The 63,062-nt window shown below is 25.0% G+C and overlaps 2 protein-coding genes across 2 annotated transcripts; one reads left to right on the top strand and one right to left on the bottom strand.

Annotated features, from left to right (window-relative positions):
- The first annotated feature begins 9,698 nt into the window (after positions 1–9,698).
- On the top strand, positions 9,699–34,670 carry LOC145842349 (uncharacterized). The gene is made up of 21 exons (XM_082949775.1): positions 9,699–9,799; positions 10,115–10,252; positions 11,501–11,599; positions 11,752–11,919; positions 12,740–12,879; positions 13,268–13,393; positions 13,892–13,953; positions 17,506–17,615; positions 19,662–19,814; positions 20,745–20,836; positions 21,060–21,598; positions 24,350–24,494; positions 25,794–25,891; positions 29,288–29,384; positions 29,739–29,908; positions 30,085–30,231; positions 30,545–30,683; positions 30,781–30,963; positions 32,746–32,932; positions 34,137–34,202; positions 34,324–34,670. Exons 1-21 carry the CDS (start codon positions 9,716–9,718, stop codon positions 34,420–34,422), a joined length of 3,042 nt encoding a protein of 1,013 aa, XP_082805901.1. The 5' UTR covers positions 9,699–9,715; the 3' UTR covers positions 34,423–34,670.
- A 6,959-nt stretch (positions 34,671–41,629) lies between these two features.
- On the bottom strand, positions 41,630–62,995 carry LOC145842232 (ubiquitin-protein ligase E3C-like). The gene is made up of 22 exons (XM_082949650.1): positions 62,899–62,995; positions 61,603–61,659; positions 61,094–61,294; positions 60,707–60,801; positions 59,576–59,718; positions 58,486–58,848; positions 58,113–58,270; positions 57,781–57,935; positions 56,796–56,876; positions 55,269–55,417; positions 54,831–55,002; positions 53,275–53,371; positions 52,525–52,684; positions 52,216–52,325; positions 51,874–52,048; positions 49,158–49,262; positions 48,833–48,972; positions 46,426–46,544; positions 45,007–45,153; positions 44,636–44,832; positions 44,266–44,393; positions 41,630–42,049 (listed from the first exon to the last, which is right to left on the bottom strand). Exons 1-22 carry the CDS (start codon positions 62,962–62,964, stop codon positions 41,879–41,881), a joined length of 3,189 nt encoding a protein of 1,062 aa, XP_082805776.1. The 5' UTR covers positions 62,965–62,995; the 3' UTR covers positions 41,630–41,878.
- Between the last annotated feature and the right edge of the window lie 67 nt (positions 62,996–63,062).

The following is a 63,062-nucleotide window of genomic DNA, read 5'->3' as shown; positions in this document are numbered from 1 at the left end:
GCATCATTATTTCTATTTATGATTTTGTATATGTAAACAAACGTGTAGTGGTGCTAGTGCATATTAACTCATGGTACCAGTGACTTTTCCTTATTTTAATTACAGAGATGTATAAAATTATATTGATAAAAAAAAACTAAATAAATTGTTTTTTAAAAGTATGCTACTCAAGTTAATTTTTAGACATAAGTGTCTTGTGATATTTTTTTATTCTGCGTCCTGGACAAGACATTTAACTGTACCCGAGGTGTACTCGATAACCCAAAGGTTCCTTTCCTTCTTACACCAGTTCTTTGGACTAAACTTTTTGAGCACTTTTTATTTGTCGTTTGATAAACATCGATTGTTGTAAATTATCTTAACAATTCTAATATCTTCAGCTGTATCTAAAAACATTACTTAATTTGATTTCATTTATTATTAAGTTTAGTTTAATGCAACATATTCTATTAAAAATACTTCTTTTTAGTAAATTAAATATTTGTTTTTGCTATAACTCAGTTTTTTGGTAAAAAATCACTAAAACACTATTTAAAAGGTTCCAAAAACAACGTTTCTCTAATAAAAATACGTATTTAAATTGTATTATCCAGTATCTATTTGAAAATAATAAAAATACGTATAGTGGTTTATAAAATATATACAAGCTATTTTTCTTTTTTGCAAAGTTTTAAATACTTTGGTGAGATATGGCTGAAACAAGTTAAAAAACATAGAAAAATTAAATAGATAAAAACACATTTAAGTATTCTTAAAAAAAAAAATGACTTGTAGTTACTTTTAAACCTAAGTACGTTTTTTCTTTTTTAAATATTTCTTTAAACTGTATTTTGAGTTACGTGGGTCAACTGACCTCTGTAAAAAACCGCTATATTAAACTAAAGCAAAATTATACTGAATACTATCTGTTTTCCAGATTTAGCTGTTTTTTTGACAACGGTTTCTCAAGTAGAAATTTCTATTGTAGTTTAACAAAAACGGAACTTTTGTTGACGTTTTATACGCTTCAGGTCCTAGCTTTACTCTGACTTTGAACCACTGAGAACTGAATTCAAACACTAATACATATAATGAAAAGTTTTGTGCAGGCTCTAACTTGCGGGACGCGGGTAGCTTTCAAATTTGCACGTACATACAAAACTGCACGAGGAGACTTATTTGCACGAGGGCACAAAATTGCACGAAGATACTTTTGCACGAAGACATTTTTGCACGAAGAGTCACTATTGCACGAATAGACAATTTTGAACGGAGACATTTTTGCTTGGGTTAAATTTTTATAATTTTTTATTAACTTTAATTTTGATTATTTTTCAATTTTTTTTTTTCTATCACTGTTACCTTTACCCTCGGTCAGTAACTTATTCTTTTTTTATTGTTATTATTTTATTTTTTTTACTATCACTGTTACCCCTTACCCTCGTTCAGTAGTTTATTTTTTTCTTTTAAATTAATTAATTTAATTTTTATTTACATTTTTACTATCACTGTTACCCCTAACCCTTGCCCTCGGTCAGTATTTTTTTTTTTTTTATTAAATTATCTTTTGGTTTTTTTTTCCTGTTTTGTTTTTTATTTTTATTTTTCTATTTTTTTTACTCTCGTGCAAAATTTATCCTTGGTGCAAAATTGTCTTCTGCAATTTTGTCCCCTCGTGCAAATTTGTCTTCGTGATAAAGTATCTTCTTGCAACTTTGTGCACTTGTGCAATTTTTTTCTTTGTGCAATTTAGTAACCTCGTGTAAATTTGACCGGTTCCCCTAACTTGTGCATTTTGGTCCTAATTTGCAGGTGTGTTAGTGTTCTTTTGTATCGCTATATTTGCTAATTGTAAAATTAATTTTAAATGCAGAAAAAATATTTTTTAATTTTATCGGTAGAACGGGGATAGGTAAGTTTTACGTAATTATAACTAATGTATAGTAATTTGTTCTATATTAAAATTATATAGTAATTAGTAAGTTATACATTAAGATCACTAAAGCTAAATTAAATATCTACTTTCTAATATTTATTAAGATTCTATGTCAAGTTTTATATTAAAATCATTTTAGGCTAAGTTAAATAAGTGCTAGACTATATCAAAAGTATACACTTAATTTTACCTTAAGACCATTAGTTTGTAATTTAGAAAACTATTGTCTAGTCTTAGTAAGCTATGAGTACTACTAGTAAAAAGCCTAAGACACTTGCGGCTTCTAGCCTCACGTAGCTAGTTATCGTTAGTTTTGTTTGTTAAAGTTTAACATTAAATTTTTTAAAGGTTAACTTTTATTAACTCGTAATAGATTTTAAAAGCCTGCGGTGTTCGAATCGATAACCAAAATGATAACCAAACTTTTTGAACGCTTTACTTATATCTTGAAAAATAATGTTAAATTAATAACGCTGTTTAAGCATAAAAAAATAACAATTTATTTTTCTTATCAAAGGTAAAAAAAAGTTATTTCTTATTTAACTAATACTATCAAATTTTACAAAAGTAAATAAATATAGAAAAAAATAAAACAACAAAAGTCAATAGAAGTCAATTGTTAATCAAAAATAACAATCTGACTTTAAATGAAATAAACAAGGTTGTCTAACAATAGTAACATAAAATATATAGTAAATTCTTTTTAAAAGTCATTTTATAATCTTAAACGTATTTCAATTGACACCTTAGTAGTAGTTATAGCAAATAATATAAATTTTTAGATCTTTTTTACGCTGGTAAGAAAATATAATTCCAAGACTAAACATTTTGAGCATTTTTTTTTGTCATTCAATAAACAATACTAATTAGAATATAAACAAAAACGCTCTTAAAAGTTTAAATTTAACTCAAGATGTAAATAGTACTGTAATATTTAAAAACTATGCTTAGCATAAAATAAAATAAAACTTCGGTAAAAAATATTTTTGTATAGCTTAAAAGAAGTATCTAAGTCTGAGAATTTATATTAAACAAAATAAAATTGTAAACGGGCATAAAATACATTAAGTAGTAAATTAGTTTTTTTGTAAGAAAAAAAAAAGTTTAATAATTGACTGGTTTTTGAATTATATATAGAGCTTAATAAGTTTATTCCTATAAATAAGTAATAAAAGCTGTTTAACAAAACTCTTTAAAAATAAACAAGTTTTAAAGTTATTGAAATTATACTTTCTACAATCTAGACTAGGTGTAAAAATATAGCTTTTAATTGATTATTAAAATTATTAAATACTAGTGCGGTCCGCAAGTATTTTTTCTAAGAAATTTGTCCGTTACTTATTAAAAGTACGACTTTTGTTGTAATATAATAATATTAGAATTTTTCTTTTAAGCAATTTTCTAAAATGCATTACAGAACGAGAAGAAACTGCAAACGGTAAATAAATTATAACTTTTGAGCTTTTAAAAAATTAAAAAGCGTTCTTTTCATTAGTTTCTAGTAAAATCGGGTAAGAAATGATCATAAGTTAAAAATGATCGGCTCCAAGTATTGACCCATTCAGTTTATTTTAACTTTTCGAAATTTTCTTAAACTGAAAAAATCTAGTTCGTAATAAAAAGATTATAAAATAACTGATTTACAATAAATAACAAGCCATAATTAAAAAAACTTATGTACATTTCTGTTATTTATTTAAACATTACAAAAAGCTATAAGTTAATAATCAAAAAATATTTTTGTTGTAATGTTAACATTAAAAGCTAACATTGATAGGTACTGGTTTGGGGTATCAGTTAGGATAAGAATACAAAATCTTAATTTTACTTTTCTTATAATTCTCCAATACTGTGAGAGCGGGCTGCTACTGGACTCAATATAAATTTTGTTCATTATGAATCCATTAAAATTAGTTTATGTATCAGAGGGTTGCGCCTATTAACTTATTTGAACTCACTGTTAAACTTAACATAACACAAATACTACTATTAACTTCTTAATACTAACTACAAAGATTCTTTCAACTTTTTTCGCTGTATAGACCTTATAATTACAGCTCTTATCTTACAAGAACTTATATTATAAGTATACTTTCGACTGTAACAGCTTTATATAGTTTAATTTAAATCTTATGAAAAACATTTTGTTACTATTATACTTTTAAATTTAACAATTTTATACTACTAAAATAGACTTAAATGCTACAATTTTGTAGACTTTTATTCAATTTGAATCTTATTAATAACTTTATAGAACTAAAATAGTTTTAAACTAACAACTCTAGAAACATTTAATTATTACTTGATAAGTAACTATGAAATTAGTTGTTCAATTAAAATACTTATTATCTAAGAACATCACAAACTAAAAACGATAAGAATAAAAATAATTTAAAATAAAAATAATTAAAATCCACTTTACAAGAGATGTTATCACTACTGCGCCAAGTCAACAACAAAACAAAAATTAATGTCAGCTCAGCCTCAAATTTTTTAGCTTTCTTAATCGTGACGTAAATATTAAATATTAGGAATTAATATAGAGCGGAAAAAAATAAGCTTCTTAACGCTAACAGCGATTAACGTCACAACAAATTAGTTTATAAAGTTTACTAAATAAGTAACTTATTTGACTTATTGTTTGGGTAAATTTTTTTATTGTTATCCTAAAATCTGCTTCTAAAAGCGTGTGGTCCTTGTAAACTTATTTTACTTCTTTAATGATGATCAAAAAATTTTAAAAAAGGTAAAATATCTTTATTTTTGTAATTTATCACACGTACCGTACAATTTATAAAAAGAAGCAATACTAACTAAACTACTTTTAATTAACTAATACAGATTTCTCGGAAAACTGTCATTTATAACCGAAATATTATTATACTTAAAAAAGGAATTTTAATACACTCGAGAAAACTTATGACCTTAAGTGATTAAGTTTTTATGCACACAAAGATAAAAAATTATAAATTATGGTGTATAATAAGATCAAGTTTAGTTGACTGAGTTTAAAGTTATCAAGTTTGAAATGATCGAATTTACAACGACGAAGTTTTCTATTAACAGTAGTAATTATAACTTAAATATTTATGATAAACCCGCTATCAGCTGATATCGGTTATGCGTGATTTTAATGGAAGAAAAAAATGTTATGTACGATTACACAGCAACAAAATAAATTACATACACAGCAGTGCAATACATACAAATACATAGATGTAAATTAAAAAAAATCATTTAGATTCGTATTTCTTCGTCTGCTTTGGTTTTTTGAAGTACTGATTTTCTCTTTCCCTAAATCTAAATATAAGCAACTCCCACTCATTATTTATGATGTTCAACAATTTAAGGTCACGCTCGTATACATTTTTAAACGTAATCTTGGACGACCTCGGTTGAGATTGCCATTGATCAACTCGTTATATAACTGAGACTTTGGGGTTTGCTATTATCTCATCCTTAGAACAAGACCAAACCAGCGAAGCCTGCAATTTCTGAGAGTAAAACTTATGGGGGATAGACAAGTTCGTCTCGACACTTTGTGTTGGTGACCTTTTGTTGTTATGCAACTCTTCAAATGCGACGAAGGTATTGTAGGTGATTGGTGTTGGTCTTTTTTTCCTGCACGCTAGACAACGCCCTTGTTTCGCTACCGTATAGCAGAGTACTGCATACACAGGCACAATAAAAAACGTTAGCTTTTGTGCGAATGCTTATCTTTTAATTAACTAAAATCTTTTTAGTTAAAACTCTTGAAGTCTAACCAACGAAAGTGTCTGAGCTTTTATTGATTCGATTATTGATTTCTTTGCCAATTAATGCGTTTCACGTAATTTTTGAGCCAAGGTGTACACAAATCTTTACATTTCGATTTTCTTGGCATTGTTCTTGATTGATGGTAGAAAACTTGTTTCATGGCTTAGGACTTTAGTTTTTTCAAGGTTAGTAGTAAGGCAAATTTCTGAGCATGTTGATGAAGACGCAGTAGTGTCTGCAGGTCTTGGACAGAGTGATCTACAAGCGCAACATCATCACTTTTGATTTTAAATGAATCCAACATACTGGATGGTAACCCTTGTTTTTTTGTGAAAAGACTCCGCAACATTAAATAAATTTGGAAGACATCCGATATTCAGAAATATAGAATACAGTCTTTTTCTATCTACTAGTTAAAAGACTTTAAGTCAATGAAAGCGATGAATAAAGGCATGTTCTGGATATTGCATTTCTCTTGTAACTGTCGTACAACGAAGATCATGTCAGTAGTAGATCGTTGTACCTAAACCTAGATTGTAACTCAGGAGATACTCTTTTGGCCAACTTTAGAATTCGAGGAAAAAATGTTTGTCAAAAAGCAACCCAAAGAAGAAAAAGTTCTAAGCAATCCGACTTAAAAACTTTATTTTATACGAAGTTATGATATTAGCATCATTTTTGTCTAATGGCATCATACCTTCCATTCAACATTTGACTAAAGTATCATGAATATGGGGTACTAAGCATGATTTGCAATGACGAAGCAAATCGGCAGGTATGTCATCACTGCCTAGTACTTTCTAATAAGTTACTTCATCAAATTCTCTTCTAAGTTCTTCAGTAGTTGGTTTTTAATCCAGGTCATTCATCGTTGGTAGAATATCTTTGTTGTTAAGTGCATTTTCACAAGCAATATTTTGTGTAGAATAAAAAAGACATTAATGTTGAACCCATCTACTTAGCTGTTCATTCCTACTGTGTAATATTTCTTCAGATTCAAATACTATCGAGGTTAAAATGATAAGTTTTTTATGATCGAGTTTATTATGACCGAGTTCCAAACGGTCAAGTTTTATATGAATGTGTTTAATACGGTCGACTATAAAAATAGCAAGTTTAAGACAATCAAGATTAAGTTAATCGCGAGTTAAAATAAAAGTAAGCAAAAATAACTTTTGAATTTAGTTTAATAGTTTTCTTTTTATTTTGAAGTGATAGTTTCAATAAGGGTAGCTTGAAAAACCTGCAACTACTTTGCATATTTGCTGAGTCAGCAAAAATGTTTATATAATAAACCAAAATAATTAAGTAAATTTTCTGCTTTGGGGTTTCCTCTATTTACAGAAAAATGATTTTTCACTATCTATTATAAACAAAGAAAGTGAAAGTAAAATTTGTGTTAACAATCTTTCTGATGGTTATATAAAAGTAAAAACCAGTATTAAATATAATGTTAAGATAATTAAAAAATTTTTTTTTTAATTTTTGACCTTTATAGAGTAAAAGGGATGAAGGTAAATCACTGTTTTATCAAAATAAGTCTTGTTTTTTACATTAAAAATTGATATATTAGTTGATTTTGTTTTTAAACTTATAGTAATTTTTGAAAATAAGTGGTTAGAGAGTCTTATATGATCCTAATAAAATGTCTTAACTAAAAATTAAAAAATAGAGTATTTCATTAAAAACCTATCTCCTACAATTTCTCACTGATTATTTGAAAATTTTCTTGGTCTAATTTAAATGAATTATGTATATAATAAATTGTAAAATAGGCGAAAGTATTTAGTTTTTGTTTAATTTTTCAATTAAAGATAAATAAAAAAACAGAATTTTTAACTTTTTGGGATTAATTTACCTAAAATTTTTCTTTTAAAAATTTGATTTTGTTTTTAATATGGATAAGATTTATTTCTAAAGAGTTAAAGCAAAGTGCTTTAAAAGTGAATAAGATAAATTATACAAAGTTCTGATAAAAACTGCAGTAAAAATTTCTATTCTCTAATGTTTATATTGGAAATACTATACAAAACTGTAGTTGTATCTCAATACTTGATTTTAATTTTTTTGCTTTACAAAAATATCTTATAGTATATAATTAACAAGAAGTATACTTAAAACTTTCAAATATATTATAAGCAACTGATAGTTTTGTTCAAAAAAATGTTAAAACCCCTGAAAAAGACCTATAAATTATGAGTAAATGAAAAAGCCTCAAATCTAAATAAAATTTTAAAATTTATTAAAAATGTTTAATCTAAGAGTTTTAATCCACTGGTCAGTCTTTAACTGAGTTGATTTAAATTTTTTGAAAGCTGTGTATAATAATTAATAAATGACCAACAAAAAATATTGCACACTAAACAATTATGACTATTTTTTACTATAGTAACTAGTTTTATTCCAGTTTCATTATTTTTATCTGTAACCAAACAATTATTTTTCTTTTAACAAGAATAATTAAAAGTCTAAAAGTAAAAGAAACAAAATTAACATGACTATAAATCTATAATCAAGCTTACATTGTGTATTATCTTTAAATGGTTTAAAAGTGCTTGATTTTCTAGAAACAAAAAAGATTAAAAAAACACTGTTCAGTTACATTTCTAGTTTATTATTTTTAGAATTTTTTTCAAATATTTTTTTTTCAAATGATAGTTTTTATGGATGAAGAGTGTACTTGAAACATTTGTAAAATAGAGCTAGTCTTATTTTAGTTTTTAGTCTGTAGTATTTATGTACATAACTATATACCAAGATACTTATAAATATTAAGGGCATAGAGAGAGGTGGCAAATCACTTTTTTTACAACTTAATTTTATTTTGTTGAGTTTTAACTTAGATAAAAGTTCCTTTTTACAGATTTAAAATTTCAAAATATTTTTTGAGATATAGCTGGTCAAAGTCGGAGACTACAATAGATTCCTTACGGAAGGAAAATTATTTTGAGTTTTTAAAATCTGTAAAAAGCAACTTGTTGCTTACTTATAACTCAACAAAATAAGATCAAACTAAAAAAAATGATTTTCCTCCCCTCCCGCCCTTACAAATTAGTTAAAAAAAGCCCTTATTCTACATGTTAATAAAAAAAAGTGACTCCTCAATTTCTTTGTACAGTTAAGGAATATATCTGCACATTAATACATAAGTTACATTTTAAGAAACACTACTTCAGCTGTTGATAGATTTTTGGACAGGGTTGCCACACACTCAGGGAACTCAGGGAATCTCAGGAAATTTTCAAACTGTAGAAAATCTCAGGGAAACTCAGGGAATTTTGGCATTTTTCTTTTAACTCAGGGAAGTTTTGATTTTTTCTCTAAATTTCAGGGAAGTTTTTGAAAATCTCAGGGAAATTTTTTTCTAGATCTAGAATGAGGTTTAGTTAATCCAGTTTCAATATTTTGTTCAAAAGTAGTAATTTTTATTATTTAAGTGGTTATTTAGAATTTTTTTAGCCTTGCGGCTAGTTCTTCAATATTCTTAGTACTAACATTGTAGTTTTTTTAAGTTTTAAATTTATATTTACTTAAGTAAAATCAAACAGTTTAGAGAAATGAAAGTTGTTGTTAACTATTCATTGAAAAGTTCTAATAAACTTTTTATTTTTAGTTACTTATGTAGTTTAAAAAACACTATGTTGTACTATTAGTTCTTATTTTTTAAATAATAAAGTTATTTGTTATTTGTTTACAACTTTTTAAAGTTTAAACCTTTTAAGATTGAGTTTTTGAAAACAGTTTTTTTCATAAATTTAATGCAGAAGCATACACATACAACCTTCCTTTTATTATTAAAGAAGAAAAATGAGAATGAGGTATTAATAATTTGTGTTAGAAGAGAAATTTTTTTTTTTAAGATTTGATTTGAAAAATACTCAGGGAAACTCAGGGAAATTTAAGGTTACTCAGGGAAATTTTTGGTCACTCAGGGAAGATTTTTTGGCTCAAAGAGTGGCAACCCTGTTTGGAATTACTATTTTGCTTGCTACTGATAAAGTATGATAAAATGTTTATTTTAAAGAACTATCTTTTATTTACATAATGTCAAGCAATAGCAGCAAAGGATCTACTAGAAGACAGATGAAGTCAAAGAATCATGTAATCATTAAAGAAAATATAAATAAGGTATGATGAGTTTGATTAGTTATAGTTTTTTACTGATAAAAAGAAATTATTCAATAACTTCAGGTATTTAGTTTAATCTGTATCTAATAATAAAAGTAGACATTTTTATACTAAGCAGTTAGCAATTTTAACTTTTATCCAGAGATTAAATACTAAATTTTGTATATTTTCTAAGTTCAGTTTTAAAATAGTTTCATCACTAAATTTAAAAACTTATAAAACTTTCAGTAATTTATCTAATCTAAAAAAAATCTTATAATTTTAAATTTTTAGTAAATAATTAAACTATTATAAAAAGCTTTTTATGTTATCTAGACACTAGCAGTAACATTGAAAACCTTGCATTTGGAAACATCAGAAGCTGAAAGTATTAGTAAGGCAAATGGGTATAGTAAAGATGCTTTGAATCAGTTTTTGTCTATAGTTGAAGCTGCTCTTGTACATGGTATTAAGGTTTGTAGCATTAATTTAGTTTAAGGACGAAATAAATGTTCTTTGTAATAATTTAAGAAATAGATTTTTAGTAATGAAAATAAAGAAATTACAACTTTATGACAAAAAAAATTAGTCAAAAATTTAACAATTTCAAGACTGATCATAATTAAGTAAAAAATAGAATTTATATTGTGTGTCTATGTTAAAATGAACTGTGTTAAGTTTATAAGATTAATAACTGTTTATGTTGAAATTAGTGCTTAGTAATAAGTTGTTATTAATAAAATTCTAATAAAACTTTTTACAACAATTTAAAGTTAGTCTTGATTTTATGACTTAAAAAGCATAGTTGTTAAAAATTGAAGATGTATTATATAAATAAAACTTAAACATTGGTTTTACTGTATTGGTTTTATAAATAAAGTTTTCTCAAAAAGTAAAAGTATTTTTTTGCAACTTGATCGAATTTTCTTTTCTTTTAAGTTTTTATTTATGCTAAAAGAAGTTCAAGATATTTTAACTAGATTTAAAGTTAGATTGTACTTAAAAGTTCTAATAGTTTTATTTTTTATAATATCAACAGGAAAAAAAAAGTATTTTTGTTTGTTTTTTGTGTTTAAGATATGCTTGTTTAAATTTTTATAGCTTTAATTTCAATTTAATCTAAAATATTTATATATAAATAATTTTAGATATGTATCTTTTTGAATTCCTATTAGTTATAAAAATTGAAATTATCAAATTAAATAAAAAAAAGTGAAAATTTTAGTTTCTTAGCTTGAAAAAAATCATAGAAGAAATAAATTAACACTTTTTTTTTAGTTTAAGAAAAATGTCTTAATCAAACAGTTAACCTTTGTAAAACTTTACTGAACTATATTTATAAGTTAGTTATATCTTAAAAGCTACTTGATGTTGTAAAATATGTAGCTTAAACTTTAAATTGTTTTTTAAGTAATAATGAAAATTTTTGTAAAGTAAATTAATATTAAGTATCTTAATAAAATAAGTCTTTAACCAAATAAAAGTTTAAAAACTTCAATTTCTAAACTTATTAGAAAAATGTTTTTGTATTTTCAGACTTTTCAATATAGTTTGCACAAACAGTTTTCTTAAGTTTTTTAAAGTTCAGTACTTTTGATCCTAAAATAATTGAAAATTGTAAAACTATGGCAATTGTTTACAAACATTTATTACAAAAATTTAAGCTAAAACTAGTGTTATTTAAGAACAACTTTTGCATAAATACTAAAAATGTTTGCACAGGCATCAAACTTTGAAAAAAGAAAAAAATCGAAAGATCTTCCTTTGCCTCATCTGTGGAACATTTTAACAAAAATAAGCCATAAAAGTACAATAAATCAAGTAAGTTTTATATACATTATTTTTATGATCTTCAACTAAGTTAATGATATTTTTTATGTACAGTGTGAGTTTTTTATATAATTTAATCTTGATGTTGAAAGCACAAAATTATTGTAAATAAATTTAGTCTATGATTAAAAATTATGACACAGATAAACAAAATGAAGCTGATTAAGTCAAATGTTGGCAAAAGTAGAGCTTGGATAAGAAATTCATTAAATGAAAAATCCTTTTCTTCTTACATATATTCTATCCTAAATGAAAAGTCCCAGCTAAAAAAACATTATGAATCGTATGCCCTAATGCTAGATTTTGAACAAGTATAGTTTTAAATTTAACTTATTAATTTTTTTTTTCTATTATATATAGATTTTTTTTACTGTAGTTTAGATGAACACTAACACTTAATTGGTTTATGCTTTAGTATACCTTACATACACAGGGTTGTCAAAAAACCTGGAATCCTGGAAAAACCTCAAATTTTAGAAATTTCAAAGAAAACCTGGAATTTTGAACCAAAATCACTAAAAAACGAGGAATTTTTAAATATTTTTACATGTAAAATAACAAAAATTGATAAGATAAAAAAAAACATCTTTGAAAAACAAAATTTTTGTATCATTAAAAATTTTTTATTAAAAAATCTAATTCAAAGTAGCTTACAGTATCTTTTCAATGTTGTTATACTATTTAAGACAGTTTTTTTAACTTAAGTTTGGTTTCGTACTAAAATTAAACAAAAAAATTGTTTTTAAATACCTGGAAGAAATTTAGAAAACCAGGAAGAAATTTACAAAAAAATCTTTGGCAGCCCTATATATAACAAATGTGACTACAAGTTGGAGCTAGTATTATTTCTGTTATACAAAAATCTGTATGTAATAATACTTTCACCTTTAAAGTTTTATATTTTCAAGTTATTTTCTTTTAAAAACAGCAGTCTTTTAAAGATATTAGTTGCTTTAGTATTATAAATATATAGATTGGATATATTTTCATTTTAACAAAAATACTTTTATTACTCTGAAACTTGAAAATATACTGATGTCTGTTTGAATTCTTTTCAAAATGAATAAAAAGTTTATTTTTTTAGCCTTTATCTATATTTTGTATGTTAAAGCTGAAACACATATTCTACAGGCAGATATATTCTCAACTCGAATACAGATGACTTGTCAGATGGATTTCGATTTTGCAACAAACTCATCGCTTCTTAACACTTGGACGAGAACACCTCTTGAACTTAGTGGAATACTCGAAACAAAAACTTTAGATACCAAGTATTTATGACTTTTTTTGTTGTTCAGCTAATTACTTTTTTACTAAATTTTTTAACCGTTCATTAACAAAAACTCATACACTAGTAGTTTTTTAGTGATTAAGTTAGTTTGTGTACTAAGTTTTTTAAATTGAATATTAAAAAAAAAAACTTTCCTTTTATTAGTTATCATCATAAAAGTAAATAACGAATCTTTGTAGTTTTTTATCATTAAAATATTTTCACTGATTATTTTTTTAGTAAAAGTTTCAAAATCACATAACTGACTGTGTCCTAAACTAATTTTTAAATTAATTTTATTTAGAATAAAACTTCTCTATAATCATAAAAGTAATTAATTAGTTTAACTTAAGCTTTTATTAGCTCTACTACTGTTTTTTAATGAATAGCGGTACTTGGGAGAAACAAAGTATTCCAATAGAAGAATCTTCAACAACAAAAAAAGATTTGGGATTATCACGCAGTAAAATTGCACAGTCTGCGAAAGTTCCTATTGCCAGCTCACCTTTGACGAAGTTTGTGGCTAAGATTTCGTATTTTCTAAGTTTAGATACAGTATTATTATTTTGTACTTTGTAATGATCCAGTTCTTGATTGAATCTAATTTAATTTTACGTTTTTTCTTGTAGCTTAATTTTAAGAAAATATTAAATTGTTCTCGATTTTAAATAAAGAATGCTGAAGTATAAAATTAATGAAACAAAATATACTGGTCGTGTCTCAATAAAATTTTCAAAAAAGTAGTGTTTTACTACTAATCCGACTGCACTAACTTTTTAAACAACTTAGATTATTACATCAGACTACTATAACGACTTAGATATTACTACAAAATAAGTTTTTGTAAATTAGAATATTTTTATGTAAAAAGTAGTAGTTTAAATAACTATAAGTTTTTAACCTTTGCTAATGTAGCATATTTTATAAACATTTAGTGATTAAACGATTTAGAATAATACAAACATAAAGACTGTTTAGTGTTTTGGAATTAATATTTTGAACTAAACTTTCAGCTCTCAAAGAAGATTTTCTTTTCAAAAATGTTCTCCTGCGTTCAGTACAATTTTAAACAAAGGTTTGATTTAGCATTATTATTACTTAATTTTGTTTAAAAACAAAAAATATGTACATGGTTTGTAATTTGTTTTGTAAGTTTATGAAATGGTCAGTAAATATTCTTAATTTTAGTGTTTGTTTGAGGTCAGTATTATTTTCTCAGTACATTAAATTGCGTCTTTTTTGAAAGGTTTAGTATTGCATCAGAAACAAGTAGTTTTACATATAAAGTGAATTAACAAAATTTACAAAAAAAATAATTTGTCTTGTTATAGCTACATAAGTTGAGAACTTTTTATTACAAAATTTAAAGTAAATTATAATATTACATAAATTGAATAATAATTTAATTTGTTATATAGTAACTGCTCAATAGAGCTACTTAGGCTTGTTTAGATAGTTTGTTGTAAATATCAGGATGACTTTTACTTTTTTAAATGACTCAATTATTTGAAATCATGAAAATTTAAAGAAAACAGCTGATGAAAGCTAAATATTCAAAAAGATAGCTAGAAAGAGTTGATAAATTTTTATTATTGCTTAAAAAATAGATGGAAAAACTACCATTGTAGGAGAAAAAACACACATGGCTAAAATAGATTTACTTAGGATTCTTAAAGTTTTATTTTTTTACTGTAAACTAAATTAGTTGTTTTGTTTTTTGCACAACATATATACTTATAACTTAAAAACTGAATAGTACTGTTGTGTGACATTTTTACATATGTACAATGTACATTTAATATTTAAATTATTTAAAAAGTTCATATATTATCTTACAAATGAATTTAACTAATGTATAACAAATATTAAGTATTTTCTTAAAATAGAGTTTTAAAGTTTACCTATCTAAACTTAATACAAAAAATTTAAAGAACAAATAAAAAAAAATAGTTTGTGTAAGTTATAACTATAAGTATCGGAATTTATTTAATACTATATTTTTGAAAAAAAGCTAATGTATTAAATACTTAAAGTTTCAAAGCAATTGCAATAAAAGTATATAATACGCAATTAAAAACATTTTATAAGCTAATATAATTAACAAAACTATAACAGTTTATATAAATTTGTGTTGTAAATAAACTTTTTTTTGTACAACTCCGGCTTATTAGTTTTTGTAATTTGCAGTATTCTCAGGTGACTCAAGTTACGTCCTTAAGTTAAAATAGAAAACAATTATTACCAATATGATGTTTAGATCATTCAGGTTTTTTTATGATCTTCAATTACCAACGGTTTTTAATCTAATAAGTTTACTACCTCCATTAACCATTCAGTTTCTTAGGGATTTGTTACATGCTGATCACTTCTCAACTATAATCTCAGAAGTTTTTTCGATGTATAAACTGCCACAGTGACACTTAAATCCCTAAATATTATTGTTCTTTTCAAAATTGAGAGTAGCATCTTAAAATACTTAAAAAAAGGTTTTTGAGTGAAATGACTCATTCTTGAATTGACTGCTTCAAACGTACTTTTGATTGTATCTTAAACTTTTTTTTTCAGGAACTTAGCTTCTTTACCTAAATAAGGAATTCTTGACTACATTGGACACTTATTAAGGATTTGTTTTGTAGGACTAGTGAAATTTGTTATGGTCTCGTCAGATTTTTTTTATTTTACAACATCCATTGGTTAATTCAATGATCTAAAAATACTTTCAGTTTCTTCATTTAGTTTGGCTTTTAAGCAAATTTTATGCGCTGGTAAATTTAAGCATGAAATAAGATAAAGTTTTGTGCGGATCGAAAGACTTCAAGGAATGTATTGGCCAACAAATGTTGGTTCTCTTTAAATGGATGTAATAAAATAAATTGATGTTCGTTGTAATTTAATTAAATAAAACTTATACGTTTGTAGCCTTTTTTACATATATATTTTTTTACGTTTTGAAAATAGTTTTATAGCTTGTCTATATTCTTTAAAAGAATAGATTCCAAATACCTAATTTAATACAGCATAATAATTAACATTCGCTAATACAAAATTAATTTATTATTAACTTGTTATTATAAAAAATATTTATAATGGTCTAAAGATAAAATTAATGCTTAACATTTTTTAAAAATCTTCTGAATTTAGATAATCAAGTGAAATAAACAGTTATTAGAAACTATGTACAGGGTTGCCACTTTACCTGGAAACCTGGAAAAACCTGGAATTCGACAATTTAGGCAAATATAACCTGGAAAAACCTGGAATTTTGATCAAAAAACCTGGAAAAACCTGGAATTTTTAATAGTTTTAACATTTTCAGTACTAAAATTTTAATTTGACACAAAAAATCTAACATTTAAATAAGATTTTTTTGTCCTCATCAAAATTTTTTTTATTAAAAAACACATTTAAAGTAACTTTACAGCATCTTTTAAATGTTTTTGTACTATTTAACACACTTTCTTTTATAGAAATTAACTTGAAACTAAAAATAGACCCAAAAATGTTTACTTTTAAAAACCTGGAAGAAATTTGAAAAACCTGGAAAAAATTTAGAAAAAATCGAGTGGCAACCTTGTATGTACCTTTATATATATGCTTTAATAAAAGTTATTAGGTTGTAGGTTTAATAATTAAAAAACTGATTGTATCAGTAACTACAGATAGTTGCCTGGAAAAACTTTCTTCGGGCAACTGTCTACCCGTTACTTTCATTTACTTTTCTTTGTATAGATTTTAAAAAAGTTGTACTTAGATCTATAAAAATTAGATTTTAAGTGTTTTTGATTTAGTTTGGCAAAAAAAAAGACTTAAATTTAAAGAAATACCAATGTTTTTAGTAGCTTTAAGTTTGTTAACAGTTTTCACACTCTAAATCAGTGTTTCTAAAACTATGAATCTGTCAGAAAATTAATTTACTAGTTAAGTTTTATGAGCAGTAATAAAAGTATAAAATAGGTAAATTTTAAAAAGCTATTTTTGAATAGTTAATTACATGTTTTATTTTACTCGTAGTAAAATTTAATTAACAGTAGTAATTTAGGTGTTGCGTTTATTCGACATTGAGTTTGTTTTATTACCTGGTGTGCATATAATTTTTAAAAAACATTAACTGTGGAATCTGCATGGCTTTTAAAAGTCTTAGAATCCCTGCTTTAGATTTTTGTTATTTTTTTTTATATGTCTGAATAATTTTTTTTTATATGTTTTCTGTATTGAAATAAAATTATCATTCTCTCTTCTCTATGTGAAAGTATATATTTTCGCATAACAAAATTTATATAACAGAGTTGTTAATTCTCAAAAAATATATTTCGTGATTAGGTAGTTTATAGCTACTTATGATGTTGTTTAAATTTTAAATAAAGTTTTAAAATTAGACTTAGCTAATTGTTATTGAAAACTGTTTAACATGGAAAGAAATATTATTTAACATGTTTTATGAAAAGTTTTAAATTTTCTAAGCTAAAACATAAGTTCTAGAATATGGCATATTTTAATAGTATACTTTTTATTTTTGATATAATTGTAAATATTGTTTTTACTTACAAAAATTTCAACAAAATATTATTTAGTTTCAAAATTTTAATGATTTAAGTTAGCGTTTAACTTAATAGTTTAAATTTTATAGGTGGTGAAAATTTACTAGGTAGCTCTGCTTCAACAAATAACGATAACAACGACATACTGCACAAACGACAGCTAAAGAAGAAAAACAAAAGGAACAGAGCAAGTTACCTAGTCAGGACTTTTTTCATAGATAAGTATATATAACGTAAATTAGATAAACAGCTACTACTTTATACGTGTTTTATGCAACAAGTTTTCATCACAGTGCAAAATTGGTGCATAAACCATCAAGTTTGAAAAAAGTTTAAAGTAGTTACTGTCTTATCTAATATATACTTTGCTTTACTTTCTTTTTAAATTATAGAGCACTTAATACTAACGTAAAATAAAATAAACGTACTGTTATGTTTATTGTTTATAAATATTGTTTTGTTGTGTGTTTTGTAGTTTGTTATTTGTGTTTGTATAAGTATTTTAAAATCTATCTTAACGCAATATCTATCTTTAAATGGAATTGAAAATCAAAGGTAATTTAGGTAGCCTTTTTTTTCAGCATAATCTTACAGTTTCTATTAGTTTGTATATTAAAACATCTATGGGAATTTTTTTTTATTTTCACAGTTTCTCACTTTTAAAGTATCTTTTTATTTTTAATATAAACAATCACAACGTAAAAACTAATAGAGATATACATTTCGTATATAAATATAATAAACAAAGAATTAACACATAGTGTAAATTAAACTGCATATAAAAATTTAAACTTGATTGAAATATTAAATGTTTTTATTTGTAATGACTGAAAGCACAACAGTAAAAAAAAGAATAATCTAAACAACAACTTGATAACACAAATTTGACATGTAGTTTTCTAAAAAAAGAATTTTTTAAATACAATTCGCAGCTTAAGATGAAAAAATATCATTTATTTTATTTCAAATATTACACGAAGGTTGTCGACACGTTTGCGTCCTTTCTAAGTGATAAAATGAATTTATAATAACATACTAAGTAAAGATTTTATAGAATGTGTTTACCATATTAGACTTATACGATTAAAATTTTATAAATATATCATTTTGGCGTTTTAATCATAAACGAAAGTTAAGTAAGAATATACTAATGGTATTTCGTTAATAATGTTGCTTTTCCATGTGATACACTTATGAGTGTTTGACTTGTGTTTTTTTTTCGACTAGTGTTGATTCCTGCATGTGATGTCCACTTTGTTTGCAACGTTTCGTAAAATTTCCTACAATTTTAAGTTTTTGCAGTGTGAGAAAGTAAATAGGTGATCAAATGTTGCGCTGTTTTATATCAGTTCCACTATGGTCTGCAATTCTCCGAAAAACATGTCGTGAAGTCATATATATAAGGTGCTCTGATCGACAAAGCAAGTGTATTTATAGAGACATTTGTATTCCGAGCATTTGCTTTTTTTGTTGTAATATTCTGATAATCTTTTGTTAGTTTATGCAGGTTTAATTAATGTAATGTGTTTTTCATAAGTATTTTGGAGTCGTAATGAGCAGTTACCTTAGTAAATTCGGAAAGATAAGTTGTTTAAATCGTAATTAAATTTCATCAGTTATTAAATAGGTATATTGATAAAATTTAGGTTCTTTAATCCACTGTTACTCTGTACAACACAAATTAGTTTTTACTGGTTTTTCTAAAAACTTAATTTTTTATGCTTCATCTATTTTCATTGGAATATTTTCTTTATGAACCTTTGGATGGTGTATGATTATTGCATATTTGTCTTTTAATTCATGGTTTATTTTAGTTTTCTTGTTATTCTAAAAAAAATATGAGTGTTCCATCTTCTTGAAGAAAATTTATTATTTTACTGATGTATATCCCCTTACATTTGATACAAATTGCAGCATACATTCCATAACATTTGCAATACAATGTTGTTTTATTTATGAAATATAAAATCTATAATAAAACTTTCTCTGTTATTTTATTAAGCGCGATTAAATATGTTATAGTGGTATAAACAAATTACTTTTAAAATTGTTTGGTTTATAGAAGTGTGACAAACTTAATTTTACTATATACGATACGAATTTAAATGTAGTTATAATTATTCAAAATATTATTTTTTTATTTTCAAATTTTTAATCTAACTTAATGTCCATGTCCATAAATTTCTGTTGCTTTTATATATTTAGTTTTTTGATATGCGTGAAAATCATGAATATTTCATTAAAGGAAACATCATCAATTTACTCGGCAAGTTCAATTAATTCAACTACAAGTTCTAACATAATTTGTCACAAGAGAAATAATTCAGTCAGTAATGCTTCTATTCACGGGAAAGTAAGCTCGAGTTCAAGCAAAAACACTTCACCATTTCACCAACAAGTATTTTAAATGTTTCTATATTATAATTTTATAAAAACATAAAGAAATATATTTGTGTCAATTTAAATGTTTTACGTTATTATCTAAATCGAGATTTCTCAATTTCATTTCATAATAACTTACTTTGCTACAATTTTTAAATCGCTTCTTTCTTTTTTTATAAGATATCACCCTTTTACTAATTAATTACCCTTTTACTCTCTACCTCCTTGCTATTTATTGTCTCCCAAGAGGGCGGTATCGTCGACTTTTTAAATCCCTGATCCTAACATTGAAACTATAAAGAAAAATTTGAGTCTTAAGAAATAGTCATACAAAAAGCATAGAAAGTACAGTAAATAAAACGTAAAAGTACTCGAATTTATTGTTATTATATTAAGGCTTAAAACAGATTAATTAACTAATAAATTTTACAAAAATTAATTTCAATTTTTTTTACATACCTTGGTAGCTTAACTGATAAAATTTTCCAATTCAAACATAGAATAATCTGAAAAATACTTACGGTTTAAAAGTCTTAAGCAGAAGTTCCCAACCAGGGGTGCGAGATGGCTTTTTATTTTTGTATGATAAATAAGGAGATTTTCACTCTCTGATAAAGTTTATAAAGTTAAAAAGTACATTTTGTTATCAAAAGAAGTTGGCGCTAATTTTCGGAATAAATTAATTTTATTAATACGTCATAGACTCTATTTATAATTTTCTTAAGTATGATTCGTTTTCTAAATACTTATCATAACGTTCAATGCTGTTTCAAACAATAGGACAACGAAATTTGTTTTTGATTACTAGAACTGTTCAAAACTTAGATTTTTCTTATGAACTATTATTTTAATGCTAAAACTTATAAATGAACTTTCAATGTCTTTGTATACTAATTTTTTTTTTTTTTTTGTATTAAAAATAAACTAAGTAGAGTATTATATACAGACAACAGCTACCGAAAAATGTACTACATCTGAAAACCAAACAACTGAACCAAAAAAAAAATCATTGGAAAAATCTGACAAATCTTTTTTCAAGTATGTTTAAAAAAAATTACATAACTTTCATAAATATTTATTAATATTGTTTAGTATATATAGCATTTAAAAACCAAGTTTTATTCGTTAGAAAGAGCTTTAAAAAAAATTCAAAACTAAGGTAAACAAAATGTTATGTTGTATTTACAACAGAACATAATAAACAAGTTCTGTTTGATAAAAAAGACAACTTGTTATTTGTTAATTCTTGAAAACTTTTTAGAAATTTAGAAAAACAACATGCTTCCGAAGAAAATTTGTTGGAAAATATTGTTAAAGAAGAACATGAAGATGCGACTGATCGATCACAAATATTGCAAATGGGTACAAATCTAAAATTATCAAGTGAAGCACTTAATAGTAGTCGTATTCCATCCCCAGTTGAAGAAAAAGAAAATGATAATGATTTAATTAGTAAAAGAAACCAACAGGACACTAAAAATGATAAATTAAGCACTGTAAAGACGTCAAAATTAAATGATATCGTTAACCAAGATGAAGTTTCAAACTTGAAAGAGTTTGATAACGCTCTAAATAAACAAAAAATTGCTCGCACTGATTCAGATAACCTTGAATTCAAAAGTAGCGAAAATATTCCTTTAAAAACAAGCGAAGAGACAAAGAGCAAAAGTGAAAGTTCAGAAGATGATGATCCGTATGCTGTTGATATTTACGCAGATAATTCTTCAAGCGATGATATTGAAGTTTTGTCTAATGGAAGAGGTGAAACACCAGATCTATTTAGTCAGAACATATGTTCAGGTTATATTATTTCTTCTTTCAAATCTTGTTTTATAGTTTAACTTATTTTGAAATATATTACATCCAATATATTTATACATATATATTTTTTGTGTTGACTATAAAGTGTTGCTCAACTTACTGCGTAAAGAACTTGTTCAAATAACAATAAACGTGCTAATTGACTTTTTTTGTGACTGGTTCCGTTGAGACAAAAATCTGAGCTTGTCGAACAATTAACAAAACAGTGAACTGCACTTTAGCAATATTGTTTATATGATGATTAAAATTATTCATGCATGAACAAAACTTAGATGCCATTAATAGGACTATACAGAAACAAACGACTAATAGCTCTAATAAATAAATTAAACAATGTAGAAAAAAAGTATGTATATATTTATTAACAAAAACTGGCATAGAGAGCTATCTTGTATTTAAACTCAAGTTACGCTTGAAACAGGCTTGAGTTACTTTTAGCTTTGACGCAACTTACAGCCATGTATTGCTTTTATTTCAGTATTGATACTGCTTTATAAAAAGTGATGTATTTCACATCGTTACTAGCGTAATTGTTTATACACTGGATTTCATTAATTAGTAGTTTAAGCATTCTAACATTCTTACTACTTCAATAAATAGTCTAAGTTTAGGTATCTAGCTGCTTATAACCCTATCTCAATAAACAGCAGCTTAGGATTAATTAACACTTACTTTTAGAATAATAATATAAATTTAGTATACATTTGATAAATCGACTTATTAATTTAGCAAGACATTTTAAACGCTAGCTTAAGAAACTATCAATGATACTGTTATAATAGCGCGTTATAGTCAGTTATTGCCAGACCCGCGTATAAATTAAGTAACAATACCTGTTAGATCATTTCAACCAACTACTCATCTAAAAATCAACCTCCACAACCACTTATTCTACCCATACTGAAAAAAAACAACAAAATAAGTTATATAAATTCAAAACCTGACAACCGACCAACCACGCAAAATCCCCTGAAAATGATAGAGACCAGACTTTCCCGAAATTCAAGTAACACAGACCTATTCGAAAACACAAAAAACGATTATAATGAAGCTTTAGGTTAAACTGATACAATTATGAAATTAACTACAAAGAAGAATGTAAAACCGAATTTTTTTTATAGTTTAACCCTCCATACTGTAAATATTTAAAAACTAGTGTATGATTTTTTTTAAGTAGTTAGTAAATACAGAAGAAAATAGCAAACTTAAATAATAGTATCGGAATAAGACAATATAAAACTAAGTTACAGCTGTTTGCAAAATGTTGAAACAATCATAAAAAACCATACTAAGAAGCTGATAAATAACAATAAAGAAAATAAAGACGAATCATGAAACTGTAGAAAGAAACAAAAAGCCCCCTGAAAGAAGGCTAGTATAAGCCAAAAAATATTGTTTACAGTTGAAAACAATTTAAACAGAAAATGGGTCAAAAATATACATCTGACAAAGTGCAAACCAGCTAAAAAAAACGAATAACAGCACACAAAACTACAATCAACAGTTTGGCAGATGACAGGAATTGCTTCCAGTACAAACAAGTCACTGAACTTCTAAAACAAGTTCACAAATTAAAAAATGAAAACAAAAACTATAAATTAGTTTGGAAAGTACAGGAAAAAAATCTAACGCGGAACAGAAACATGTAGGTTTTGCGTAAGAGAAGCCTTACTAATTTTCGAATCCAATACGAACTGCATCTACAAAAGAATAGAATTAATGAATTCATGCAGACAAATGAATAAATTTTTAATAATAAACCGCTAATATAATAACCACTAAAATAAAAAAAAACGACAAAATTTTAATTTTATACTCAACATATTGTTTGAGGAACTTTTAGATTCTTATTCAGCAAACAAGTTGAATATAAATTTTAGAGTTTATTTATAGTTTATATATGCATTATTTAATTTTGTTTTAAAAATAGTACACATTTACCAAACCATTATTTATAAATTTGAAAGTTTTGAACAAGCAACATCTAAATTTTCGTTTATACTTTCATGCATAAATAATTTTTAATTATCATATAAACAAGTTTGTTAAAGTTTAGTTTAATATTTTATTAATTGTTTGATAAGATCTGATTTTTTCTCACTGAAACAGGTCACAAATTAAATAGTAAGCACGTTTTTTTTTATTTAGATAAGCTTAAGTTTTTAATTTTATGTTATATTTTTTATATTTAAGAATACGTTATTGTGTTCTTTAGATCAAGTTGCTTTGGTAATACTTTATATATGCTTTGGTTTAAATTGGTATATTTAAATTTTTATGTTTGAAATATTGTTGGTATTTCGATAAAAAACTACTACAAAAAATGAGTTTATAAAGCATTATATAAAAATATTATTTGTTTAAATTCATCAAATATTTTTATCATATGATTTCATCTCTATCACAAAATTTTCAGAAATAGTTTCACTACTTCAGTATAAATGTGTATTAACATACCTCATAACTGTATTGCTGAGTCGTAAAATATTAGCTTTACACAACTTTGCATTAAAAAGTTATGCAATCATTTGTTACTTTTGTATTTACAGCTGTTTAAAACTTTCACAATGTGCTTGAATGAATAAAATATTTAAATTAACAAGACTATTTACTTAGTAGCAATATTTTTTTACCATCGTTGACAAGTTTTTGTTTTGTTTTTTTACACTTAAATAAAACTCATAAAATAAAAAGTACCATAAATTGAGTAGTTTTAAACTTTTTTTACAGGCGTTGGAAATAGTTTAGTTAACTCTGTAGGAAATTGGTCTTCAACTAATCGGACTGAGCATAATGAAAACGCTCTAGAAACCAGCCGAGAAAATTGTGTTGGCACATACCAACCTTGTGGAAAAATTGATCATGAAAATAAAGTGTTAGCAGTTTATTTAATTGTTTCAATTTCTTAGTTTAGTTTTACATTATGTATATGTTTTTTTTTAAAGACTGTCTAAATTTTAAGTGAAATATATTAGCAGTTAATGAAATTTTATAAAATACTTACTGTTAGTGTTGCTAGTAGTTTTTAAACACTTATGACTGTACTAGGCGTTTCATACCTAAGATAGAGTTAATAAGCCCGCTATCAGCCGAAATAGTCTATGCATTTTGTGCTTAAAAAAAGATTATTGTGCACAGAATACACAAAAAAAAAATACAAAGAAAATGATGCAACAAAATAATAAGTAAATAAAAATAAGTAATGATACTCATTTTTCTTCTACTTCGTTTCTGAAAGCGTTGTTTTTTTATATTGTATATCTCCATTTCTCACGGTCAATTGCAAGCGCCTCCCAATATTAACAAAAACTTTGTAAAAGCCAATAAATTAAAAAAAATCATCTGATAATATGATAAAGAAAGTACAATGATATAATCTTACAAGATGCTACTAACAGTAAGTTAAAGTTGAACTGTGGCTTAAGTTAGTGGCTCTTTAAATCTTAAAAAAATCGTGCACAGTAGATAAGTAAAAAACAAGTTTTGTTCACGCCTGATTTAAAAAAATACATTTAAACATTATTTTATAACGGTAGCGATATTAAGTTAAATATACCTAAAATTTTGTCAACAACAAACTGTGAAGCTAAAAAGATAAGAACTTGTTTTATTAAAAGAAAGCATTGTAGCTTTAATGTAGAAAGCATTAATTTATTTCAAACAATTTCCTTGGAATTTTTTTAAAATTTTAATATGGATCTTGTATATCTCAAATATGGTCATTATCTATAAGTTAAACTACACGTTAATCAATAATTATAGTTAACAGATACAAAGATATTTCGTTTATTATATAAACATTTCCAATGCTTATACTAACAGGTTATTTGAATAAGCATTGAAAATGTTTATATGATAAACGAAAGATCTTTGTATCTGTTGTTTTTTTGTTTTTGTAAAAGAATTGAGACAGTTTTTTCATATGGTTCTTTAAACCAGTTTCATTACCTCTAAATTACAATTTTCAAAACTGACCAATCTCAACTATAAAAAAGGCAGACTACCTCCAAACAATTCTTTTTATCTTTATTTTGTAAATTAGTTTTAATTAATTAAAAAACCTACATTATCTTTGAACTAAATTTTTTTTTAATTTATTAAACTATTTTGGTCGAAAAAGTTAATCAGCTTTCGGTTAGTAAATATGTTTTTTAATATTTTTTTTTTAACACAGTTGCCGTGAAGGTTATTTGCAAAAACGTGCTACTGCCAGCTTGTTTTGGAAAACTTATTGGTTTGTCTTGGACAGCAACTCTCTTTGTTATTATAAAGGTACTTATTAATTTAATGTTTGTAAAAAAGTGCTACTGTAGTTACGTCACAGGGGACAGTGAACTATTATGGGAAAACCGTCAATTAAGAAAAATAAATTACTAAATAGCTCTAAATTTTATCATAAAAATTTTCTCAACAAAATAAAAGACTGACTTGTAGAACTAGAGTTATTAGACTTTAGGTGACAGAATATCAACATGTTTTGCTACATTTTGACGTCTGCAAAAACAGTTATTTTGAAAACTATGTTTTTCAAAGCTCAAAATGAATTATATTTTAATTGAATATGAATTTCTTATGCCGTGAGACAAGCTCAAGTTAACATATAGGTTTGATCATACCAATTCGATCATCAGACCACAAACCTTCGGTAGACTGAGACCTGAGTTTTGTTCTTATTGAAACTCGTCAGTCAGCTGCAACCGAAAAACTTGCAGTCGTCAATCTACAAACGATTGTTTCGTGGTAAAACAGAATAAACCGTTTGTAAATTGACAACTGCAAGTTTTTCGATTGCGGCTGACTGATGATTTTCAATAAGAACGAAACTCGGGTCTCAGTCTACCGAAGGTTTGTGATCTGATGATCGAATTGGTATGATCAAATCTTTTTGTAACATTACTAAAAATGTTTTAATAATTGTTTGTAATTCCATGAGAGTGTCTAAATTTATAAAAAGGAATTTTGAGAATCAGATTTAATTTTTTGAATTAATTTTTAAGTTGTGTTTTTTTGATCATTATTTAGTAATTAAGTCGCAATATCAGTGAGGTTTATAAATATAATAGAGTGATTACTGTTTAATTTTAGCTATTTACAATTCATAAAAAATCAGGTAGTTAATTAATTTTAGTTGTTTTTGTACTATTTAGACAATATGAATAAGTAAAGTAAAGCTTATTTTAGTTTTTAATTTTTTAAGCTCAAAGTTAGTGATAACAGTACTTGTGATTTGTACAGAGGTGAGTTTATCAGTGCAAGGGGAGTATCATAAAGAGAGTGTGCTGTAGTAATGTTTAATAACTGAGTGAGCTAGCACTCTAAAAATAAAGTGTTAAATATGTCTGTTAGAATTAAATAATAATTTAAGTTCCAAAAAATAAAAATAAATTGATACATTCTCAGGGCCATATCTAATTAAACAATTAAAAATTTAGAAAATTAAAAATTAACTACTACTACTACTACTACTACTAAGCAGTTACAGCTAATCTGATATTTTACGTCGATTCATCTCGTTATATGCCCAAGTCGGCGCTGACCAACAAAATTTAGGTAACATTTTAGTTTAAATTGGTCAAAATCGAGTAATGTCAGTCTAAAATTGCAAAGTTTTGCGTACGAACCTTGACTAAGCATTCATAATAAGTTAGGACACTGAAAGACTTAAATTTGGTTAAAATCTTATTTATTTTTAACTTTCAAAAAATAAAGTTTAAAAAAATAACTTTTTTCAGACATTTAATTTAAACAAGAACATGTTTTAGTGACATTACTTAAAACCTAATAACTTTAGTTCCAATAATATTATATACTTAGATTTAAGCGTTTTCTTGATAAAATTTAGGACTTTTTGACAATCTTTATTTTAAAAGGATATTAAGAAAATGATTAAATTTCTAGTTCTAAGTTTAATCGACTTCACTGTGTAGTAGCAATTTATTGGATTTTAGTTTATTGTAAATCATTTTATTTATAAGCATAAAAGGTATTGTGAAATAAGAAATTATTTATAAGCTCTAGGGCAGGGATCGGCATACTGCCGCCCGCGAGCATAAAAAAATTCGCCCGTTAATCATAAGTTATTTATACACTAGGTATTTTGAGGTTGAAAAAGTTCTTACGTATATTAGCGGGAGATTAAAACTTACTTTAAATATTCTGGGAATTGTTATAAAGAGTGAAAAAAAGGTCACATTATAACTACAAATGCGGCCCGATTTTTTTTTAAACCGCAACCACCAAATGCTTGCCGACCCCTGCTCCATTGCTTATATTAGCTATATTGATTTATACATTTATTATTAAAACTAAAGGAAGGTTTTGTATACCATTTGCAACTTAAAATATACGAGTTTAAATTACTTATTTTTTGTTTTATTTCCACAAACGTTTTCGAAATTATGCTAAATTTCTTTGTCGAAAGATAATTGATTTTGAAAATTGTTGATGAGTATTCCACCAAAAAATAAACCTAAATACGAAAAATACAAAACAATTTCAAATTATTAATAAGCTATAATTTGCAAATAATTTGATCAATCATGATCTCGTGGTATAGATGTTTAGGTTTTATAGCGTGCATTGGATTTTTAATGTTTTGTAACTTTTAGAGTTTTAAAGCTTTAATATCTTCTAATGATTTTGTTGGTAATTACAGACAAAAAAGATCAAACTTCGTCTTTAACTTCATTTTATTGCTTATTTATGAGTCGACTTTTATTCGTTTGCACTCCAAGAGGCGCAAACGTAGCGAAAACACCTTTGAAAATGATAGGCTCAAAAAGTTAGGTTATATAAGTTGTTTATGTAATGTTTGTCTATGTAACGATCAGATTCAAAATTGTGAGGGTTAGACATAAATTGATTTTTTTAATTAATAAAAAACAGTTGTCAGTTTTTTGCTAGTTTCTAGGCTTTAATTTTTTTATATGAAGTTTTAAAAACCTAATAAGTAAATATTTAGCTTGGATTAAGTTCAAGCTGTAAAACTTATCTTAAATTGTGATTTTTTTTTATTGTACTTAAGAATTAAACTTCAATACTATCTTTTTTAAGAATGGTTTATTTTTTTAAATATCATATGATTTCAGTTTAAATATTTTTATTACTTGAGTTTAGATTAAAAATTTACTTTAAGTACAAAAGTTTGTCACAAAACTATTGAAGTTTTCTGTTTTTATTGGCTTTTATAAGTATTGCATGAAACGTAAGCAAACAGAATGATGTCACTTTTGTACTGTGTAAATGTGTCCTATTTTGTGATATATTAGTGATTTAAAAAAAAGCATTTTTAAATTGTTTTCACTAAAAAAAGAATATCTCCTATTTAAAAAATTGTTAATTTTGAAGTTCGGTTGTTATTACTTCTAAATAGAAGTTTTATTTGCAATTAACTTACTTTTTACTTGTAGTAAAAGTTAGTTTAGCAAAATTAGAAGTTGTGTCATTAGCTGTAACACTTATTTTCATAAGCAATTTAGAAAATTTTTAAATTTATGTAAAAAGTAAAATATACACAACTTAAAAACTTTTGTCTTTTTATGAATCTCATGTTTTTGTTAGTCAAAATTTACTCAAAGTTACTTAAGATTTGGTCTAAAATTATTTTACAATCAAGTTGAGCTATGATTTTAGTGATAAACTATTAACATAAAAGTATTTATTTTATAGATAAAATCAAACCAACAAGAGCCAAAGAAGGAGAATTAAGTTTGTTTGATATTCAACAAGTTAACGATTCTCAGATGGACAAAAAAAATGTCATTGTGTATGTTGTAGTTTTAATTTGAAAAATCTAACTAAAAAGTTAAGTATATTTATATAAAACATGTTTAGCAAATAGAAAAACAATATTTTTGAAAATTTTGTTTTTAAGACTTAATGGCAGTTAAAAAATAATAATCTAATATTGTTGAGAAAATTAGAAATGTTTTAAAAAGTTATTTTATAAACTTGATATAAATTTTCAAAATAGATTATTAATGTTTGAAAATTACGAAAACTATTTGACTTATAACGTTTTTTATTAAACTCACTTTTTCTTTTTCATTGTTTACATGCCTAGTTTTAACACTTGTGAATTGAAAAGTAACAAACTACACATCTATTATTTTTTATACAGTTTAAAGATGGCAGACGGCTCTAGTCATAGAATTTACTCAGAAAATCATAAAGATCTGTTAGGTTGGTGTGAAGACATTACTCGCATGTGCATTAAATCAAAAGGTGCTGAAAGCATGAGTTCCGAAGACGAGTTTGTCGTTCTTGAAAACTCAAATACTAATTTAATTTGTAAGTTTTCTTAAACTATTTGGTTAACTTTTAAAGAGAGCTAACAAGATATTCAAGTAAATGAGTTTTTTTTTCATTATTAAGTACTTGAAGAATAATACTTTCGAATAAATTAGTATCCTTTATTTTTTAAGTTTCTATTATAAAGTAAAACTGTAAAAAACCTATAAAAACAGATGACGAAATTTTACCCAGCAACTATGTACAATCTACTAGAGGTGTGTTAGGAGGTGAAAACTTACTCCACCACATAACGAACATCTCCAACGAAAAGGGACTTGATGCTCAAAACTACCAATGTGCTGCGTGTAGCACCCCAATTGGTTAGAGTAAATTGAGTTTAAAAACAAACAAAAGGCTATACAAAATTTAGTTTAAATATATCAAATCTTGTTTATTTAAAATACAATTATTTTCACTAAATTGTATTTCTATATAAAAAATGTTAGTTTACATAAAAATAATTTTTTTGTTTTAATCTAGCGCTTTTTCAAAATTAATACAGATGAACTATTAATATTTAAAACAGTTTATAGGATGCATTTTTAGCATATAGTTTTACTTATAAATAAATAGATTATATATGATAGTATATCCACTAAAAGTTTTTGTAAAGTAGTTTTTATATTTCTTTAGGTATAATATATGAGCAACCTCGGTTGTGTTCGTTTACATCTTGTTATTTTTGCTCGAGCTGCCATTTAAATGAAAGTATTCAAATTCCCTCAAGAATTATTCACAATTGGGATCTGTCTAAACACAAAGTTGCTAAAAGGTGCATACTTGCTAATACAAATAACATTTTTTTCCAAGTATTTATACTTTTTAATATTTTACTTATCAAAACATTTAAATTATTTTATTTGAAACAGCTCAAAGGAGTTTTTGCAGAGACACTGGCGATTTCCATGTATAAACATTTACAAAGTTAATAGTTCACTGTACCATCACGTGCCTATTCTCCAGATCGCACTTAAACTAAGATGTAAAATTCTGCATTTAAAGCCGTACTTTGAGACTTGCAGGTTTATAGACCGAGGGAGACTAGACAAACTGTTAGTTACTTTTATTCAAACTTTAGTTTTGATTTTAGAGCTTTTAAAATTGATTTATACATATCGTTTCGGAAAATATTTTTTGTTCATCGTGTGAGGATTCAAAGCTTGAAAAAAAACATACTTTTTACAAAAAAAAGTTAATTTATTTTTTAAGTATCATTAGTTCTGTTAAACGGATATTGTGCACCAATGATTAACACAAGTTTTTGTTGATTAATTTTTTTTTTGATTTTAATTTGTTTTGAAGAACATGTCTTTTTGTTTTATAACTACAAACCAATAATTTTAGGAAAAATTCATAAACAATGTAAGATTTTTGACAATTAGATTTTTTAAAAGTACAGTAACCTGCCGCTTGAATTCGCTCTTTTAACACAACAAAAATTAACCTGATTGAATTTTCAATGTGTAAGCCTAAACTAGTAACCATTGAAAAAATGGAATTGTTTATTATTCTAAAATGTTTTTTATCATTTCAAAATTTTAAATTTTGTTACCAAAACAGTTTTTTTAATCGTTTAAATAGTTTAAACGAGTGAAACATTGTTTTGGTAATATGATTTAAAAATTTGAAGTGAAATTGTTCCTCTTATTTATAAGGTTTGATCACCAGACCACAAGCTCTCGGTAGACTGAGACCGGTTTCGTCCTGATTAGCACTCTTCAGTCAGTCACAATTAAAAAGCTTGCAGTCTTCAATCTACAAACGGGTTTATACATGCAAGCATGAATCAACCATTTGCTGGCATTGATCGCTGATGTTTGTTGTGACTGACTGATGAGTCCTAATCAGGACGAAACCGGTCTCAGTCTACCTAGAGCTTGTGGTCTGATGATCGAATTGGTATGATCAAACCTTGTAAACTTGAGCTTGTCTCACGGCATATGAAAGTCCTGGCTTCGGTTCTGTAGACTTTCACCAATGTTTTTTTTGATTTTTTTTATAAGTTTAAAACTTTGATTGTAATTATAAAAGTTAATGTTACTCAAAAAATACATTTTAGTTAAATTGAAAAGTTAAGTCAAATTTGTAAAGTCAGAAAATATTTGTTAAGTTACAGAATTTAACTGGGAATGAGTAAAAGAGAAGTAAACATTTTTTTAAATTTTTATGTTGTAAAAGTATAAACATATTTAGCTTATTAACAGTTTTAATTTAAAATTGCTTAAGTGAAACAATTGTAAATGCTTTAAGAATTTTTTCATATTTTTAAGTTTGTATAAAATGTTTTGTTTGTTCAGTTATTGACTATGCGTATACACTAGTTTTTTCTCTTATGGATTATTTATATTTTACATTTAAGAAAACTATATGCATTTTTTTTGATTAATATTCGAATTCTTAACAAGCTTTATTCACTTAAGCTAAATTTAGTTTAATAAAAATAATTAAAAAAGTTCAAGTAATTTATTAAAATTAATGAAAGTTTTTCATTTCAAGGTACGTTGTCCAAATAAACTTTCTACTTGTAAGAATCTCCCCACTGTTTGGACGAGCCAATTTTTTTTTGATTTGATTTAAGTAAACTACATAACATAATAAATTGCATAAACGACATATACTGTTAATTTTAGAGTTTTTTATTTAGATTTATAATTTCAGTTTAAATAATCCGTATATTAATAAATATATTCTTATAAAAAGTCGAAGTTTACTCGCTGAACAAGATCACTGTAAATATATACTAATTATTATCTTAGTTTAAGTAAATTTACAACTGTAGATTATCATACAAAAAGTATAAGATTAAAAATTGACTTTGATGCATTAACTCATAGGATGCGAGGGCATTATCATGCTTTAGACGATTGTCATATTTACTCTGTATACGAGCTGATTGAATTAGCAACATCAAACAATGCAAACAGTTGGAACGAAATTGTCAAGTTTGGAATAAATCACGTAACTACCTGTCAGTTATGCAGGGCAAAAGGCTTTATTTGCGAAATTTGTAAGAGTGATGAGGTTAAAGATGTGTTTATACTTGTATAATATAAACGTATAATCGTTCTAATTTTTTATACTTTACTGACTTGTTGACTTTTATTTTTTAGTTAGTTGTTATTCTTATTAATAGAAATCTAGATAAACAAATGTATATTATATACTTTGCCTGTAAAGTATTGAGCGCTATATACCAAATTAAAAATAAAACAACATACTGTCTTGATCAGGGTTTTCCAATCTTGTTTTCATAATCGCCCAATTGGTAAAAATCTTTAAAACGATGTCCTCTTTATCAGATATCACTTAATTACTAGTTAACAACCCAATATTTTTTTTTGCAATCTTACTAGTGATTTCCCCCTTTTTCAAAACTAATTACTTTGGAAAACATCTATATATTTATTTTTTAGCATAATAGATCAATGTTAAGTTAATAAACTTAAGTCTTCTAAGATCTTGTTCATGTAATAGTTTTCTTATTTTTTTAAATAATTTTTTCATAATTTTATTTACAACAGTTTAAAGGATAATTTGATAGTACTTAGTGTTATTTCCTTTATAAACACCAATGTTTTTATTACTGATTCTCAAATTTTTGGATAAAGTTAAAGAAAAAGTATATCTTATCGTTTCCTATCATTTATAAAACCTGGCATGATAAATCAGTCTATAAAAAAGTATGTGCACGCTAAATTATTTTTTTATAACATTTTGTGAACATATAAAGTGTGAAAGCATAAATTTACATCTCTGTTTTTAACGACTTACAAGTAAGGTATATAACATTTGAAAAACTTCAAAGTTAGTTACTGAAAAAAATTGTTTAGTAAATAATCTAGTTGCAATTATTTTTCACTGATAACATGTAATTTTTAAGTTCTAGTTGTCTTTATAGTTGCGTATTAATGCTTAACAAAATTAGTTTGAAAAATAAAACCAGATTACTTATGCATATCTTTAAATATGTATTTTTACCTTAAATTTTTTTTTGTGCATGTTTTTATCATATGCTTACTGAAATTAACTTTTGCTTAAAGATCCTTTTTTGAGGTTTATAAATAACTCAGACTAGTTTTTAGTCAGCCAGACTAGATATTTCGCCTAAGTGAGTTGAAACGTTGTTACGAAATTCAATTAAAAATTGGTAGTAAACATGCATTTCAAAAAGTTTAGGATTGTATTTTACTGGTATTTACTCAAACAAATAAATCTTATTAAACAGATAATATTTCCCTTTGAAGACGAAAAAGTTTATCTGTGTGAGATTTGCAATGGAGTTTTTCACAAAGTACGTTTTATTTGCATTTTGTAATTATATACATATATCTATGTAAAATATTATTCAAAATATGAAGTTTTTCATTTGTCTTTGATTTTTAATATATTAATAAAATTTATTTTTATCACAGAATTGTTTTGAAAGTCAAATACAGTGTCCCAAATGCAAACGAAGAAATAAATTAATAGATTCAAAGTTGTCTTCTAGTTTTTCCGACGCTTCGGTATAAAATTTAGTTGGAGCTCTTTGTTTCAATAATAATGCACATTGTACTTTTTGATATTGCCATTTTACGATATTGCAATCTTTTGATTAAAAGTGTACTTTTTTCAAATAACGTTTTTGTTTTTGTTTCATTGCAACTTTTTTACTTTTGATACTTCGTGTGCAATTTAAAATGCTTGTTTGAAAATTTTAACAGTTTTACTTTTATTCTTAAAAAGTAAGTCTGAATCTGAATAAAAATTTTAGAAGCAAGGTAACTGCTTTAATTAAACTTGTAAGTAAAGTAAACTTGTTAACATTTAGAAAAGAATAAGGTAAAAATATTGCAAACGTTTTTTTAATGCAAACAGACGCTTTATTCTAAAGCATTTACATTAACTTGATCTTTTTGATTCAAGAAATAAACTAAAAAAAGGCTTACGGGCTTTAAGTTTTAAAGATTGATAGAGCAAGAGTTTGCTTAATTACAAATAAAGTTCTATTTAATAATTTTGTTAATCGAGGTTAAAATTTCCCTAGAGTAGTCAGTGGTAATAATGATTTTGTAGTACAGTGCGCCAAACCCTATTGTGAATGCTTTAGCTAAAGTAAAAAAAAATTGAAAGCTCAAAAAAACAAATCTATTATTTGTTAACCAAAGGCAAAATATATAAGATCTTTTTATATGTAAAAACTAGTAGCTTAAAATAAAAATTTTCATAATGTAATGTGATGATATTCTGCCATGCGGTAATTAGGATGTCACTAAATTTATATTATTTCTGAAATAATACTCTAAACTCTAAAGAAATACAAAGGTGATTAGCTCCTATGTTTTGGTGTACCATATAATTACAAAAAGTTAAAAAATAATATTAATTTGATTTTTTTTTTCATTTTGTAAACAATGAACTCCAGTACTATTTTCAGATATTAGATTTTGAGTTAGTTATTTCGGGATAACTTTGTGGCTGTTCTTTTTTCATTAAGGTGTCACTTTCGAATATAAAGTTTTAAAAGTACCATAATTTTGTTTATTTAAAAGGTTAAATATAGTTAGTTACCACGGTTACTTAGGAAAACGTTATCAGTTATAAAACGTACTTATGTTTGATATTTATCAGGGTGGCCACTGGTATTTTAGAAATTTCTTTCAGGTTTTTGAAAGCACCCATTTTCTTGACCCTTTTCTGTATAAAACAAAATATTTATGCTACAAACTGTTTTAATAGTACAAAAATATTAAAAAGAAACTAATGCTTTTTTATATGTGTAATAAATCGTACAAAAGTATATACTGTTTAATATATAAAAACTGCTTAAAATCCCTGGTTTTCCAAATTCCAGGCTAAATGACTAACTTTAATTATAATTACCCCTTTAACAAAAATACTTTTATATTTAAACATAAAACTAAATAAGAATACATAGAACATTTCCGGTATAACAAACAGCTGCTTTGTGCAAATAGACGCGGAGATTTCGATAAATCTTTATTCAACAAAAATTAACAATAGTTGTTTACATGATAACTAATATTTAATAGATGCCACTTTTTTTAAAAACTACTTTTACGAATAGTTTATGAAATTATCTTCAACAAACGTGTGAGATGATGGTTAGGGTGCATCTGCTGCCCCAACCTTGGAATTTCGCTGAGTAATTTTTTTTGACGTTGGGGAATCACATGAATAGAAAACACAAAAAAAAAGCTTTAAGCCTGTTGGAGCAAATTACCTTTGAAAATTTTGCTTTATACCGGTATATTTAATAAGGGGAAAAAAGACTATTTCACTAAAAATTTATTTTCCCATACGTTTTTTAGGACAATTACCTGAAACGGACAGGAAATTTTCCTTGCCATGTTTAGAAATTTCTGTATAAACAACGTTAGAAAAAAAATAATTAAGAAAATAAAAATAATAACTGATTTTTTTTCGTTATTTTTGCATAATTTTTTTCTTTTATACAGAATTTTTTAAATATAGCAAGGAACATTTCCTAACCGTTTCAGGTAATTATCTCAAAAAACTTAGGATAAAATTAATTTTTAATGAAATTTATTTTTTTCCTCTTATTTAACATATCTGTACAAAGCAAAATTTTCAAAAGTAATTTGCTCCAACAGGCTTAAAGCTAGAAGTTATTTTTTTGTGCTGTCTATTTATGTGATTTCCCAACGTCAAAAAGTTTTATTCAGCAAAATTCCAAAAATTTTACTTTTGAGGGGCAACAGATGCACCCTAATGATGGTGTAGGGGTTCTATTGACAGCTTTGAATATTTTTCAAATTAAAAGTTTCAAAATCTCGTGGTCAAAATATACAAAAAATAAGCCTACTGTGAACTTTTAACGCACACGATATTTCAACTCAAATAATACTGAGTTATTATAAACTACTTCTTTAACAATATTTTTATTAGTGTATACACAATGGTAGTAATAAACAAATAGTGTATACATTCTTTTCATTGTATATACAACTACAACAAAAAAAAAAGAAACATTATTTTTATATAGGGAAAATTATATATTGCTGTATTTAAATTTAGAATACACTTGAATAGAACTAAATTTTCTCAACAACATAAGCATTTAGTATAAAAATTTATTCAAAAGAAAAATAATATTCTAAAGAAAATTTACCTGTTTTTATTTAATACTATTATTCCAAATTAGATTATGGATATTTTAAGAATTTTTTAACCGAATTTTAGTGTTTATACTGATAAAATTCAAATTTTTCATTTTCTTATAAAATAAAAAGTATTATGAGAAAAATTTAGGATCGCAATAGAATAAAAAAGTTAAAGTGTAGTTTTATAAAGAAACACTTGTTAATACCTTTAAATAATGTTTAAGTATTATGAAATAGTGGAATGATAAAAAATATTGCTATCTTTTCTCTAAGACAACGCTAATACATCATTTAAACGTTCAGACACAATAAGTACTTGGTAATGAAATAATTTCAAAAACAAATACTTTACTTTAAATTGAAGAAACTCTATAATAAAAAGTTAAACAGTCTTTTCTATGTGTTTTAATTTTACAAAAAAAAAATACAGTTTACGGTTGTTTTAACAACATTCTAAGAATATTTTATTAAAAGACCAATAAAATATAATCATAATACTTTATACTTTAAAGCTGGCAATCAAAGTTCTCAACTTAAATAAAAGTCTCAACTTAAATAAGATTTTAGTTTATTTAAGTTTAGCCTATAGTTTCGAGCGAGTGAAGCATTGTTTTGTTAATAAAGTTTATAATTGATATTCAATATTTATCTAAAAGATAATAAAATACTGTTAAACCAACTCAAGGTAACAATAAATTAAAAAGGTTTTTGAAAAAACAATGTATAAAACTCTATACAATATTTTTAGTGCACTTTTACTAAAAAATATGATGTAACGAAAAATAAAAGTATAGTAACAATAACTATTTTTTTGTTTTTCAAAACAAAAACATATTTAAGGAATTTTCGTTGGTGTGTATACAATTATAATCTGTTTTTCTAATCAACACAAATATACTTTAATAACTTTCATTTATGCTTAAATATGTTGAAATAAAATCTTAATAATAACTATTTCATTTTTTGTAAATGTATTTGTTGAGAGTCAAAAACTGTTATTTTTTTAATTAAAACACACTAACATTGTTTATTGAACGACAAAAAGCACTCAAAAATTTTTGTCCCAGGACTTGGAGTACTAAAAAACCATCCGGTTATCGAGTCATACACCAAAGATACAGTTTAATGCCATGTCCAGGACAAAACGTTAAAAACAACAGCGTTAAAACGTTAAAATACAAATATAAGAAAACGTTAGTAATATGATATTATTACTACCATTATTAATATTTTTGTTTTTACTGTTAATACTATTGTTACTTATAAATTTTAAATAAAAAAGTTTTTTTATTAAAAAATCTATTTTAAGAATCTTTTAAAAGAGTTCTCGGTTTTTTTTAAACAAAAAATTACGATACTTATGTTGAAACGAGTAACAAGAAAAAATTTATTTAATTAATAGTTACTATAACAATTATTTTTACTATACCACTATTTCTCAGTAAATATGCACTTAAACAAATTTTAATCTAAACAGTATTTCATTTTAAAACTATGTTTTAATCGTTTTTAGATTATTTATGGTTATGTTAAGCTTTCTATTGGTGTTTTTATTATTTTTTCAAATAAAAATGTGAATAACATGATTTTTTTAACTATATTTTTGAACTTAGTTTCTAGTTTTGTTTATGTATATTTGTGGAGTTAAAACAGTTTCAATTTATTACTACTTTTATTTATTTTTTTAAATGAAATGTTTTCTAGAAACGCACTAAAACACTATTAAAAGGTCAAAAACGCTGCTAATGCTAATTCAAAAAACTATGTTTCACAATTACTTGATTTTTTAATGCTATCGTAAGTTGCTCTAACATTGTTCTTGTTATTATATTAAGTAAAATAGCAAATAAAGTTATTTTTCAAAAAAAAAAAAACATAATCTAATAAAATTAAAAGCTAAAACACTTTAAAAGGTTGTTAAAGGAATCTTGTAACTAACCCTAACTAAATTTATTTTTTGGTATAATAAACACCTAAATACTATTAGAATGTTTTATAACAAGACTTTTAAAAGGAAAAAATGTTATTTAGTTTTATGATTTTAGTAGTTGTATGTTCGAACATTTAAATTCTGTGTAGTGTTTTCTTACTGAAAAGATGATCTTCTTTTTTTAACAGCTAAATTATTTTAGAACTTATTATTATTACTAGCTTTTTATGATATCATGATTTGTTAATAATAATGCATTAGAACAATTTTAAAAGGTCCAAAACATTCCTTCTTTAGTACGTTTGAAATATTTATTGAATTTATAAGTTTAAATTCATTGTCATTTTTAATTGTTTTAACGGTATTTTCCTTATAACTTAAAGCGAAAAATAAACAATACATTGTTCCTTAAAATTTTATATTCTCGTAAAATAAACAGATTAACATTGTGAAAAGTCTGTTAAAAAACACCTTAACTAAAACATAATTAAACGGTTATTAAAATAACCTTAACTTAACCCTATTTTATCTATTTGCTGAAAAAGTAAACACTAGAACAACATTAAAAGTTTTTGTACACACATTATTTTTCTAGTAAAGTTAAACACAAAATCACTATTAAAGTTATGTGTGGACGTTTTACCGTTGTTTAAGTGTGTTCTAACTGAAAATAAAACATTTTTAACAAAACAAACATATTTAAAATAAATGAAAGATATATTTGTTACTGCAATAGTATTGATAGATGAAAATTGTATAAGTACTTTTGTGCTGTTGAAATAAAAAGAAATACATTTATTATTCACCACAATTCTTTACGCACTGATGAAAATTTTTGCAAACTTTTGTTAGGAAAAAATTGTTAATATACAGCTCTATGAAAATGGTTGAAATATTTTTCTGTTGTTGAAAAAAAATAATTTTTATTATCGTAATGTTGCTATTATTTAAGTACCAGTTTTCTTTTTAATGTACCAGAACACTGTTAAAAAATCCTAGGTAATATTTAAATTAAACAAAAAATATTTTAATTATATATTTTTTAAAAGTAAATACTAAAACACTAATAACAGTTTTTGAAAAAACCCTAACTTTAACCTAAACTTCAAGTATATGGTATATAAAAAAAAACTATAAAAAATAAGCACTAGAATACTTTTATAAGGTTTATAAAAACATTTTTTGTTACCTAGTGTTTGTTATTTTCGGACGTTTAAAGTCTATTTTAGTTTAAACTACTTAAAGAGATTTTTTCTCAAGAGAATATACCTATTTAAAAAAACATTTTTATTACAATTATATACACACTGACAAAAATTCTTGAAATACTTTGGGATGTTATAAAAACTATTGATATTATTACAAATAAAAACAAAAAATTAATAATAACACCCTAAAAATGTGTAGTATAGCTTTTTTGTGATTTGTAGAGTTCGTGAAGCTGTCTAGAGCAGCGATTCTTAACCTGAAGTGAATTTACGCCTAGTTTTAGGGGGTTATTAAAATTAACTTAGATTAATTGCTTTTTTAAGTTAGTATTTAACTGTAACTTTTATTTATTTAAAAAAGCTTTTTAAATTTTACGATTTTTTCTACTTTATAAGCTTAAGCTTAAAAAATCTAGTTTTTTTCCTCAAAATTAAACACTATTTTGTATTTTGGGAAAATTTAGTAATTACCTTTCAAAAAGGGGTTACACTGAAAAAATGTGAAGAATCGCTGGTCTAGAGCATTAGTCTTCATGGGATGTACCCATGCAAACTAGTTTACATGAATTAATTTAGAGTGCACGAAATTCATATAAATAAATAAAGAGCGAAAAAAGGCCTTTGGCATATTTTAGCGGAGTTTTGATACTTAAACTATATATTCCGGAAAATACTTAAAATTACACTAGATCAGTTGTCTTCACGGTGTGCATCCATAACTTTTTTTTATTTTGATGCACGAGAACGGAATTTTAAGGCTCCTAAAACAGAAAACTCTGGCTTGCGACGTATTTACAACTTTAACTTTTGAAAAGTTAATATACATCAGTAATTTAACGTTCAATTTTTTTATTTAATTGGATCTGTGTCTGATTGAATATCAATTTTAAAATCCTAATTTTGAGATCCGGTAAACCACTAGTAAAAAAATTAAACTGTTAAGTTCTTTAAAATTATTTTTTAAAATCAAACATAATATGAGTTTAGACAGATTTATTTAGTAAGATAAAAGTACAAAACTATTAAAACTTACTGTTAAACCGAAATCGACTTTAAAATTAATATCAAACTACAAAATTCTTTTTTTTTTAATACAATCATCACACCTAACCACGTAAACTTTAGAATTATTATTAAAAAAACAGCTAGTACTTCTTAGGAAAAAAAAACTCAAGTTGTGTAACAAACAATATCTTTAAACAGTTGGTAAATTCTATATGGTTCAAAATAAAAGTATTGTTATTATTATCTCTAAAACCTGAGTTTATCTTATTGAACATCTTAAACTCCAGTAAAACTTAAAAATAAAAACAGTACAGTGTACAACGTACTTATATATTATTTGTTATTTCATATAAAATCACTTTGTGTTGTAAACTATATCTAGTTAAAATTACTTATAAACAATAGCACTATAGAGATTTCTTTAATATTATTTAAATTGGTTTCGAGTAACAAAAGTAACTTTAAATTACAAAAAATAAAACAACTATTAATACATTTAAATCCGTTGTTTAAAATAACTACAAAAAAAGTATAAGCTAGAAATTAATTGCACTAAGAATTCTCCAAATGAAAAGAAAATTATGTTTGTAACGCTTATGCATATATAAAATATAATGTTAAGTATTTGAAAACCCTATTAAAAAAAATCTTTCAATGTAAACTAGTTTTAGTTTGTACTTTAAGGCTTTGAAGAGACACATTAAGAAAGTTCAAATCCTGCATTGCTTTGAAGTGAATAGTAAAGTTTAGACTTCATAGTTTCAATATCCTTATATGCTGGTAACTTCAGAAGATTCATACACGTACTGGAAGTCGGCAGCCTAGACTCATCGTTGCCTGCATTTGCAACACAAAACTTTGGATCCATCTCCTAATAATAAAAATAGAGTTGTATGTTTAACATAATCAGCAATAAGCGTTACGAGTACCGTAACAAAACTTTAATTATAAACCGATTTTTGTAAAACAAGATTAGTTTAAAAACATGTAACAAAGTATTAATACTAGTGAGCAGATTTAAAACTATTTACTCTTTGTACAGCATTTTTATTATTGTTAAATCTACTAGCTCTTGAAATATTCGTAAACCATTAAAAACTATTAGTAAACAAAAAGCAAATTGAACCACAAAAAAAATTTTTTTTTGCTGTTTTCAGCGTTAAGTATCCATACACAAAGCACCATTTAAGCTTAATCAAAAATAATTTCATTCATCTGACTTGCTTTTATTTTAAGAGTATCAATATTGTAAAAACTGTTTATTAAATATGTATATGACATTTATCAACTGCACTTCACTATTTTATTCCAAAAATTAACTCTAAACATTATTAGTTTATGTATGTATATACACATATATATTTATCTAATTATATAAAAACTATAATTTTAATAGCTGTTTCACACATTGAAATGTAAAATTTCATGTGATCGTCGGTAAATTACAGTTTATTATAATAGTGAACAGAAATTTCAATTTTAAAATTTTTATAATAATTGTGACGTAGTAATGGTACAGTTTATTGTACGATTAGCTGAATTTGAAATACGCTGTGAATGTTATTTTATGCTTTTGAGGAAAGTTTAAAAATTTTATTTTGGAAAAATGTTTTAAGCTATTAGAAAAAAATTTTTAGACTGTTGGGAAAAATGTTATAAAATACTCGTGTTTGCCGCTTCGATTTTATTTTGTTTTAGTATTTAGTTGGTTTTAATTTTGTTAAAAAAGTATTTTTGATAATGGATGCATATGCTTTGTCTTTCGCTTTTCTTGTTTAGTGTTACGTTCTTATCTGATTTTTCGATTTATATTTTTTCTAAGTTACAAAGTTTGCAGCCGAATTTAGTATTGAATTTTAATTTTGTCCTGTTTAATATTTCCCATTTAATTTTGTAGTCTGTTTTGTTATCTTTCAAGTTCCATATGTAATTCGCTAGTTCTGTTGTGTGTCTTTTGTTAATATTGTTGAATGATGATTTGTGGTTTCTGTTTAAAGGTATTTTTGTTTAAAGGTATTTCCTGTCGATCCTGTATACTGCTTTGTTTTTTTATTTGATGTTACTGTTGCTTTATAAATTATATTTGACACTAGGCATTCGTTATTTAAAGGGCAAGGTTCTTTACGGCAATTACAAAGTTTATCTTTCATGGTGCTTTTATCGTCTATATTGCTTTTGTTTAATATTTTGTTGTTGTGAGCTATTGTTTTACTTCTGAAATTATTTGTGCAACTGTAAGATATTTTGATTGTGTTTCGGTTGAATATTTTATGGAATAGGTGGTTTTCGTCAAATGATGTAGTAATCAGGTTTAAGAATTGTTTGCCTATTTTGGAACTTATATTTAGACTGAATGGTGGGTTGAAATATATTATGTCTCTTTTTCTATTGTCTTTCAATACTAAATTCGGCTGCAAAATTTGTAACTTAGAAAAATATAAATCGAAAAATCAGATAAGAACGTAACACTAAGAAAAGTGAAGGACAAAACATATGCATCCATTATCAAAAATACTTTTTTAACAAAATTAAAACCAACTAAATATTAAAACAAAATAAAATCGAAGCGGCAAACACGAGTATTTTATAACATTTTTCCCAACAGTCTAAAATTTTTTTTCTAATAGCTTAAAACATTTTTCTAAAATAACCTTTTTAAACTTTCCTAAAAAGCATAAAATAACATTCACAGCGTATTTCAAATTCAGCTAATCGTACAATAAACTGTACCATTACTACGTCACAATTATTATAAAAATTTTAAAATCGAAATTTCTGTTCACTATTATAATAAACTGTAACTTACTGACGATCACATGAAATTTTACATTTCATGTGTGAAACAGCTGTATAAATTATAGTTTTTATATAGTTAGATAAATATTTAGCTCCAATTTAATTTATCAAGCACTATCGATCAGAACTTTTTATAAAACCTTTATTATATACATATATTTATATATATATTTATATATTACAAATTCATCTAATCAATTAACATAACTAAAAACTCAAATACAAAACTGTGAAATCATAATAAGTATACAAAGTTTACTAACATACTAACAAAATTTGCGGAAAACTAACCTTGAAACCAAGTAAAGGCGGACAAGAGCAACTGGTGGCAAATTGAAGGAGGTTTTTTTTCATTTGTTCGTTGAAATCTTCCACAACTTCCCAAAACATCCGAACTACTTCATCACCCTCCTCATAACCTTATTAATTATTTGTTTAATTGTTAATTAAGTTTATACAATATTCAAAAATTAATAATTACCTTGTAACTCTTAAAACGACATCTGAAGCTTTAAATTGTATAAAATTATAAAACAGTTGTTTAGATACAGGTTATAACAAATGTTGCAAAATAAAATTAAGTTTGTTATGATTATATTAAGCAACAAAAATAAAAAAGTAAGGAAACTATTCAAACACTCTTATTTAAGAATCAACAAACCGTTATAAACGCAGTTAGCTCGAAGGTCATCCATGTCGATTTTCCTGTTGTTTCCACTGATCAGAGTCTGAAGTTCGTTGCTGTCGAACATGTTAGTCCAATGGGGAGATATTACTTCAGACATACCTCGCTTGAACTCTCGTGTCTGCTCTCTCATTTGAACATTTAACTTGTAATGGGCAACTCGGTGAATATATCTTAACAAAATAATAAATTTTTTAAAAATTAAGACTTTTTAAATAAAACATTTACGTAATTGTAAACACAAAGAATAATTTTTTCAATTAACCTTTTTAAATCAGTATTTTACAATCTAAATTATCAAAAAATTTAAAACATGCTACAAAAGTTGAAATAAAAAATAGTCTAACTCTTGGTAATTATCATTAGTTACAAGTATATTTCTTCCATTAGGTTTCAGATCAACTTGAGTCTTTATTCCAAGTTCATCCGTATCAATTGAAAATGTCAAACTTAAGTCCGATACATCATCAACTTTGCACAATGATACCAAGTTTCTGTGAAAGAGATGTTAATTTATAACTATGCAAACATGCTATAACAAAATGCATTTTTCTTGTCTAAGTTTTTTGTTTGAAGATAAAAATAATTACAACTTCTGGTTAAAAAGAACAAGTAAAAATTGTTATTTTATTAAAACTTTATTTAGAAAACGAAAGTATGTTAAATTGTTGAAAAACATTATAGCATCTTAGGTCCTTATTTAAAAAACGTTTATTACATTAGTTTATTGAGTAGAAGTAAACTACTTTTTGAGTCTTTTTTAGACAAATAATTAAGCTACCATAATAATTTTCACCCTTTCTTAAAACTCGAAGTGATTTTTAAGATATAAGCGACCAAGTTAGAGAGTTTAATAAGTTCTATATGAAGGTCCCAAACTAAAAAGGCGAAAATTGGCTATTTCACTAAGAACCTATTTTTTCTATGTTTTTTATAACACTTTTATATATTTTTACAAAATTTTCCTTGCAATATTTTAAAAACTATCTTGTTTATAATTCAAAAAAACAAATTAATTTTTCAATTTAACAAATATAATTTTTTTTTTGGTGAGATAATTTATATTTTTAAACTTTTAAACAAATATAAAGAAAAAAAATTAAGCAAATCTAAGTAAAAATTATTAAATTAAATCAAACTATGCTTTACATTTTTAGTTTTATAAATGGAGTTTTTATTCTTATTTTGTTTCTTTAAATCAAAATTTGGTGATTGCATTTCAATTTTTTTTTAACAATAAACTTATACGTTATAATAGACAGGTAAGAAAAATCAACTAATTTTTTACATTAGCTAAAAATTATTAACTATCGATGGGAAAAGTTATGCTAAGTGTTTAAAAAATCTAGTGAAAACATTCAATGCTCGCTGCAACACGAAGGATTTTACTAAAACTTAAAAAAAATACTGCCAAAACAACTTACTGACACTTATCAGAATTTAACTATTAAAACTTTACTGGTGTAACAACAATAACTAATTTAAAAACTTATTACTGTGTGCACTCTTTAGTTTTTAGCAGTGGTGACGCATGATGACGTCATGAGTGTATATAATATAAAATTACATAAGAACAAACATAACCGTAAATACAGTTATCTCCCATACATTTTTTGCAGTTGAATTTAATTGCCCTCGTAATTTTAATTGGAATCATACTTGATGCAATAACATTTAAGATAATTTAAATTGCTTCTTATCCCTATGACGTCATCACGCATTTAGGAATTTTTTAATGTTTTTAAATATAACTTAAAAATACAAACTGGTAATACTCAGGATCTAAAGACTTAAGATTGTTGATATCCAGATAGTTGGAATGCAGAAGTTTGTTGAGAAAGAAATCAGCAAAGGGAAGTTCTACTATTGTGTTTTCGTAGATTATCTGTTAATTAAAGGCTAAATATTAAATAAATACCTTAGGTACTGTTTTAAAAACAGAATATAAAAATATAACTAAGTTACTACCGCTATCACGAACTGTAAAATTATTTATAAAACAGTAAAATCAGTACAGCATTCACTTTACCAAAATAAATTTTAAAAAATTTGTAATTTCAAACTTAAGTAACCTTAAAAAGCTAAATTAAAATAAAGACAAAAAGTTATAATATAAGCTTTGCATCGAAGTTATTATTTACATATAGATCTTAAAATTAATTTTGTAGATGTTTTTCAAAAAGAAAAATATTTTATAACATTTACCACATTACAAAAGCTTTCAATCAAAGCATTTGTTCTCAAGTATAAATGTAAATGCTAATAAATAGTTTATAATACATAATAATATATGCAACAAGTACAAGTACTTGCAACAAAACTTTATGTGACGTCATAACGAGATTAAGCGAGTTTTATTTACCATTGTAATTAACATTTTTAGAAATCGATTTGCATTTTGTTTGTATTTTATTTTTTTAAAGTTTAAGATCATTTAAAAAGCGTATTTTTTCCGTAATTAGTTTCTTATACTTTTAAAGTAAGTACTGTTATACATCTTTAAAAGTAGTTAAAAAAATAAAAAATACTATTAATAAATCTTCTTTTAAAAAGTCATTTAAAAAAATAATTGTTTCTTAAAAATGTACAAACTTATATGAAAACTTTAACTTAGTCGTTTTAAAAGTTTTATTTTATCTTTAAAAGTACTTAATTTTAGCATTTCTTTTTTGTGATAAAAAATAAACAATTTAATAAGTAGTGTTTAAAAAAACCAGCAATGTAACAAGAAATTAACGATTTCCAAAGTGATCACAAACATTGCTTTAGAATACAGTATAGATATAATGCTATTTAAATTACTTTTAAATTAAAAAGTAAATAAATTTTAGCCAATTTGTTTTTATTCAGAACGGGACTTAATGTAAATTAAAACTTTTATTAATGAATTTTATTGTTATGCAATAATGTCAGTGAATTTCCATTACAGTTTGAAACACTTTTAGCTGCAGTAATTGAACGTAATCTTTACTTTGTATAGCTTAATTTTCATTTTATACAAACTTTCAATCCCTATCTCCTGTAAAACGAAATTTGGGCTCACTGTACCCCGCTTATTTAATACTTCACTAAAATATCATTGATAATCCTAGTTTCTCTTCCCCTGACCAAGGTATAAAACCCTTTTTAAAGACTTTCAGCCAGACTGAACGTCTTGTGCTTGAAGTGTTATACCTTAAGTTTTCAGATATTAGTTAGTTTTTTTTCTTTTGGTATTTAATTACGTTTTATACTTACACATGTAGTCAAATTATATTATTGCATTTTTTTCAATTTCAAGTTTTATTCTTAACATAGTAAAAACAAATTAATTAGCTTTAGCTTAGTTTAAATAAATTATAAAGTATCGACAAATATAAGTTTTAAAAATTATCATTAAAAAAAAGTTTCTCTAGATTATGAATAGCGCATTAGGTTACATCTTTATGAAACTTGCTCGAACTGTGCTATTAGTAGTACAAAGAAAAATCTCGTTAGTTTTTTTTTAAACTAATTAAAATAAGTCCTTTTTAAATTGTTATTATAATCAAACACATTTGTTTCGTTTAAATATTTTATTACAAAACATCATTTAAATCGAATATTTTAACCATTTTTAAAAGATTGATTTTCACTTGATCAAGTTAAGCTGACAGACAAAACGGTTTATCTTAACTACATCTGCTTATAAGTCTTGACGGGGACGAAAAATAAGGTTGCACAATGACACATGGAAAGTTGCTGATGGTCGTAAGAATAAGAAATGGTGGAAATCATTAATGGTTAAATTGTTGTTGTATGTTTCTAATCATAGTTGCCTAATTTGAACCAGTTGAAAGTAACACAAGTTAAAACAAACAAAAGTTTGGTATAGCAACTCAAATACTAAGTTAATACAAATACTAAGCAAATAATTCAAAATATTTTTAGAAAAACTAACTCTACAAAAGTAAACATTTAGAAAAGTTATGTTAGTTCTTGCAACGGTAATTTCTGTAGATTTTTTTTATCAAATATTTAAGTGTAGCTACTTTTTGAAATACACTAAGTATGAGGTAACTAGTGTATGTCTAGTTTGCGTGATAATAACAAGTAATCAATATGTTATCAATATGCAACATAATCTTAAAATTCATTCCTGTAAGAAACGAGGATTACAAGGTAAATCAGAACAAAGCTATTTTACGTACAAACCTTGCCAAGAAGTCTGCCGAGGAACCTATAATGTTCTAAGTATCGAGCACCGTAAATATGTTTAGCCATAAGTCCTGGACACAATTTCTGGTCATCAGTTATTCTAAACAGACCCGTGTTTGGTTCGAATGCTCGTTTAACTATTATTTAATTTATAATTTATAAAACTTTACATCATTATGTATTCATCAAATCTATATAAATTATAAGACTTTTAATATTTTTAAAGTTAATCAAAAAAACAATTTAGATTATTAGAAAATAATCAAAAATTCTATATAAATACTAAGTTATAAAACTTTTTTTTAATTCTATTTTTACAAACCTAGTTGTTGGATAAAAGCTCGATTTACTCCTTGGCCATATCCGACCTCATCTAAACCACTAGTATTAACAAATTGAGCATCCAGAGGTTTTCTCATGTCTGGAACTGTAGATAAATATTTATATATAACTTCAGCAAACAAAAACAACATTTACCGCTGTTTCAGTCTTTAATAGACTTTCGTTAGCAATACTTTTATTAAATAAGAATCAAATCACAAGTGTAAGTACAAAGCTGTATACTAGCTGATACCTAATTATACAAAAAGTACGTATTTAACAAAATCATAAATACAGTATTATCAAAAAACTATGTATGATATTGTAAAGTAAACAACCAGTTTTTAGTTCAATAGTTTTATCTAGAACAGGTTTACCCTAACTTTTTTTCAACAGGCCCCCTTTAAAGAATTAAAAAAGCTATGGCCCCCTCCAACAAAACTTCTCGAAAAACTATTATTAAAACCGCATAAGACTTTTTTCTTTTTTTTGCTCTTCATGCTCTTCATCATCAACTCCAAAATATCTGGTGTATGTTTAAAAATTTGACATTGTGGCTCCCCCTTTTACGGCTTGTGACCTCCTTAATTTTTTCCATGATATCTAGTATAAGTTTCAAAACTACCAAGAAAAACGCCTAAGACCTTTTTTGATCTTCATCATCAACTCCAGAACATCTAGTGTAAGTTTCAAATTATGACCTCACAGTCACAAAACCGCTTCTTTTTTCTTCGATATCTAATAATTTACCTTTTTGTGCCATTATTTTCTGCTTTATGTTATGCATACAGGAATAAGAAAGTTTTAGTGTTTTCCTGTTGAAAAATTTTCTGTTTGGGTGACTCCAGTGAAGTTTTTATCCACAACATTTAAGAAGCATCTCAGAGCTCACATCGCTTATTTTTTGCAAAAAGGAGCATTAAAGTATAGTCTATAAACTCACTCTATTTTTCAATCTTTTGTGTATTAAACTTGTAATTGCCAGTTGCAATTTGCCACCTTCAAAAAGTGGAGAGTCTTTGTTATCATCTACGGACTTAACAAAGCAAGTATAGTATATATATATACAGGGTGGCCAATGATTTTTGGCAAATTTTCTTCAGGTTTTCAAAATTTCTTCCAGGTTTTTGAAAGAATATATTTTTTGACCACTTATTTATCTTAAGTTAAAAAACTTCTTTTTGATACATTTAAACTACTTAACGATACATTATTACTATTATTTAATCTTTGTTTAATTCTATTGCAACATGTACTATAATGTTGTATAAATTTCTTCAAACTTCTTATCCTATAATTTTACAAAAGCTTTTATGTTGATATATAACATAAACATCCATACAATCTAATTATATTTATTATAGTTTGTTGTTAGTTTTAACTAGTTTATTATTATTATTTATCAACCTATTTATTTAAACGATATTTTAGAATTTACTTATAGTTTGCAACAACTAATATAAAGTTTAATAAACAAAATATAAAAGAAAGTTTATAAAATAAAAATAACAAAAATTAAATATAGTTTACAATTCGTCTTGTGTTTCAACTTGTTTTACTTTTCAACAGTTTTCTAGTGCAATTAAAATTTTACTATTGAAATACTTTACTTATCTTCTGTAAAACACAATGAACTTTAACGAAAACAGTAAATGAAATATTGACTTGTAAAATAAAATCTATAAAGTTGCATCAGTCAGAAATAAGTTCTTTAAGTGACTTTACCTGACATTCAAAACAAAGTAAAAAAGTAGTTTCATTTAATCAAAGTAATATTTTAATTAATAATTTATCAACTACTAATTAAAAAAGTGTAGTATACTTTTTTTTTGTTTGAAAATGATAAAATTTACAGTTTTTATTAAACAAAGTTGTTAAAAACTTAAATTATAAAAAAAATCCAGGTTTTTTTCACAATTTTTGTCCAAAATTCCAGACTTTTTTTTCTTTCCAAATTCAAATTTTTAAAGGTTTCTTGATATTGTGGCCACCCTGTATATAGCTGTTTTTATTAGTGTAAAACATTTAAGAAGAAGACTTAAAATAGGGGTCGGCGAACTGGTCCGCGACATGCATTTAAGCTAAAATTAAGCTTTAAAATGTTAAAAGTTTACAATTATGCTCTTTTTGCTTCGGCGTATCGTACTGGCTACTTATTTATTTTCCATTTCACATTTCCTCTAGTACATTTTGTTATAGTTAAATTTTCCTATAAAGTACTCTGTGGAAAAAGAATAACCTATAGCTGAATGTTCAAGAAATTAGATTGGTAATATGTTTGTTAGAAAACATCCGAACGAAAAAAATTCTTAGAAATATGTATAATAATACCAACAAATAGCAAAAATACTCGTTTTAATCTACTTATAAATCTAACATGTTCATTATAAAAGACTGCTGTATAAAAATAACTAACAATTTACTTGACCGTATGATCTCATATTTTAGTTTATACTCAAAATACTCAAAAGTGGAAAGGATTAATACAGAATTTTAGTCTTATTTTAAATAGTTTTAATTATTTCAATTAATGTGAACATATGATCAAATTTCTCTCAAGTATAAAAATGCTTAGAAATATAATAGTATCACAATACAAAGCTGACCATTTTTGATTAAAAAAACTTTTAAATGCTGAAACTACATAAAAATTTAGTTAAAGAATTGTCTTAAAATATGATATTAATATTTTCATACAGTTTAAAATTAAAATATACCATTATCAAGAGAAAGATCGTTGAAAGCATCTTCATAAATAAAGTTTCTGCGGACTTTTACAGATATTTTTCGATTTCTGTTGTAATTTTGTCGAAGATCGTCATCTTCAATAAAACGGTTGTTCCATTGGGTTTGCTGGCTTCTAACACGTTGCTTGCATTCTTCTAATATTTTCTACGTTTGAATTTATACGTAAAAGTAAGATTAAACATGTTTTGTCAGAAAATTTTTTTTTTAGAGAAGTTACCAAAAATAAAAAATTATATACAAACATTTAAGCACTTCAAGTAAATATTGATGAACTTTTTCTTAAATATATTTGAATTTTTTAAATAAAAAACCATAAATATCTGAAGTCTAGTATTGAATGGAACAACGTATGGCATTTGTGTCAAGATGATTAGCTGTCTTGCGTGCTGTACTGAACTGAACTGGTCAGATAGTTCTTCATCTAAAACAATCACAAAATAAACATATAGTACTTGATATAACTTTTAAAAAATTGCTAGTAAAAGTTTACTCTTATTTTAATGCTGGACTCAGACTTACGTTTTTAGTAAAAACAAAAAAAAAATGTACATTACATAAAAAGTAAATACAGTATTTCAAGTAAGTTTTTGAGTGGAAGTCTGTTGATAATAACAACTTACCAATTAAATGAAGTGCCAACGCTTTCTTTTCATCTTGCCTTTGACTTATGCTTACTAAGTCGGCAGATTGAGTTTCTGAAGGAATCCACATTTGTGGACCAGAACCGAACTTTTGACGAGTGTAGCGCGTGTGTAAATGGTTTAGAACCCTGCTACAACACTGAAATAAAATTTAAACAGTAAAAGTTGAGTACATGAAATTAATTAGTACAATCAGTAGCAATGTATACATAGTTAATGAACTTTTAAACCTATCATATAATACTTGAAAAATGCTGTTAATTACAAAGAAGTATTTTGAAAGGTAAAAAAGCTCCCTTTAACTGCATATTCTGGATTCTTATATATACAATTGTTTAAGTCCAATTTATGTTAACAGAAAAATTATGTTTATCAGAATGGACTTTTAAACTGCTTCAATTTAATACTTTTACAATAATTGTTTTTTTTTTTTATTTTTTAAATATTGTTTTAGCACTTGGCTAATTATTTACTAAATTATTATGTTATTTTATATAATTTTTTTTTCTACATTAATTTCTTATACTTCACTCTATTTTTAAGGTTTTTAAGTTTATTCATAAGAAATAGTCGAAAAATATTTCTAAAATAATACTTATTATGAAATATATGTTGTTAGATATTTTTAAAGCTATGCACCGGTAAAAACTTATCTCAATAATATTAATCGCAACTTTATGATCTAGATTAAAATTTAAGTTTTTTATAGTTTAAATTTTCAAAAAATACCTTGAAAGCAATGTCATAAAAGAAAAGTTTCTCATCTGAGTAATTGTGATTTGACAAGTGTGGTATTTTTCCATTGACTATATTTTTGTAAACTTGCCTGTTGATATTATCTAATAAATTTTTATACTATTGTATATTTTAATACATACATATATACTGTTGTATACAACATATCAAATAATAACAAAATCATTTTACTAATTTTAAAAGCTAAATAAAATATTATATAATAAATATTAAACATATATTAAATATATAACTAACTATTCGTAAGTTTTAAGCAAGATTCGTGAACTATACTTCATTTAAGTCTAAATATAAGATTTAACATAAAAAGGCGTGAAGGTTTAATCCTAGAGATCGTAACAAGTAGAGTCAGTCGTTGAATCAAAATAAAACTTAAATACTTTATTGACTGATGAAGTTTTGCTGCTCATAAAATATGAATAGCTCTACAGAGTCAAATTTTCAAAATAAGTCAAAAGAACTGAAACGACAGAACTACTTTCTCAGGTTCATACTTAGTTTTTAATTCAGTTTAAAAAATTCTTAAGCATTCATAGTTTTACTTCTAATAAATGAATAACTATTAGAAGTATAAAAGATAATCTTTTATAAAATTGTTTACTTTTGTAGTTTTTATACTTATTTAATACAGAATACAGTGCTTATTCACTTATCCGGACTTCACTTATCTGGACGCTCACTTATCCGGACAGTTTCGGTTAGAAGAAAGTTCAAAAAAAATTAAATAGTTAACACAAAAAATCATTCAAAAAGTTCCACAACTTTTTAAATTCCATGATTTTTCTGCTGAAAAACTATAAAACAAACGTCTATTCTTTCTTATTTTAGTAAAACTTCCAATAAAAACTAGTTTGTTAGGAGTGATATGTTTCCGTTAAATTGACTTTAAACTTAGTCAAAATTTCTCGTTTTTTTTATGTCTGTTTTTTTTTTCTTTGTTTAAGAAGTTATTTTTTTTCTTCATTTAAAGAGATAGGTTTACATTATAATTTTTTTTAAGATAAATTTAATTTATATTTTCTATTAAACTTTTTTTTTCATTTTTAATTAATAGTTTGGGCATGTGGAATTACAAATGATTAATTTTACTTATTTGACCCTCAAAAAACGTACATAGTTGCAGAGGGTTAGTAAGTCTGATGCTTTTTCTACCTTAGAAAAAATAAATCAATTAACCTTAAGTTTAGCTTTTATTATTTATCATTTTACTATATATTACTCACAACTACTATGTATTTATTTTTACCATAACACTTTTATTATGCATTGCATTATATACAGCAGTTATATTATTATATAAAAAAATTGATTTTTTGTAATTATCTGGAATTTAGGTTATCAGGACATGTTTACAGAAAAATCCTGCCCAAGGTGTCCGGATAAGTGAATAAGCACTATGCTGTATTTGATGGCAAGAAAATAAGTAACCTAGTATACAACTTCATAAATTTATAAAAAAAGGTATAAATATTTTAAAGGAATTAAAAAGAAAAAAAAGTGGACAAAAATTATATTAGTAACGAACTTACCTCATGTCGCTTACATTTTGAAATGAACTTGCAAAAGGTGAATTAATGAAACTTCCAGGAAGAAGTAATTTAATTAGCTGTAAACAAACGTCTCTTAAAAATTCTACAATGGAAGTAATTTGAGATTCCATGACAAAGCTTGATGAGCTTGTTTTTTCACTTAACTGGTTACCTTTTTGTAATATTTTTAAACTCAATAATACAATTTAGTAGCTTATACAGTAAAATTAGATTTAATAAAACTAATTTAGTTTTAAAAAAATTTATACATTTGACGTTAACTTTTGGCCTTGCTTATAGTTTACTATTTAAAATCAGAGAAAATCTCAAGATTAAAAAAAGAATAAAAAACTAATACGAAATGTAGTTTAATTTTTTCTAAAAAAATCTTTTTTTATTAATACATTAATTATTTTAGCATTTACTCAATAAAATCACCTTGATTTTGCATAGAACTATAAAAAGAACTATCATACAATGTTTTCAACTTTGTAAGGAACAATGAACTGAAAATCACTAGTTTATAAACTATTTCTTTAAGAGAATTTATATTTTCCGTGTTTGTTAATGATCCCAATAGTTTCGATCTACAACATAATAAAGAGAAATATTATCTTTTATCTGTACTGACAAAAACTATTGAACAAAGAATAGTAGAAAATATTAAGCTTTAAAAAATACTTACAGAAACATTTTTTATTATTTTTATGCTATTTATAGGGTTGTCAAAGACTCAGAATAACTCAATATATTTTGAATTTTATTTTAAGGATATAACTCAGGCTAGTTTGACTTTAAAAAAACTCTGGATGACTCAGGCCAGTTTAGTTAAAAAAACTCAAGAAAGTTTAAAGACTTTTTGAAATTTTCAAGCCAGGTTTTTTCTAGATCTTGAATGAGATTTTGTTTATCTACTTTCAATTTTTTGTTATTTTGTAAGATTTTTCAAGATTATGACTTTTATTGATTTTGAAAAAATCATTTAATTTGTTTTTAGCTCTGTTAGCTTTTCACCACAAATAACATTGTAGTTTTAGTTTGAAATCTAAAATTAAATATTTATTATGAGTTGAATTTATGTTAATAAGAAACAGTTTAGATATATAAAAGATTATATCGTTACGTTAAATTGTCCACATACTTTTTTTTAATTTAAATTTAAATAACAGTACTTTTCATAATTTCAATAAACATTGAATGTGGAAGTATATAAACAGCTTTTCTTTATATTATTTAGAAGAAAAATGGCTATGCGGTTAGAAGCGCAAAAATAATTTAAAGTACTTTAAAATATTCAGAATGACTTAGGCTAGTTAAAGGTCACTCAGGATAGTTTTTTTTGACTTAAAAAGTGGCAATCCTGTCATTAGGCCTGGAAAATTTCAAAACTTGTCTTTTACGTAAAAAATTATTAAAAAGTATATTTTAGGCTATCTAAAATATATTTTTTACCTCAAGATATTTTTATAGCAGAGAATTTTCATATTAGTTTTCCTTAATAAATAGTTTAAAGTATATAAACACAAACTGTCAAACTGTTATGAGAAGAAAAAATATATACAACAACATTGTACTTAAAAACTATGCTATTAAAAATTTTCCTTTGAAATTAAAGATATTTATAAAACAAAAGAAACACTATTAATATTTTTACAAATTCAAAATTGTTATTTAAATAACTTAGGTTTTTTTAACTCTAAATTAATTTTTGAATGAATTTTAAATTTATACTACTTTTAAACACAACATCCCCAAACATTTATCGTTTATAGATGTTTCAAAACTAACAGATGTAAATATATTTACTTAAAGTAGAGTAAGTTGCGTACAACAATTAGTTTCTTATAAAACTTGTACTTAGTTTAGCTGTTACAGATCAGCTATGAAAAAAGTATAAAGTGCTAGTAAAAGTCAGCAATATTATTCAAAGAAATTAATGTTTATTACAATGTCACAAAAACATACCTTTGCTTGACATTTGTAACTGACATTGAAGCCCAAAGATTTTCAACAAATTCACCATCAAATGCCAATTTACTTAAAAACCTGTAATAATGAACTGTGTTATTGCAAAAAAAAATCAAATAGATAAAACATGGAGGATTAGTAATATTATTTTAAATAAAATATTAATGCTCCAAACGGACTTACAAACAGTGCTACATATAAATTCTTGCAGAGATATCAATGAAAATCTAACCTTACTTCATCTAGACTCTAGAGTTTACTATAAATTTCAAAACTATGAATAACTTGCATAGTTTTAGCTTATTTCAAGAGTAAGAGTTAAAAACTTTATCTCGATATAAAGATATAAATTTGAATATATCAATTCCAGACTTTTTTTAATAAAACACTATTTATTGTTTAATAATAAATTCTATTTAAATAAGAATTTAATTGCAATTGAGGGTCTCATTTATCTCATTGATAACTGAGAGAAACATTGTTGTATAAAAAATTCGTGATTTTATAAATTTATTGTTTAGAATTTATAGGTCACATACTATTTTGACAAAAATTGTTATTTATAGATATTTTTCTGTATTTGCTCAATCTTCAAAAAACTTTAAATCCTTATTGTAAGCTTTAAACACGGGTGAATGACATTTCAAATTCTTTAGCAATTATTAAAATGTCTCAAAAATTTGGATGTAAGTTATTATTGTTTAATATAGTGTTTGTAAAAGTGTGCACAAATTCACTTTGCACAAGTGAATAGTATATTTTGTGAAATTTATTTGGTAAAATAAAGTACTTATTTGTCTTGATTAAAAAATATTTCTCAATTTACGGTAAAGTGAGGGGCTTTATTAAATATTATAATAAATTTACAAACTAGAAAATAAAATGTGCGGTTTCAGTAGGCAAGAACTCCAACCTTACTAAATATAACAGATTTTTAAAAATTGTTAAAACATAAAAATTTTCAATAAATTGTATACATTACCTGCTATTTAAAACATTTCCATCGACAGATGAGAAGATGTGGAATGAAATAGAGGTTACTGAGGATAAATCTAAAATTTTGAACAACATTTTAGAAAACTTGTCACTGTTTATCATGCTCATAACTTCTAGGTAGATATCATTTATTTTCACCATCTAAAGATTAAAGATTATCTTTTTTAATATGGTAAACGTATAAAACAAAAATAAAACAAATATGAAAAGTTTAGTATATTATTTTATCAAAGTTTCACGCTTATTTCTACAATAAAACTAAAAAACAAGTATATAGCAGTTGTTTCAAATATGTAATTGAACTTATAAATCACTTGCATTTTCATCTACAGGGTCAACATCCATTTCTTCACAATCTTCATCTGATGAAATATCGAAATTATCTTGATCAATTGAACGTTTTTTCATAGAGTTGTTAAGAAACTCTAAAAGAAGAGCAAACAATTGCAAACTTTTAGCTTCTTCTTCGAATGAATCTAATAAAATAAGTCATTCAAATTTTAATCAAAGCTAGTTATTCAATATAAGGTATTGAAATAAATTTAACTTGGTATTAATTGTAAATCGTCTTTTTCAAAAAACTAGTCAAATTTTTTTTTAATGCTTTGGAAATATTCTCAGAAAATTTAAAGAAAAAAATTAATAAAATTAAAACTAAGTTACACATATTGTATTAGTTTTTTATGCTTACCAGCTTTAAAAACAAAAATTTTTGCATAAGCTGCAAGGCTCCACAAATTCAAGTTTGTGCTGTCTTCATCAATCATCGACAAGTAAAATTCCTGAAACTTGTTCATGGGAAAAATCTCATCAGCAGCTAACCGCGGTAAAATAAACTTGTAATTAGACTTATGCATAGGACTACTAAACAGCTGTGAAACACACGCAGACACAACATCTAGACTATGTTCATTTTCTAAATGCAAAAAAGGTCGCTTCAATATTTCCACCAGCGAATTAGCAAGTTGAACCTTGGGGGAATTTTCACCAAGAGACTCTGAATCAGCGGGTAGTCGATAAATCAATGTTTCAAGAATACTAGAGAACAACCTTCCTAAATTTGATAAAAATTTATTCATATTAAAGTTAATTTTCTTTTTTAACTTTACAGTAGTTTTCTTATATATTAAAATACTAAAATACTATAAAAAAACAAATTTTCCTTAAACCAAATGGCTTGACTTTTTTAAATTTGATTAGTTTTGTTAATTTTGTTGAACTTAGAGTAGTTTAAACTAGTTTTAATTCTATAATAATTATCATAACTTCCAGGTACGTTTAACATACCTCAAAAATTCTTAAGTTTTTTTTTTTGATATCTTTTTAAGAAAAAGAGGTTCTTAGTTCAAGGTTTTTTTTTAAGGGTGCATGTAGGAGTAAAAAAATAAATTAACAAAAAGGGTAATTTTCTTTTATTCTTTAGTTAATTAGCAAGACTATTCAAAATTACGCTCAAAAATTGTTATAAATATATAAAATAAAACACATAAGTAGTTTCAACATTAAATGACCTATTTAAATCGATAAAAACATTTAATTTTTCGCATAACTAAAAAGCTGTAATTTTATGAATCATAAAACTTTTTAATTGGTTTGTCTAACATTTATTTTTAATTTAACTTTAAGCGTTTTAATGGGTTTAAACATTTACTTTAACCTTTAAAATAATAACTGTTCTTCATGCTCAGCCAAAAAAATTTAGTAAAATACAAAATGTGCAATAAGTATACAAAAGCATTATTGTTAGTTACTGTTATTAGTTTATCTTTTGCTTATTTTACCTTTAAAACATATGAGATTATAGTAGAGAGAAACATCCTTTTGATTTCTACAATCACTACAAACTTTTAGTAATGTTTGCTTTTTTGTAAATATTTCAATAAATCTAAGAAGTATATTGTTTGACGGGTTTTCTTCTAACAACCTTTAGAAAAAAGTTATAGTTAAAAGAACATTTTTTTTAATACAAATGTTACTTGAACAGAAACTTACAATAATAATTTAAGAAATAAAATCATGATTTTAAGTTTAAGAAGAATTATTACTTTAAAAATTTACAAAATTAGCCATGTTTATTAAACTGATAAAAATAGTGAGTAGATTAAACATTTCCATAGTTCTTGTAATATTTTTTTATTCATAAATTCAATTTTGTAGTTTAATCTATTTCTAAACACCTCAAATTTTAACTAGCTTAAAAGCTACTTACAAACATAAAAAGTATTAATTAAAACGTTTTTTACTAATAACTGTTCTAAAACTTGGTCGTGTAAATAGTAGTATAAAAATATAAGTTTTTGGTTTATCACTTTTAACAGTATAGCACAAACAATTTCAATAAATTAGTTGAACTTGCTTCAAGACAGATAACTTATTTTTTGAAAATTCTGCACTCATGTAACCACTTTACTTTAAAAATACCATCAATAATTATTTAATACAATTTACGAAAAACTCAAATATTAAGTGAAGTACAAATTAAACATATCATAAATACGAAATTACAAATACTATATCAATACATTATAAATACGTAAAACACAGAATACAATTTTACTTGCTCGATGATTTATTTAAATATTGTATTGACATTAAGAATTAAGAATAATGCATTTTAATTTTGTTTATTTTGAACTAAATTATTTTATCTCAAGTACAATATAAAAGAAATATCTTAAATAAAAACTAAGCTAACTTTGTAAGTTGCAAAATAATATCTTTATGGAAGAATTCAATTTTTAAAATTTAAGATTCATAATCAAGTAATGACTAAAAAATTTATAACATCATTAAAAACGCATTCAATCGATTCAAAAAATTATCTTTTTTATTATAGAAAAACAAAGCTACTTATTAAAAAAATATTGTCATTGAAAATTACTTAATGATACTTACTAAAATTTAGTTTTTACCTAATCACAATTTGTGTAAACTTTGCTAAGAGGAATACTGAAACAAACTTGTTGCTTCTTGCTAATATATTTTGATACAATTTTGCAATAGCTTCCTGAAAAACATTTAACAATTAGTCGAATAAATTAAAATGTTGAACTAAGCTACCAAAGTTACCTTAGGAAATAATGGGATATAAAAACTATTATTCATTATTTAGATTTTTCATTTAATATTAATACTTAAATAAATAATTAAATTTGTCTTTATTTTACAAAATTAACTAAAAAATTAAATAAAACCTATTTATTTTAAATCAAAGAAAAGAACGCACAATTCTATTAGCGATAGGATAGAACTTACACACTCAAATAAGTATAAATATAAACATTAATCAATAAACTAACTATTTTATTCTTGTCTTGCTTCTTATGATAGAAAAACACCAACATGTTTGTGAGTTTACATAAACTTTTAGCATCGTTTAAATTTGTTTTATATATATCTTCGAATTCAAGTCGCTTTTCATTTTTAAGTTGCTTTCTTGTAAGATAAGAACGAGTGTATGCTTGAATTATTACAATTTTTTGCTTTTTCTTGTAATTATCCTAATTGTCACAACAATTAAATTGATTAATAAATAAGTAAAAAGAAGTTTAATAACTGCAATTTACAAAATTTAAACTAAGTAATTGTAGTATATAAACAAATTCAATAAAAAATAAATTTGTTTGTTAAGACAAGTGCAGTAACAAGTAGCTATAGCATTCAAGTATGTAAACTTTAATTTCAACTAATAAAAAAAAATAATATAAAGCTACTAGTATAAATATTTAACTTTAGTTTGATTCCTTTTCATCGATATGTAGGGTTATTAAATTTCAAACAATCAAAAAGTCAACAAAAAATTACTTACATTTCGCTTTAATCTCTTTAAACGCGCTTCTTCAACAAGAGTGTTCCGATTCACTGACTGAAAAAATAATAATATAACTTGGGTTATCATTTTTTTAATTATTCTACTTCTAAATAAAAACTTTAAGTGAGCTTACACATTTAAGCCATAGGAGATTTATCATTTTATACAAAAGTTAAGACAGCGTTAAATATAAAATTAATTCATTCATAAAACCATTGAAAAAATTTCCAAAACTAAAACATTACTCACATAACTTATAAACTATAAAATGACTTACAACTTTAAATTTATGTTATTTCTTATTTAAGTATTGTGAGTTCATAGTTATGTATTGATTTACTAAAATAAGAATTTTTTCTTGGTTATAACAATTAAGTATTCCAAACCAATTTAAAGTATTGAAATTGTTGTTATGATTGTATATTTCAATGAAATTGTTTTGTTTGGATCTTTATTAACCAACATATGGATCAAAAATTTTTGGGGTCAATTTTTTCAGAAGTTTTAAAAATCACTAAAAATCAATCTTCTCCTTCATTTTTTGAGCCAGAGATCTCGAACTTTTAGGAAATGTTACTTTTATAGTTGAAAACAATTTAAAAGTTGCAAATTTATAAATAAATTTTAAAAAAAAGTTTTTTTTAACAAAAATGTTATTTTTCAAAATTAAGATAAATCCTGCATTAAATATTTTTTAAACTTAATAATAGACTTTCTGTGAAAATTTGAAGAAGATTGGTTAAAAAATAAAGATGATAGATTTCTAATGAAATAGTATTTTTTCACGTTTTTGTTTGCGCCTTATTAGGAACTTATTGAGATCACTGACTTTGATTGCTTATATCTCAAAAACTACTTTGAATTTTGTTAAGCAGTTAAAAATGTTTGATAGTTCAGATAAAACTCTTTAAAATAAGATCAACTTGTAAAAATCAAGTGGACTTCCCTATGCCCTAAAAAAAATAGACAAAAATAATATTAAGAAAAATTTACTGATTTAGTTAACATCTTATTTTTAATTAAATATTTTATAAAAGTTGCCTTTTACCTCTAAAATTACTACTCTTTTTCTTTATTTACCTAATGATTTTTTTTCCAACTATACATTGATGTTTTTTTCTAAATAAACTGTTTTACCAAAAGGCTGTTTAAAATACATTATAAAAAACACCATAAAACTTAAAATTAATTAAATTATATGTAGGACACAATTTGCATAATACATTTTAAAATAAATACTATATACCTGAAATTAAATTTAAGAATTGATAAAATAATTTGTATAAAACAGACCTGTTTGCTTCTTCCACCAAGATCAATATTTTTCAGAGATTTATGATTTCCTTCAAAACTGTACATTACTTATTACAAATTTAAAAGTTTTTTAAGCTATAAATTTTTTAATAATTTCAAACTTAAATAGTTAAGTACTTAATACACATGTTGAGGATTGTAAT

This window comes from Thalia democratica, chromosome 8, assembly GCF_965202585.1.
Source record: "Thalia democratica chromosome 8, ktThaDemo2.hap1.1, whole genome shotgun sequence".
NCBI classification, from domain to species: Eukaryota; Metazoa; Chordata; class Thaliacea; order Salpida; family Salpidae; genus Thalia; species Thalia democratica.
The sequence above is the reverse complement of the archived record's forward strand: the minus strand, read 5'-3'. Positions and strand labels throughout refer to the sequence as shown.

Coding starts and splice junctions, on each gene's coding strand:
- LOC145842232 (XM_082949650.1), bottom strand. CDS start 62,964: ATGTACAGTTTTGAAGGAAATCATAAATCTCTGAAAAATATTGATCTT. Junction 55,003..55,268: donor TAGTTCTATGCAAAATCAAG/GTGATTTTATTG, acceptor TATTACAAAAAG/GTAACCAGTTAAGTGAAAAA. Junction 45,154..46,425: donor TTAGATCCTGAGTATTACCA/GTTTGTATTTTT, acceptor TCTCTTTCACAG/AAACTTGGTATCATTGTGCA.
- LOC145842349 (XM_082949775.1), top strand. CDS start 9,716: ATGTCAAGCAATAGCAGCAAAGGATCTACTAGAAGACAGATGAAGTCA. Junction 13,954..17,505: donor CAGTACAATTTTAAACAAAG/GTTTGATTTAGC, acceptor TAAATTTTATAG/GTGGTGAAAATTTACTAGGT. Junction 17,616..19,661: donor GGAACAGAGCAAGTTACCTA/GTCAGGACTTTT, acceptor ATTTCATTAAAG/GAAACATCATCAATTTACTC.